The following is a 72089-nucleotide window of genomic DNA, read 5'->3' as shown; positions in this document are numbered from 1 at the left end:
TCCACTTCGTTAATCCATGTTGGCTCGGATCTATCCTGTTACTGCTATCCAAATGTGCAGCTATTTCATCTTTTATGATTGACTGCAGCATTTTCCCCACCACCGATGTCAGGCTAACTGGTCTATAATTCCCTGTTTTCTCTCTCCCGCCTTTCTTTAAAAATGGGATAACATTAGCTACCCTCCAATCCACAGGAACTGATCCTGAATCTATAGAACATTGGAAAATGATCACCAATGCGTCCACGATTTCGAGAGCCACTTCCTTAAGTACTGTGGGATGCAGACCATCGTGCCCTGGGGATTTATCAGCCTCCATTGTTCCTGCTTAATGTGGATTTCCTTCAGTTCCTCCGTCACCCCAGATTCTCTGTCCACTAGTACATCAGGAAGAATGTTTGTGTCCTCCTTAGTGAAGACGGATCCAAACTATCTTTTCAAGTCATCTGTCATTTCCTTGGATAATAAATTCACCCTTTTCAGTCTTCAAGGGTCCAACTTTGTTCTTACGTATTTGTTTTCCTATTCACATACCTACAGAAACATTTACTATCCTCCTGTATATTTTTGGTTAGCTTATCTTCGTACCTCATCTCCCCCCCCCCCCCCTCACATATTATCTTTTAGTTACCTTCTGTTGCTCTTTAAGCGTTACCCAATCCTCTGGCTTCCCGCTCATTCCCGCATGTACTTCTCTTTTATTTTCATACTGTCCCTGACTTCCCTTGTCAGCCACGGTCTCTCCTTACTCCCCTTGGAATCGTTCTTCCTCTCATGATCTAATGCACTTACCTAAGATCCTGCTCATGCACCATGGAATAGAGTCCCAGCCTCCAACCTCTCTATATCGCTCAGACCCTCTAGTCCTGGCACCTTCTTCGTAAATTTTCTCTGTGCCCTTTCCAACGTGACAATGTATTTCACGAATTCGATTGAGTTTTTTTTAATGAAGGTTGCTGAACCTAAATGGACTCCAGTGAACTATTTAATACGCTTCTGCATGATGGGCTGCTGTTTGCCATTAGTTCGCAAGGGATCCTGGAGTGATAGCTTACTATTTTATTGGAAGATTTTGCAGGGGTAATTCTGTTCGGCGGCGCAGCATTAAAGTTAGTGCCACCCAGCGCTCGAGACCATGGTTCAATTCTGGATCGATATACGTATGTATGGAGTTTCTACGTTCTCCCCATCACCCTGTAGGGTTTCTCCAGGTGCCCTGGTTTCTTTCCAAACTCGAAAAATGTACAGGTTTGTAGGTTGATATAGATTCGCTAAAAATTCTAAATTGTCCCCGGTGTGTAGGATAGGACTAGTGTACGGGATTATCGCTGGTGGGCGCTGTCTTGGTGGGCCGGAGGACCTATTTCCGCGCTGCATCACTAAACTAAACTCAATCAAATTTTGAAAATGAGTAAGAGTGAAGGACCAGGTCAAGTGGAGTGAAGGTGGTTGGCCAAATAGGTAAAACTGACGGTAAAATAAACGTCCGACAGAGCAAATAGCGCGAGCGCACTTCATGTGAAACTTCACGAGACACTTCGAGCTCCGGCGAGGGGTGCAGCTTTGCGTGTTTCTGTTTTGTTTCCTATTTCTATTTTGTTTTGTTTATGCAGAATAATCTATTCACCTCCTTGGGTCTATGACGGCATTCTGGCAATTATGTGCCCCATATATGCAGGGTGTGCTGGCTCTAGAGAGGGTCCAGAGGAGGTTTACGAGAATAATCTCGGGGATGAGTGTGTTAACATATGATGAGCGCTTGACGGCATTGGTATTTTATTCGCTGGAGTTTGGAACAATGAGGGGGGACATCATTGAAACGTGCCGAATTGTGAAAGGCTTGGATAGAGTAAAATGTGGAGAGGTTGTTTCTACTGGTGGGACAGTCTAGGACCAGATAGCACAGCCTCCGAATACAATGACGTAACTTAACATAGTAAATGAAGGGGCATTTCTTTAATTCTTTCTTAAAGGAAAAAACAGCCAAAACATTTTTCCCACGCCGGCAAATGTATATAAAATAGAAAATTATGGAATACATTTCAATTTAGTTTAGAAATACAACGCGGAAACAGGCACTTCGGCCCACGGAGTCCGCGCCGCGAGGCGATCCCCGCACACTATCACTGTCCTACACACAAGTGACAATTTGCAAGTTTTACCGAAGTCAAATAACCTGGAAACCTTTACGACTATGGAGTGTGGGAAGAAACCGGAGCACCCGCGAAAACCCACGCAGTCACATGGTACACGCTCCGGACGGACAGCACCCACAGTCAGGATCGTTCCCTGGTCAGATGGGTTCGCAGGTCACACCATCACCGACCACATCTACCATAAGTGCCACACCGTCATATGGAAACACTCGTTTGCATAATCAGAGTTTAGGAGATTATATGCAATACAAGTACAGAAATCGGGATCTCCTCTGTGCTTGTTCATTTAGTTAGTTTAATTATCAATGCCAGCGGATATGTCAAACAGTTCTTCAACTCCTCCCTGAATTTCTTCTGTGTCACAACATAAATGCACGTATTTGTGCAACAGCTGAGAAGGAGATGCATGTACCCAGATTCTTGAAATATAAATATAGGGTCGTTGTAATCTGAATAGACAAAAGTATTCGTAATCCGGTAGTACAGATGGCGCGCCATGTATGTCGCCCATAACAGGACGACGTTTCCGGAAATGCTGAACAGTAAAATGATGGACTTCCTCCTGCTTTCTAGCTCGGGATCAACGTCACTTCCTGAATTGATGCCTCTCACTGATCGTCGGACTCTATTGGAAACGAAAATGTGTCTTATGGTCAGTGCATTAAACAGTATTAGGAGGGTTAATGCTAGACACGGTGTTAAAATATAATTAATCCAGGAATACGCTACCCACACGGGGACAGTATAAAATCCCGGTAAAGTGGCACAGAACATTGGGACACTGTTAACAAAGTACAACGGTTCCATTCCTAAATACAAAGGGAACGTATTGCAAACAGCTCCAATCCAACACAAATGCATATGTTCACAGAGCCGCTGTTTCTCAGTGCAATATTTAGTTTTTCAGGTTCTGACAACAAATAGCAACGATAGTCAAAGGTGAAAGCGACAGTCAACCAGACAGAAAAAGTCCCTGATCATGAAAACCAGGACAGTTTTGAGACGACACGCCAAAGTATTGGCAAAGCGCTCAGTGGGAAGTAGATACCAATCACCCTGTTCATTATGACGCCGGCGATAACGACCAGTAGATCTCCCACTGCCATGGCCAACAGGTAGTAGTGATGCACTTGGAGAGTCCGCACCTTCCCCGACCAGGATAACAATCGCTGTCAAATTAACTGAAAAAAGAAAAAAGGTTGATTGCTTTTGGCGTGATTAATGAATTCGCCGAAATGTAATGTTTCCAGTGCAGAGGGAGCCTCTTTATTATATATATGTATTAACGTACATATATATAACGTACATATATCCTTCTTCCAACTTTGCTAGACTTTGCCAGTTTGTGGAAACACACAAGTGGACAACAATAGACAATAGACAATAGGTGCCAGCAACGCCATTCAATGTCAGCATGGCTGAGCATCCACAACGTTCCCCATCCCTCCGCCATCTTTAAGAGCCCTCTGTAACTCTCTCTTGAAAATATCCAGAGAACCGGTCTCCACCGCCCACTGAGGCAGATAATTCCACAGACTCACAACTCGCTGCGTGAAAAAGTGTTTCCTCATCTCGGTTCTAATTGGCTACCCCTTATTCTTAAACTGTGGCCCCTGGTTCTGTACTCCCGCAACATCGGGAACATGGTTCCAGCCTCCAACGTGTCCAAACCCTTAATAATGTTATATAACATATAACAAATACAGCACGGAAACAGGCCATCTCGACCCTTCTAGTCCGTGCCGAACACGTATTCTCCCCTTGTCCCATATACCTGCGCTCACACCATAACCCTCCATTCCTTTCCCGTCCATATAACTATCCAATTTATTTTTAAATGATAAAAACGAACCTGCCTCCACCACATTCATTGGAAGCTCATTCCACACCGCCACCACTCTCTGAGATAAGAAGTTCCCCCTCATTTTACCCCTGAACTTCAGTCCCTTAATTCTCAAGTCATGTCCCCTTGTTTGAACCTTCCCTACTCTCAGTGGGAAAAGCTTATCCACGTCAAATCTGTCTATCCCTCTCATCATTTCAAAGACCTCTATCAAGTCCCCCCTTAACCTTCTGCGCTCCAAAGAATAAAGCCCTAACTTGTTCAACCGTATGATCCCCACTCATCCATCTGAATTACTGAGTACACAAGCTTAGTCGCTCCAATCTCTCAGCATATGACAGTCCCGCCATCCATGGAATTAATCTTATGAGCCTACGCTGCAATTCCTCAATTGCAATAGACCTTCCTTTCACCATAATTTATATTACTAAATATCTGTTCCTGACCGCTTTTGGCCTTCTGTGCTGCGATTACCGAGAGAACGACGCCACCTACGGCCGTCATTTTTGGCCACCTCGCTCAGAGCCCCGCTCCGCCGCGTGTGTGCCGAGGATTTTTCCTGTCGATGAAAATTGACAGATTTATTAATGTTTTTACAACATTCCCCATTCTCTCTGCTGCCCCTGCTGGAGGGAGGGGATGGGACTATAAAAGCAGGAAGTGGTGTGCCTCAATCAGTCTCTGCAAGTGGGTGGCCTCAATCACAGCCGTGAAAACACTGAACAACTGTAACCACAGCTGTGAGTACTCATAATTTGGTTTGAAAATGATAGTATAGTTAGTTAGGAAAAAAAGCACTGTCTGCAAATGGTTGTTTGGGTTGAAGTAAAAAGGCACCCTCCCCCTCTCCCCCCCCCCCCCCCCCCCCCCCCCCCCCCCCTCCCCCTCTCCCCCCCCCCCTCTCCCCCCCCCTCCCCCCCCCCTCTCCCCCCCCCTCTCCCCCCCCCTCTCCCCCTCCTCCTCCCCCACCCCCCCCTCCCCCCCCCCCCCTCCTCCCCCCCCCTCTCCTCCCCCCTTTCATCTCCTCTCCTCTCCCCCTCTCCCCCCCCCTCTCCTCTCCTCTCGCCCCCCCCCCCCCTCTCCCCCCCCTCTCTCTCCCCTCTTTTTCACCCTCTCCTCCCCTCCATCCCTCCCCCACCCTCCCTCCCTCCCCCAAAAACCCCTCCCCTCCACATCTCCTACCCTCTTCTATCCACCCTCCCACTCCCTGCTCCACCACCTCTACCCCTCACCCCCCTCTCAGCACCCCCTCTCTCTGCCCCTCACTCTCGCCCTCTATCTCTCTTCCCCTCCTTCCCACCTTTCCCCCCTCACCCACCCTCCCTCTTCTCCTCCTCTCCATCCCCCTATCCATATTTCCCCTCTCTCTGTGGATCTGTCTCCCTCTCTCTGTCTCTGCACCTTCTCTCTCTGCCCTCACTCTCTAACCCCCCCCCCCCCACATGTGATTGCAAGTTGGGTGCTATGCGTCAGTAGATAGGGTGGTTATGGGGTAAAAGGAGCAAATTAATAATATTAAGATAATATCAAGGGGGGTAATTAGCGTGAGTGCGGGGGGGGGTGTATAGATAGTGTGTGTGACACTGCAATCCGCCTCCCCACCCCCCCCCCCTCCAACAACCGCACGTTGGGGGAACAGAACCAACAGGCCTGCACTTGGTCTAGTTATATATATATTTGAATGTACATATCAGATAGATATATATAATTAGATTACAGAAAGTAATATTTTGCTTCATAATCAAAAATGAATATTGATGGGTAGAATAAGTATAGACGATATATATATACCTACATATAAATATATTCATTCCTGATTCTGAAGCAGAGTAATATTCATTATCATCATCATCGTTGAAAACATCACAATGCTGTGTACGACAGTGATCGCAACTTCTACTGATGTGTGGATGGCCGTTAACACGGGAGGCGCTCATCCGCCCTTTGACGGGTCTTGTTTTTGATCCTGCCGGAGGCCCACATCTCCCTCCTTACTTGGCAAACCTGGTGGAGGCCGACTATCCGACCTTGGAGCAGGTACCATATAATCATATAACAATTACAGCACGGAAACAGGCCATCTCGGCCCTACAATTCCGTGCCGAACAACGTTTTCCCCTTAGTCCCACCTGCCTGCACTCATACCATAACCCTACATTCCCTTCTCATCCATAAGCCTATCCAATTATTTTAAATCATACCAACGAACCTGCCTCCACTACTTCCACTGGAAGCTCATTCCACACCGCTACCACTCTCTGAGTAAAGAAGTTCCCCCTCATGTTACCCCTAAACCTGTGTCCCTTAATTCTGAAGTCATGTTTATGGTAACAAGAAGGTCTTTCTACTTGTGTGTTTGCACAAACTCGTGTCGATATCTATTCACACACAATGTAATATTCCTGGTCAACATTTTCCATTGATGTTCAAAGCCATCCCTGTGTTTATATATCATATATAGTGACATTACGGAAAGTATATTCCCTTGGTTCAGAATAGAATGAGAGTGGTTTATAGTTTCCATCTGAGAACAGTATTTACAAATATTACTTGCTCAGAGAGCGGAAAAGAAGACGTCGATTTATAGCCTCAGAGTTAAGGACGTACCTTTAGTAAGGAGAGACGAAGGAATGTATTTAGTCACAGTGCGGTGGTTATGTGGAATTAGTTACAAGATAGGGCAGTTGAGGCCACGTCAATGGGCCTTTTTCCGGCGGAGATGGTCAGATTCTTGATTATACCATATAACATTAGTACGGATGTCACGGTTATTGGCAGAGTCAGGAAAATGGTGTCGAGAAGGGAAGATAGATCAGTCAGAATTGAATGACGGAGTAGACTTGATGGGTTAGGGTAAGGGTTAGGGTTAGGGTTAGGGTTACGGTCTAATTGTGTTCCTAGAAGGTATGAACTTATGAATTATGACACATGCAAGACAATCACTCAAGGCGAGACCAACACCAGCGGGCAGAGAGAGCATGAAATCGGTGTTAATGTCACGATTGAATCAAATACCAGGAAATGCTCAAGTACTGATTTGCAAGCGGGACGCCTTCGTGAATGCGGGACTAACGGTGACTTCTGCACCCTTTATACCAAGTTATTTGGTCGTTGCATTAGAATAGTGGGTTTGCGAGCCTCTCTACGAAAAGAGTTCGGAAAACATTAGTAAGTTCATGTTATAGGAGCAGAATTAGGCCATTCAGCCCAACGAGTCTCATCCGCCAATCATTCATGGCTGATCTATATTTCCATCTTAATTCAATTCTTCTGTCTTCTCCCCATAATCCATGAGACGCGTACTAATCCGTGCTAATGCTATTACCTCAGACGGAGCAAAAAATCTCACGATTTCTAAATGACCCGGAAAGATTGGCTCCTCTGTGCTGTTACCCAATATAAATCTATATGATCTGAAGCGGTCAAATGGAAATCTAACATATATCCGTAAGGAGAAATTAACAAAATACGTAAGGAACGAGCTGCCAGAGGAGGTCAATGAGGCTGGGACAATTGCAACGTTTAAGAAACAGTTAGACCGGCACATGGGTAGAATAGACCTGGAAGTATTTGGGCCAAACGCAGGCAGATGGGACTAGTGTAGCTGGGACATTTTGGCCAATATGGGCAAGTTGGGCCAAACACCTGTTTCCACGCTGCATGATTGTATGACTCTATGTAACATATAATGAACATTTCAGTCCTTTAACGCTACTGTTCGAATGCTCTTGAACTGTGATGCGTATTCGATACCACCTTAAGCGGACAAAATTGGCAAGAGACGCAAATGGGCAGAACTAAGTTAAGTTTAGTTTTGTTAAATTTAGAAGTGCAGCGCGGGAACAATCCCTTCGACCCATCGAGTGCGTACAGACCAGCGCGATGCTCAAACACTAGCACTACCCTACATACAAGGAACAAATTACTATTGTTACCGAAGTCAATTAACCTTTCACTTTTCGGTTATTCCATATGAGGTTCATCCTCTCATCCTTCTAATCTCCAGCGAGTAGAGGCCCAGTGCTGTCAAACGCTCATCTCAGTTACCCACTCATTCCTCGCAAACCTCCATGGACCTCTCCAGAGCCAGCACACCATTCCTCAGATAAAGCACTGATGGCTGAATGCCGCATAGACTTTATGGGTTGAATTGATATTATACATAAGCAAAACAAAATAGACATTGCCAAACGTAAATATGTAGAGCTACTCTCCTTGCGGAGCTCGAAGTTCTTCATAAAGTTCCTGATGAATTGTCTTTATTTACTTTCGAGATACAGTACGGAAACAGGTCCTTCTGCCCACCGGGACCGCGCCAACCAGCGATCCCCGCACTGTCCACACACACTAAGGACACATTTGACATTTACCAAGCCAATTAACTATAAACCTGTACGTCTTGGGGAATGGTAGGAGAACCGGAGATCTCGGAGAAAACCCAGGCAGGTCACGGGGTGAACGTACAACTCCGTACAGACAGCATCCCGTAGTCGTAATCGAACGCGGTCTCAGGCGCTTAATTCCTGTGAGGCAGCAACTCGACTGCTGCGCCACCGTGACTGCCGTGTCCTCCGCTATTTGCTGTGTCGAACAATTATTTTACTGTCAGTTTTATATATTTGGCCAACCATCTTCACTCACTTGACCTGATCCTTCACTTTTATTCATTTGAAAATTTGAATCGGTCTCTCCTTAGTTTCGTTTCCTTTAGTTTTGATCAGAATACAGCGCGGAAACGACCATTTGGCTACCCACGTCCGCGCCGGCCAACGATCAACCAGTACACGAGCACTTCCTACACAGCAGGGGAAATTACATTTTCAACAAAGTCAAATTAACCTACAAACCCGTACGTGTTGGGTAGGCGGGAAGAAACCAGAGCAAACGGATAAACCCCAGATGGTCACGGGGAGAACGTCGAAACTCCGTACAGCTAGCGTCAATGGACATTTTAAAGGCATAGACAGGTGTTCTTGATTAGTACGGATGTCGTGTTGTGGAGAGAAGGCGGAGAATGTAGTTGGGAGGGAGAGATAGGTCGCCGTAATGGAATAACGGAGTAGACTAATGGGACGATTGGCCTAATTCTCTTCCGTCACGTATTACCTTGTGACAAGATTTAAAAAAGAAAACAATAAAAAAATAAAATTGTTTTAAAAAATTAAAAAATGTCTGAAGAACGGTTTCGGCCGAAATGTTGCCTGTTTCATTCGCTCCATAGATGCTGCCTCACCCGCTGAGTTGCTCAAGCATTGTTGCATACCTTCGATTTTTCCAGCATCTGCAGTTCCTTCTTGAACAATAAAAATACTACCTGGGATCCCAATTGCTGCAAGAATTGTATAATAAATGGCATACACCACGCCGCTAACCGGTTCGTGCATCTTGTCTTTGATTCGGTGTTTTGAAGAACTATGGCGCACACGCAGTGACTGGTTGAAACCCATCCTGATATATAGTTGAGGGACGTCCCCAGTGGATTCCCATACAACCCATTAGGAATATTGGTAAGGAACAGTTGAAAAATAACTGCGGCTCAACTTATATCAGATTCATTTAAAAAAATATAGACTTATATTTTCACCCCACGCGATATGGGCTCAATTACATTAATAGGCAATGTTGATAAAAATTGTTATGGTGAAGAATGGTTTAACCACATTTATTCAAATAGATCTTCTGAACGCGCATGATGCTAAACCCTTATTCCATTATGATGTATCTGTACACTGCATGGATCGATTGTCATCATAATTTGGTTCTTTCTGCTGACTGGTCAGCACGCAACAAAAGTTTTTCACTGTACCGCGGTAACTAATCTAACTAACTAATAACTAACTACTACTACGCGAACTAACTAAACTAACTAACTAACTACCTAACTAACTAAACAAACTAACTAACTAACGACGAACTAACTAACTAACTAGCTAACTAACTAACTAACTAACTAACTAACTAACTAACTAACTAACTAACTAACTAACGAACTAACTAACCGAACTAACTAACTAATAACTAACCAACTAACTAACTAACTAACTGAGCCTAGACGAACTAACTAAACTAACGAACTATAAAAACTAACTAACTAACTAACTAACTAAACTAACTAACTACTAACTAACTAACCAAAACTAACGAATTAACTGCCCTGTGCTAACCTAGGATAGACACACAATGCTGTAGTACCCTCAATGGGCAGGTAGCATCTCTGGAGAACGAATGGGTGGGGTTTCGGGTACGAGACCCCTCTTCAGACTGATGTCAGGGGGAAAGGAGATACATAACAACTGTGCTACTAGATCGGGGGCGCTCCATTTCCAGTTCCAGGGAGCGAGCGGTCGAGGACGGCCATGTGGGTGCTCGATGACGGAAGCAGCCGCCGAGCATAAACGGAGGACACGGCGAGGGGGAATGCCGTGGGGGTCGTAGTGTGAGCGTCATGGGGGAGGGATGGGGCCAATGAGCACCTCGTGGGAGACTTGTAACATTTCGTCGCCCTTTACGTTGCAACTCTTTGCATACCTCGGGTATGCAAATAAATATATCACTGTGGTTTGTGCACATGAAGTATCATCCATCCATCAATCCATTCATCATTCATTCATTCATTCATTCATTCATTCATTCAATCCTCCATCAATCATTTCATTCATTCTTCATTCATTCAAGACACTCAGGCCTTCAAGGACATACTCCAGTTTAAATAATCCTGCCAACTTTTATTATTTCATAGTTCTACTCGACATCGTGCAAACACGTGGCTAAAAGTTCTCTCCACATTTAAGCATTGTAGTCGAATTCCCGAAATGCCATTGACTATAGGGGCTACGGTACTAGCTCGGGTATAGCGAGATCACCTCATGCATGCAGTTTGGCTACCGTCAGCAGGATTAATCTACTGTACACATTTGTGAAAAAGAAAGTACATTGAATAAACCTAATGTAGTTCACGTTAACAAAGTATTAATTCAGCCCAAGATGATTAATGTGTCGTCATCAATAGAGAGAGGAGACGGGGAGAGGGAGAGAGGGAGAGAGATGGAGAGATGGAGAGAAGGGGGGGGGGGAGAGATACTGCCTGTCCCACTGAGTTACTCCAGCATTTTGTGTCTATCTTCGGTTTAAACCAGCATCTGCAGTTCCTTCCCACACAATTAAAGTTTCCCTGCAGTTCCCCGATTTGTGCAGAATCCTCACTCACATTTTGGGTCTTGGTTTGACATCCACATTGTGGTCCATGTAATTCCCAGCTCATTGGCATATTCATCACCGTACCACACCAGCAACTCGCAGTGAGGAGGAACCGGCTTGCAGGTCCTGTAGTAAATGTTGCCCCGGTTCTGGAAGGCAACAAGGTTCTGTTCCTCCTCATTTCTGGCACAGTTGACAAATCTGGAACACAACAAGCAGAGATAGAGGGGACAACAGTCGCTTACAATTATAAGTGAACACAGAATATAAAGTGTATTAATAAAGTCTGTAGAATGACAGATGTCCCCAGCCATGGCCCAAATTCAACCTTAAATATCGAACACCCTTTGTCAAAAATGCAGGTGAAACTCAGCGGGTGAGGCAGCGTCTATGGAGCGAAGGAAATAGGCAATGTTTTGGGCCGAAACTCTTCTTCAGACTGATGTGAGGGTGGTAGGCGGGAAGAAGAAAGGAAGAGGAGGAGCCAGTGGGCTGAGGGAGAGCTGAGAAGGGGAGGTGAAAGTAAGAACTACCTGAAATAGTAGAAGTCAATGTTCATACCGCTGGGGTGTAAACTGCCCAAACAAAATATGAGTTCCTGCTCCTCCAATTTACGGTGGTCCTCACTCTGGCCATGGAGGAGGCCCAGGACAGAAAGGTCGGATTGGGAATGGGAGGGGGAGTTGAAGTGCTCAGCCACCAGGAGATCGGGTCGGTTAGTGCGAACCGAGCGGAGGTGTTCGGCGAAGCGATCGCCAGGCCTACGCTTGGTCTCACCGCTGTAGTGCAGCTGACACCTAGAGCAGCGGATGCAATAGATGCGGTTGGAGGAGGTGCAGGTGAATCTCTGCCGCACCTGGAAAGACTGCTTGGGTCCTTGAGGTCCTTGAGGTAAAGCGACAAGTATAGCATTTCTTGTGGTTGCAAGGGAAAGTGCCAGGAGAGGGGGTGGTTCGGGTGGGAAGGGACGATTTGACCAGGGAGTTACGGAGGGAGCGGTCTCTGTGGAAAGCAGGCAGGGGAGGAGATGGGAAGATGTGGCGAATGGTGGGGTCACATTGGAGGTGGTGAATATGACGGAGGATTATTTGTTGTACGTGACGGCTGGTAGGGTGGAAGGAAGGCACGTGACGTGAGTGATTACTCAGGGTAGGCAGTCAGTCGGCTTTAAAAAAAAACTTAAACTGCGCATGCGCAGATTGTTCTCTCCGTAAAAATAAAAAATAATGATAAAGACAGTAGCAATTCAATTTGCCCAAGGCTTCCAAGTCTCCTTTATTCTGAATTACTGAATGGGTGGGGGGGGGGGGGGGGATGAAGGGTGATGGCTGGTGGAGAGATGGTGGGAAAAACAGGCGCAGCGGTGCTGGCTCGAAAGGGCAAATGCCCTACTCCTGCATCTATTGTCTATTGTCAAACCGGGACAAGTTGAATCAGTTGTCATCTTATTGAATGACAACACTTGTTCAAGGGACCAATTGGGGGGAGAGTCACTTTCACAGCGCGTGGAGAGTTTGTGCCGGGGTTAAAGTTGTGGGGAGGGCAGGAGCGTTGAGATGGAGGGGGTCAGGGATAATGCCAGTAACTCACTCACTCATCGCTGCCACAGTGCTCCGGACGCGGAGACACCGTATTGTGGCCGGGGATAGAAGCAGCTCAGTTGGCTATGAGCGGCCGCCAGGACCCGACAGCAGAATTGGCCGCCACTTCAGCTCCTTCTGCCGGCCCGCTCACCTCTAGCAGTGCTCTCCGTCTGAACATCTCTCACCTGCTGCTCGCCGACTTCGCTCATGTCAGCCACTTCAGCAAATTCAGTGTTTACAAAATGTTGTAAACACTGCCCAGTCCATCATCGGCTCTGACCTCCATTCCATCGAGGGGATTTATCGCAGTCGCTGCATCAAAAAGGCTGGCAGTATCATCAAAGACCCACACCATCCTGGCCACACACTCATCCCCCTGCTACCTTGAGGTAGAAGGTACAGGAGCCTGAAGACTGCAACAACCAGGTTCAGGAATAGCTACTTCCCCACAGCCATCAGGCTATTAAACAAGGCTCGGACAAAACTATGAACATTAATAGCCCAGTATCTATAATTTGCACAAGCAGTTTATTTATTCATGTGTGTATATATTTATATAATGGCATATGGGCACACTGATCTGTTTTGTAGTAAATGCCTACTATGTTCTGTTGTGCTGAAGCAAAGCAAGAATTTAATTGTCCTATCAGGGTCACATGACAATATACTCTCTTGACTCTCTTGTTCAGCGGGGCGCCAGGGAGCGAGAGAGATAACAGAAAGGGGAAAGAGAGAGAGGGGAAAAGACAGAGCGGAGAAAAAGAGAAAGAGGCATAAGAGGAAAAAGAGAGAGAAGAAAAGAGAAAAAGAGAGAAAACAAAGAGAAGAAAGCAAGAGAGAGAGAGAAGAGAACGAGAGGAGAGAGAGAGAGAGAGAGAGAGAGAGAGAAGAGACAGAGAGGCAAGGAGACAGAGGAGAGAGAGAAAGAGAGAGGAGAGAGGGAGAGAAAGAGAGAGAGATGAGAGAGAGAGAGAGAGAGAGCGAGAGAGAGAGATGAGAGAGAGAGAGAGCGAGAGAGAGAGGGGAGAGACAAACAAACGAGGAGCGAGAGAGAGAGAGCGTAGAGAGAGAGGATAGAGAGAGAGAGTAGAGCGAGATATTATCTCGCTCTCGTCTCTCTCTCTCTCTCTCTCTCTCTCTCTCTCTCTCTCTCTCTCTCTCTCTCTCTCTCTCTCTCTCTCTCTCTTTCTCTTTCTCTTATTCAACCTTTCGCTGTTACTTAGTTGTTGAAACCCAAAAAAAAAATAACTTGTTAATTTTCTGGAAGTATAACATTCTTTACAGGCAAAATTGTTGGTATTTAAAATTATCCCAACATCCCAATTTCCCCAACATCTCTGGGGAAAAGGACAGGTGATGTTTCGAGTCGAGACCATTCTTTTTATCTCCAGTCCGACTGTACGTACCTGATCCCAGTTTCCCGAGGGCCACAGTTTAAGATTCAGGAGTAAGCCATTTAGAACGGAGATGAGGAAACTTTTCACTACAGTAATGTGTGAGCGTACAGAAACAATGTCCGATACATTTTCCTGGAATGAAGTAAAATTGACAAATACCTAGAAGGTGCTTAATCTGTGTAACTCATTGTCACACTCGGATGTGTTGGCCAAGTCAGTGGATATTTTTAAGGCAGAGATAAACAAATTATTGATTGGAACAGGTGTCGTTATGGGGAGAAGGCAGGAAAATGGGACTGATAGATGGAATTCAGCCATGATTGAATGGCGGTGTAGACTCGATGGGCCGAATGGTCTAATTCTACTCCTTAAACTTGTGAAATTGTGAACTTGTGATCCTTGTTGAAACAACGTGCTGATCAATGGGTCGGCCCGCCTACCTCTGTAGTTCATGGTAATCTGATTATTCATCCAGCTTCAGTACCTGTTGAGAGTGGACAAATGGTTACAAACAAATATGGAGAGGCCGAGACTATGGTGCAAGACAACTGATTTACGTAAGAGGGCGGCTTCGGTTTAGTCAACATTCGGGCACAGGGGATTGAAGGACTCTCGGATCTCGTGTGAAGATGGGCGTGGGGCACACGGTCGCATCTGACGTCTGATGGACGAGTTCCTATGTATCTTGTCATCTCATCGTGCCATAGACCCAGAGCACCTCCTCCGTCAGGCTATCAGCAGATGGCAGAGGCCACCCCGACAGAAGTCCCGTCACCCGTTTGCTCCACGTGGAAAACAGCTCATAGGATCTATCCAGCCAACTGAGACAAAAACACACTGGATAGCCACCAAGTGGTAACAGGAGTGGAATGCAACCTCATCTCCATTACACAGCTACATCTCGTCACCACATAAAAGCTGTCCAGGGTCTGACCTCCCCAGCGGGGCATGGGTGAACTCAACAGACTTGGTACTGGAGTTGGGCCTTTCAATACCAGCATGTGGAGATGGGAGCTCCGCCAGAGCCCACCCTGTGAATACGGAGCAAAACAATAGACAGCCAACCCTGTCATCTCTGGGAGCCGGCTCTACCACCCACCAAATGGAACTCCGGGCCTGGCAGACATTGAAGCAGAGACAACAACCTGGCTGTTCAACGCCCGGGTTGAGATCTAACTAATCCTTCGGTTCATGTTTAATTCGCTAGAAGATGAAGAAGATGGCCGAGTGGTCGGCCAGCCTGACTGGTGAATTAGGGGGTAAATTGGAATCATTGACGTCAAAAGGAATGACCCGAATAATAATCTCACCTTATTATTAGGCCCCTCGTCGGGCGCATAGGCACTTCTCTATTGGAAACAGAAAATAGATTTGAATTGACTTTGATAGTCAGAAATTGTCCCAGCCTATCCAACCTGTATTTTTAACTGAAGCCCGGAAGCGCACACAATAATCAGGCGATGCTTCCTGTTGTCCCACCTGCAGTTGGGCCTCCATACTTGCACACAGTTATCCAATTGTGGTTTCGCCAACGACTTGTACACCTGCATCTCGCCGTCCCAATATGTAGAAAGGAACTGCAGAGGCCGGTTTACACCGGAGATAGACATAGAAAAAAATGCTGCAGTAACTCTGCTGGACAGGCAGCATCGCTCGAGAGCAGGAGATGGTGACGTTACGGGTCGAGACACTACTTCAGACTGATAGTCAGGGGAGAGGGAGACAAGGAAGGGTAATGTTTGAAAGCAAAATAATAATGGGGATGAGCATCAGGGTCAAAAAGGTCCTTCCGCAGTTGTACAAGGTCCCGGTGAGACAACAGATGGAGTATGGTGTGCAGTTTTGGTTCCATAAATTGAGGAAGGACATACTTGCCATTGAGGGAGTGCAGCGTAGGTTCACCAGTTTAATTCCGGGGATGGTGGGACTGTCATATGCTGACAGAATGGAGCGGCTGGGCTGGTATATCCTGGGGTTTAGAAGAATGAGAGGGGATCTTATTGAAACATGTAAGATTATTAAGGGTTTGGACATCCTAGAGGCAGGAAACATTTTCCCGATGTTGAGGGAGTCTAGAATCAGGGGCCTCAGAAGGAGTAAGCCATTTAGAACGGAAACGAGAAAACACCTTTTCTCACAGAGAGTTGTGAGTCTGTGGAATTCTCTGCCTCAGAGGGCGGTGCCGGCAGGTTCTCTGAATACTTTCAAGGGAGAGTTAGATAGGGTTTTTAAAGATAGCGGAGTCAGGGGATATGGGGAGAAGGCAGGAACTGGGTACTGATTGGGGATGATCAGCCATGATCACATTGAATGACGGTGCTGGCTCGAATTGCCGAATGGCCTACTCCTGCAGCTATTATCTATTCTATTGAAAATGTAGAATAGACCATTGTTAGCCAGGTGGACTTAACAACGAGGCAAACTATATAAATTTGTATCAGGGAGACAGTGAGTGATCGGAGAACTAGGATGGATGGGTGGGCGGGTGGGCGGGGGGTGATGTAGATAGACGGAAAGCAAGGGTTCCTTAAAGATTGCCAGGTCAATATTCATACCCTTGGGTTGTAAGCTGCCCAATCTAATTATGAGGTGTTATGCCTGCAATTTGCGTTGGTGCCAACCTTTGAATTCAATGCCCTGTCTAACGAAGACGAGGGCGCCAAACGCCTGCTTCACGTGACCAAGTCGACCGGTGCCTATATACGTGACTGGGAATAGGCCAATGCTGATGACGTCAAAGCAACTCCCCAGTTGGAGGTCAACCAGGGGTCGACAGGAAACGTGGGCATTGCGGGGCCCGTCCTCGTTGAGATGAGGACATTGCAGATATCTGACTAAGGATTTAAGTGGTCAAGAGTGATTTATTGCCATATGTCATGCATGGGACAATGAAATTCTTACTTGCTGCAGCACAACAGAATATGTGAACATGTAAACATAGTACTTAACGGGGGGAGAGAAAAAAAAGTTCAATAAATGATAAATATAGTGCAATTACAATATAGTCTTTTACATTTCAGAACTCAGAGCTTATTTAGTCATAGAGTGGTACAGTGTGGAAACAGGCCCTTCGCTCCAACTTGTCCCACCTGCCTGCGTTTCACCCATAACTTTCTAAACCTCTCCTATCCATGTCGAACTAATTAATTAACGCTGGGATAGTCCCGACCTCAACTACCTCCTGTGGCAACTTGTTCCATACACCCACCACCCTCGGTGTGGAAAAGTTGCATACCGATTCCTATTAAATAATTTCCCCTTCTCCTTGAACCTATGTCCTCTGGTCCTCGATTCCCCTACTCTGGGCAAGGTATTCTGTGCATCTACCCAATCTATTCCTCTCGTGATTTTGTACACCTCTATAAGATCACCCCCTCGTCCTGCGCTCCAAGGAATATAGACCTTCAACCTCTCCCTATAGCTGACACCTTCTAGTTCTGGCAACATCCTCGTAAATCCTCTCTGAACCCATGCAACCTTGACAATATCGTTCTTGTAACACGGTGCCGAGAACTGAACACAATATTATAAATGCGGTATCTCCAACGTCTTATGCATCTCAAGCATGACCTCCCAACATATATCCTTCGATGCTATGCTGTCCCTAGTTCATACTCCGGCTCGGACAATCCCTCTCACTCCTTGCCAACAAAATAAACTTATATCATGAATAGAACACCAGGCAGGTACGGGTTATTGATTGGGGACTATCAGCCATGATCACAATGAATGCCGGTGCTGGCTCGAAGGACCGAATAATAATAATAATAATAATAATAATAATAATAATAATAATAATAATAATAATAATAATAATAATAATAATAATAATAATAATAATAATAATAATAATAATAATAATAATAATAATAATAATAATAATAATAATAATAATAATAATAATAATAATAATGTTTTGTTTATGGGGACAGTGCATATTAATGAACATTTGCATGTAAATATGCGAGATTGTAACCAATCAGCAGCTAATTTCCGTCTCTAGTCCCAGGCAAAGGTAGGTGGAGTGTCTTGCCCAAGGACACAACCACAGTACACACTCCAAGCAGGATTCGAACCGGCCACCTTCAGGTTGCCAGCCGAACACTTAGCCCATGCGCCATCTGTCGTCCTTGGCCTTCTTTTGCACATATTTTCTATGTTTCAATGTGTCTATGTCTCGATGTAGCAACCTGTTCATTACCCTGGCGATTTTCGTACGGAATCGATCCGTCCCCGGCATTTGCAGCCAATGTATCTTCGGAAATACAAGGCCTTCAGTCACGAAGTCAAGATGTGTCCACCACAAACATTTGTCCAGCGCAAATGCAGAATATTCGTCCCCTTTCCACTATACTAGCTATCAAATGTATCCAATTCCTTCGACGGTAATGATCCGTTATCCTGTGAATAGGTCCCACTGCAGTTGTTCAGGGCCCTGATGAGACTGCACCTGGAGTATTGTATGTAGTTGTATCTACTAATTTGAGAAAGGACATTCTTGCTATTGGGTGAGTGCAGCGTAGGTTGAGTTGAATTGACTTTAATTGATTTGATTTGATTTGATTTGATTTGATTGGATTGGAATGGAATGGAATGGAATGGAATGGAATGGAATGGAATGGAATGGAATGGAATGGAATGGAATGGAATGGAATTGAATTGAATTGAATGGAATTGAATGGAATTGAATGGAATTGAATTGAATTGAATTGAATGGAATGGAATTGAATTGAATTGAATTGAATTGAATTGAATTGAATTGAATAGAATTGAATTGAATTGAATTGAATTGAATGCATTTTATTGACCGCGGCCTCGCGTAAAAAGTGGCCGATTCTGTAACGCCAAGCCGATGAGAGTGTTGTTCCGTTACGACGTTGGAGTTCAGATCATCCTGGCGAGAGGGCCTGAACATCGGGCCGCCGGAGCGGCGACTCTGGATTGCTCAAAGGCCCCGACCACGGGTGAACGAAGAGAAAGATGATTTAACGTTATTGCCTTTGCTCTCAGTGGGAAACGTTTATTCCGCTGTGTGGAATTGTTCATGTTAAATTCTATCGATTATTGTGTGCTTTTTATTCGTATGGCTGTATGGTAACTCAAATCTCATTGTACCAATTGGTGCATGTGACAATAGATGTAACTTGAACTTGAACTTGGACCAAGTATGTACACATTGTACACATACAATGAATTTACGTCGGCGCTCGGCTCGCAAGTAACACCACATATAACATATAACATACAACAATTACAGCACGGAAAACAGCCATCTCGGCCCTGCACCGAGACGAACACTTATTTTCCCCTAGTACCATCTACCTGCACTCAGACCATAACCCTCCATTCCTTTCCCGTCCATGTACCTATCTAATTTATTTTTTAAATGATTAAATCGAACCTGCCTTCACCACTTCCACTGGAAGCTCATTCCACACATCTACCACTCTCTGAGTAAAGAAGTTCCCCCTTGTGATACCCCTAAACTTTTGTCCCTTAATTATCCAGTCATGTCCTCTTGTTTAAATCTTCCCTACTCTCAATGGGAAAAGCTTATCCACGTCAACTCTGTCTACGCTCTCATAATTTTAAAGACCTCTATCACGTCCCCCCTTAACCTTCTCCGCTCCAAAGAATAAAGACCTAACTTGTTCAACCTTTCTCTGTAACTTAGTTGCTGAAACCCAGGCACCATTCTAGTAAATCTCCTCTGTGCTCCCGCTATTTTGTTGACATCCTTCCTATAATTAGGCGACCAAAATTGTACACCATACACCAGAATTGGCCTCACCAATGCCTTGTACAATTTTAACATTACATCCCATCTTCTATACTCAATGCTCTGATATATTAAGGTCAGCACACCAAAAGCTTTCTTTACCATCCTATCGACATGAGATTCCACCATCAGGGAACTATGCAGTTATTCCCAGATCCCTCTGTTCAACTGCATTCCTCAATCGCTACCATTTACCATGAACGTCCTATTTTGATTTGTCCTGCTAAGCTGTCGCACCTCACACTTATCAGCATTAAACTCCATCTGCCATCTTTCAGTCCACTCTTCCAAATGGCCTAAATCTCTCTGTAGACTTTGAAAATGTACTTGATTATCCACAACACCACCAATCTTAGTATCATCTGATTATTTGCTAATCAAATTTACCACACCATCATCCAAATCATTGATGTATATGACAAACAACAGTGGACCCAACACAGATCCCTGAGGCACCCAACTAGTAACCGGCCTTCAACCTGACAAACAGCCATCCACCATTACACTCTGGCATCTCCCATTCAGCCACTGTTGAATATATCTTGCTATTCCACTATTAATACCCAACAATTGAACCTTCTTAACCAACCTTCCATGAGGAACCTTGTCAAGGGCCTTACTGAAGTCCATATAGAAAACATCAACTGCTTTACCCTCATCAATTTCCTGATTAACCTCTTCAAAAAATTCAAGATTAGTCAAACATGACCTTCCAGGCACAAATCCATGTTGACTGTTCCCAATCAGACACTGTTTATCCACATGCATATATATATTATCTCTAAGTATCATTTCCATTAATTTGCTTACCAATGACGTCAAACTAATTATTATTGCTAGGTTTACTCTTAGAACCATTTTTAAACAATGGACCAACACGAGAAGTACGCCAATCCTCCGGCAATATTCCCGTTTCTAGTTACATTTGAAATATTTCTGTCATAGCCCCTGCTATTTCTACACTAACTTCCCTCAATGTCCTAGGGAATATCCTGTCAGGACTTGGAGACTTATCCACTTTTATATTTTTCAAAAGTGTCAGTACATCCTCTTCTTTGAATCTCATAGTTTCCATAGCTCCCCTACTTGTTTCTCTTACCTCACACAATTCAATATCGTTCTCCTTGGTGAATACCGAAGAAAATAAATTGTTCAATATCGCCCCCATCTCTTTTGGCTCTGCAGATAAATGTCCACTCTGACTCTCTAATGGACACATTTTATCCCTCGTTATCCTTTTTACTATTTATATAGCTGTATAAACCCTTTGGATTTACTTTCACCTTACATGCGAAAGCAACCTCATATCTTCTGTTAGCTTTTCTAATGTCTTTCTTAAGATTATGTTTACATTCTTTATACTCCTCAAACACCTCATTTAATCCATGCTGCCTATAATTATTGTAGATCTCTCTCTTTTTCCGAACAAAGTGTCCAATTTCCCTTGAAAACCATGGCTATTTCCAATTTTTACTATTTCCTTTCAACCGAACAGGGACATAAAGATTCTGTACTCTTAAAATGTCAACTTTAAATGTCCTCCATTTCTCTTCTACATCCTTCCCATAAAACAAAATGTCCCAATTCACTCCTTTTAAATCCTTTCGCATCTCATCAAAGTTAGCATTTCTCCAATCACAAACATTTCTACCCTAGGTCCAGTTATGACCCTCTCCATAATTATATTGAAACTAATGGTATTGTGATCACTGGAACGAAGTTCTCCCCAACGCATACTTCCGCCACCTGACCTGTCTCATTTCCCAACAGGAGGTCCATCACTGCCCCTTCTCTAGTAGGTACATCTATGTCTTGCTGCAAAAACTATCCTGCACACATTTAACAAATTCCAAACCATCCAGCCCATTTACAGAATGTCTTTCCCAATCTATGTGTGGAAAATTGAAATCTCCCACAATCACTACCTCGTGCTTACTACTAATATCTGCTCTCTCCTTACATATTTGCTCTTCCAATTCTCGCTCCCCATTAGGCGGTCTATAATGCACCCCTATAAGTGTTGCTACACCTTTCCCATCTCTCAGTTCCACCCAAATAGCCTCCCTAGAGGAGCCCTCTAATCTATCCTGCCAAAGCACTGCTGTAATATCTTCCCTGACAAGGAATGCAACACCTCCACCTCTTGCCCCTCCAATTCTATTACACCTGACGCAACGAAATCATGGAATATTTTGTTTCCAATCACAGCCCTCCTGCAACCATGTTTCACTGATCGCCACAACATCATACTTCCAGGTGTCAATCCAGGCTCTAAGCCCATCCGCCTTTCTTACAATGCTCCTAGCATTAAAATATATACATTTAAGAAACCCACCATCTCTTATTCTCTGTTTATTATATTTTTCTTCTTTCTCCCCTACATTTTGGGTCCGAGTGCTTCCCTTCTCTGCCTCTTGCCTCACACACTGTCTACTAGCTTTCTCTATTTGAGTCCCTCCGCACAACCGTTCTAGTTTCCCCGGTAGCTTTTGCAATTCTTCCCGCCAGGATATTGGTCCCCGTCGGGTTCAAGTGCAACCCATGCTTTTTGTACAGGTCACACCTTTCCCAAAATAAGTCCCAATGATCCAGAAACTTGAATCCCTGGCCACTGCACCGGGCCCTCAGCCACTCATTTATCCTCCACCTCATTCCATACCTACTCTCACTGTCGCGTGGCACAGGCAGTAATCCTGAGATTGTTACCTTTTTGGTCCTTCTCCTTAACTCACTAAATTCTCCTTTCAGGACTACTTCTCTGTTTCTACCTATGTCATTGGTACCTATATGTACCACGATCTCAGGCCCCACTCCCTCCGATATCTGGATATCTTGGACGCGTTCAGACACATCCCAGACCCTGGCAACAGGGAGGCAAACTATCATTCGGGTCTCCTGACTACGTCCACAGAATCGCCTATCCGACCCCCTAACTTTAGAGTCCCCTGTTACTAACACGATATACAGTGTTCTGCCATTCAATTACTATCTCCTCCGAAAGTCCTGTCCGTGTCGTTATTCTTAACAAACATAAACCAGAGAAAATGTGTGAGAAAGAAATGCAGATGCTGGTTTAAATCGAAGATGGACACAAACATTCTGGCGTAACTCAGCGGGACAGGCAGCATCTCTGGAGGGAAGGAACGGGCGACGTTTCCGGTCAAGATACGAGCATGTATCCTCCATCCAGGAACAAAGACATGGGACTGGACGAGCTGTAAATATAGGCAATAGACAATAGACAATAGACAATTGACAATAGACAATAGGTGCAGGGTTAGGCAATTTGGCCCTTCGAGCCAGCACCGCCATTCAATGTGATCTCGGCTGATCATCCACAATCAGTACCCCGTTCCTGCCTTCTCCCCATATCCCCTGATTCCGCTATCTTTAAGGGCCCTAGCTAGCTATCTCTTGAAAGTGTCCACAGAACCGGCCCCCACCGAGGCAGATAATTCCATAGACTCACAACGCTCTGCGTGGAAAGGTTTTTCCTCGTCTCCTTTCTAAATTGCTTACCCCTTATTTTTAAACTATGGCCCATGGTGCTTGACTCCTCCAAACATCGGAATATGTTTCCTGACTCTAGCTTGTCCAAACCCTTAATAATCTTATATGTTTCAATATGGTACCCTCTCATCCTTCTAAATTCCAGAGTATACAGGCCCAAGCTGCTCCATTCTCTCTGCATATGGCAATTCCGCCAACTCGTGAATTAAACGTGCCCCCTGAATAACTGTCATCTTCCTAAACACCTCTCAGATCTACCCTTACTTCGCAGTGCTGCACTGCTATCTACCTCATTGGCTGAGCCTCGGACTATCCTTGGTCGGACTTCGCTGGCTTTACCTTGCACGAAAGGCTATTCACCTATCATGTATCTATCTGTACATAGTACATTGCTCGATTGCAATCATATATTTCTGCTGCCTGGTTAGAATGGGACAAAAAGCTTTTCATTCACAGGCTTTTCGCAGCCAGGCAGGATTTCTGGAGAACGTGGACAGGTACAAAGTGCTGGAACGACTCAACGGGCAGCATCTCTGGAGAACATGGACAGTCACAATGTGCTGGAGTAATTCAGCGGGTCAGGCAGCATCTCTGTGGACAACGTGGACAAGTACAACGCGCTGGAGTAACTCAATTTGGCCAGGCAGAATATGTGGAGATGTGAAATGTCTGCATCTAAACTGAACTATAGGTTGAAGCGAAATTTGGAGGGATACGCATTTACCTGCATGCCTTCATGGCGATGAACAAAGCGCAGAGTCCGCTGATCAACAGGGGCAAAGTAAAACGGCAATGATGACGGCAATGATGACGGAAATGTAGATGGCAAAGGTGTTGCCTTGTGGGGAATGACGTTCCAACACTAAAAAAAAACAGAATTGGAATTCACATAACGGAAGCAATTTGTTTTTCATTAAGGTCCTGCATTATTCGGACAACTGGGTTTGTAACAAGCCAGATGTACATGTTTACATTAGAGATACAATAGTCTTCGGCACGACGAGTCCACGTCGACCATCAATCACCACTCACACTAGTTCTCTGCCCCGTCCAAAACACGGCCAATTAAGATAGAAACATAGAAACATAGGGAATAGGCGCAGGAGAGTCCCTAGAGAGTCGGCAACCGCTGAAGAAACCCAAGCCTTCAAAGGGAGAACGTGCAAACTCCACACAGTCAGCAGCCGAGCTCAAGATCGACCCGGGTCTCTGAGGCAGTGAGGCAGCAGCTGTACCAGCATCGCCACCGCGTGGCCGCGAGGGCGAGTGCCTCTATCGAGGGATCATACGCAAAAATAAGAGAGATAGAATGGTTACTTGCGTACGAAAGAATTGCAGATGCCTGCTTAAATCGAAGGTAGACACAAAATGCCGGAGTAACTCAGCGGAACAGGCAGCATTTCCGGCGAGAAGGAATGGGTGACGTTTCGGGTCGAGACCCTCCTTCAGACTGATCCCAAGAATCAGTGGGTTAACATATGATGAGCGTTTGACGGCACTGGGCCTGTACTCGCTGGAGTTAAACGAATGAGGGGGGACCTCATTGCAACTTTACCGAATAGTGAAAGGCTTGGATGGAGTGGATGTGGAGAGGATGTTTCAACTAGTGGGAGAGTCTAGGACTAGATGGCACAGCCTCAGAATTAAACGACGTTCTTTTAGGAGGAAGATCAGGACGAATTTATTTAGCCAGAGGATGGTACATCTGCGGAGTTCTTTGTCACAGAAGGCTATGGAGGCCAAGTCAGTGGATATGTTTAAGTCAGCGATAGATAGAATCTTGATTAATAACTGCGTCCGTGGATATGGGTTTAGGAGGGAGAGACAGATCAGCCATGATTGAATTGCGGATTAGACTTGATGGGCCGAATGACCTAATTTACACCTATTCCTCACGATGTAGATTTACCGTTTCTGCCATTACTAATATTAAGTGCAAACTAAAGACTTTGAGTGCTTCTGTAATTAACGTAAACCCTCACATATGTCTCATCGCTTTCCTGTTCAATCCATTGCTTACGATGCATTTGTACATCCCTGTGTCGATCCACTCTACTGGGTAGATGTGCAGAATGTCTCTGGCTATAGTTATCCTATCATTCTCCTGGACAGATTGATTGCTAAATAGCCATTCCCGATGCAGTTGAGTTCCCCGGGCGCTACACTTCAGCACGACGGAGTGGTCGTTATTCCAGCGGTCCAAAATTGTTGGCTCGCAGAGTGACATTCGCCACCGGTTCTGAGGAGAGAATAACGATTTAAAGTATGTCCGAGCGGATTTATACGACCGATACCACCTCGTGTTATTATCCCTGGGGCGACTGTCTCTGGTTCTGCCGATGGTCAATAACTGCATCCACAATGGTCTCATCGTGTTTGGTCGCAATACCTGATTGTGACCACCAGAGGCAGCATTTCATTTACGTATCCAATTGCCCCTAAAAGAAAGACGATGGCGACTCAATGGATGTTGCGCCCGCATTCATAGAATCGTACAGTAGGGAAAGAGGCTCTTGGGCCCAATGCAGGGCGACTTGGACAGGTTGGGTGAGTGGGAAGATGCATGGTAGATGCAGTTTAATGTGGATAAATGGGAGGTTATCAACTCATGTGGCCAAAACATGGAAGGCAGATTATTATCTGAAATGTGTCAAGTTGGGAAAGGGGGAGTACAACGAGATATTGGTGGGTCCTTGTTCATCAGTCAATGAAAGTAAGCAAGCAGGTACAGCAGGCAGTGAAGAGAGCGAATGGCATGCCGGCCTTCATTACAAGATGAATTGAGTATAGGAGCAAATATGGACTTCGGCCGTTGTGCAGGGCCCTGGTGAGACCACACCTGGAGTATTAGCTACAGTTTTGGTCCCCTAATTTGAGGAAGGACATTATTGCTATTGAGGGAGTGCAGCGTAGGTTTACCAGTTTCATACCCGGGATGGCGGGACTGTCATATGCTGAGAGAATGGAGCGGCTGGGCTTGTGCACTCTGGAATTTAGAAGGATGAGAGGAGACATTTTTGAAACATAAGACTATTAAGGGTTTGGACACGCTAGAGGCAGGAAACATGTTGGAGGAGTGCAGAACCAGGGGCCACAGTTTAAGAATAAGGAGTAGCCATTTAGAACGGAGAGAGGGGGGAAATACTCACCCATAGAGCTGTGAATCTGTGGAATTCTCTGCCACAGAGGGCAGTGGAGGCCAAGTCACTGGATGGATTGAAGAGAGAGTTAGATAGAGCTCCTAGGGCTAGCGGAGTCAAGGGATATGGGGAGAAGGCAGGCACGGATTATTGATAGGGGAAGATCAGCCATGATCCCAATGAATGGCGGAGCTGGCTCGAATCACAGAATGGCCTCCTCCTGCCCCTATTTTCTATGTTTCTATGTTTCTAATAAGAAGTAGCCATTTAGAACTGAGATGGGGACAAAATACTCAAACATAGAGTTGTGTAGCAGTGGGATTCCCTGCCACAGAAGGCAGTGGTGGCCAATTCATTGGACGTATTCAAAAGAGAGTTAGATTCAGCTCTTCGGAATCAATGGATATGGGGAGAAAGCATGAAGAGGAAACTGATATTCGATGATCAGCCATGATCATATTGAATGGCCGTGACGGCTCGAATGGCCAAATGGCCTACTCCTGCACCTATTTTCTATGTTTCTATATTTAGATCCGGATCAACAGGTCCACACTGCCTTGATGAAATCCATATGCATAACATCCACAATTCTGCCCTTTGAGTTTAGTTTCGAGATACAACGCGGAAACAGGCCCTTCGGCCCACCGAGTCCGTAGCGAGCAACTTTCTCCGCACAGTAACACTGTCATACACACACTAGGGACATTTTTCTTAAGTTTATCTTAAGCATATGCATTGCTTAAGTTTATCTTAAGCATATGCATTGCTTCCTGCACTAATGTGAAGTTTGGGGGCAAAATGGAAGTTTGGGGCAAAAGTAGTTTTTCTTCAATTTTCTTTAACAAGGCCGCCGCCCGATTGTAAACACAACGAGAAGGAAGTGGGGTGATCAGTCACTGGTTCGGCACAGACACCCACTTTCTGTCCCAATCTGGCATCCGACCGGGGTTGTAACCCAGTTGCAAACGGAAGCCGCTCTACCGTGGTCAGAAAAAGGGTCTCGACACGAAACTTCAACCATTCCTTCTCCCAAGAGATGCTGCCTGACCCGCTGAGTTGCTCCAGCACTTTGTACGTGTCCACGTTCTCCACAGAGATGCTGCCTGACCCACCGAGTTACTCCAGCACTTTGCACCTGTCCACGTTCTCCACAGAGATGTTGCCTGACCCGCTGAGTTACTCCAGCACTTTGTATTTGTCCACGTTCTCCAGAAATGCTGCCTTCCCCGTTGAGTTACTCCAGCTTTGTGTGTCTATCTTCTGGAAATCCCGTGCTGGAAACGATATCAATTCCAATAACCGCGTTGGGTGGTGAAAGGCTAAATTATATTATAACAACTCTAATTCCTAAGAGAGCTTAGGAATTTCGGCATGTACACAACAACTCGCACCAACTTTTACAGATGCACCGTAGAAAGCATCTATCTCACAAACCAACCTCCTTTCCATCGCCTCCATCTACACCTCACGCTGCCTCTGCAAGGCCAGCTGCATAATCAAGGACCAATCTCACCCACGTTCACTCCCTCTACGCCCCTCTCCCATCGGGCAACAGGTACAGAAGTGTGAAAACACAAACCTCAAGATTCAGAGACAGTTTCTGCCCGGCTGTTATCGGGCAACTGAACCACGCTCTCACCACTAGAGAGCGATCCTGACTTCCCATCCACCTCATTGGCGACCCTCGCACTATCCTTGATCGGACTTTGCTGGCTTTACCTTGCGCTAAATCTAGTTCCCCTATCATGTATCTGTACACTTTCAACCGTTCGATTGTAATCATGAATAGTAAGATTAAACGAGAATTTACCAGTTTGAGGTTTGATCGTTATTTTATGAGGAGTAACGTTGAGGGATTACGTGAAGATCCCGTCCAGTACGCATGCGTGTCATTCTTCAAAGCAGCGGTGTGAAATCACAGATAACTGTAATGACTAAACATAGTAAGATTACAGAAGAGATACCAGTTGAGTATCTGATCAAGGGTGGGAGCGGAGGGCACGTATTCCCTCAATGTTACTCCTCATAAATACTCCACATTTTTCTATGTTTCTATCACTCGGTGGGACAAAGGGTGTGTTTCCGCGCGGTATCTCTAAACTAAGCTAGTGGGAATGGACCAGTGTGGGGAGAAGGCTGGAGAATAGGGTTAGGCGGGAGAGATAGATCAGCCGTGATGGGACAAATGGCATAATTCTCACCTATCGCTTATAAATGTAAACTAAAGATGGAAACATGGAAGTATAAACAATAGGTGCAGGAGTAGGCCATTCGGTCATTTGAACTAACCGCCATGCAATATGAGCATGGCTGATCATCCAAAATCAGTACACTGTTCCTGCTTTCCCCCCATATCTATTGACTCTGTGAGCCCTAAGAGCCCTATCTAACTCTCTCTCGAAAACATCCAGGGAATTTACCTCTTCTGCCTTCTGTGTCAGAGAATTCCACAGATTCACAACTCTCTGTGTCCCACCAGCTCGGAGTCTCTGTGTCCCACCAGCTCGGAATTGGTGGATCGCAGATTGACATTCGTCACCAGTTCTGCGGACGGAATAAATCGTTTAAAAACATGCTGGAAGAAACTGCAGATGCTGGTTCAAATCCAAGGTAGACACAGAGTACCGCAGCAACTCAGCGGGATAGGCAGCATCTCTGGAGTGAAGGAATGGGTGACGTCTCGACCAGAGGTGGATAAGTGAGAAGTTATCCACTTTGGTGGCCAAAACAGGAAGGCAGATTATTATCTGAATGGTGTCAAGTTGGGAAAAGGGGACGTACAATGGGATCTGGGGGTTCTTGTTCATCAGTCACTCTAAGTAAGCATGCAGGTACCGCAGTCAGTGAGGAAAGCCAATGTGGCCTTCATAACAAGGTGTGTTGAGTATTGGAGCCAAGAGGTTCTTCTGCAGTTGTACAGAGCCCCAGTGAGACCACACCTGGAGTATTGTGTGCAGTTTTGGGCTCCCAATTTGAGGAAGGACATTCTTGCTATTGCGGGAGTGCAGCGTAGGTTCACCAGGTTAATTCCCGGGATGGCAGGACTGAAATATACTGAGAAAATGGAGCGGCTGGGCTTGTACACTCTGGAATTTAGAAGAATGAGAGAGGATCTTATCGAAACATGTAAGATTAATAAAGGTTTGGACACGCGAGAGGCAGGAAACATGTTCCCGATTTTGGGGGAGTCCAGAACCAGGGGCCACAGTTTAAGAATAAGGGTTAAGCCATTTAGAACGAATTTGAGGAAACACTTTTACACACAGAAAGTTGTGAGTCTGTGGAATGCTCTGCCGCAGTGGTCTGTTCTTTGGATGCTTTCAAGAGAGAGAGCTAGATAGGGCTCATGAGGATAGCGGATTAGGGAATTATGGGGAGAAGGCAGGAACGGAGTACTGATTGTGGATTATCAGCCATGATCACATTGAATGGGAGCAGGCTTGAAGGGCCGTATGGCATTGTCTATTGTCTATTGTCTATTGTCTATTGAGACCCTTCTTCAGACTCTTTTTTTAAATGGCAGAGCATAGAAACATAGAAACACAGAAACATAGAAAAATAGTTGCGGGAGTAGGCCATTTGGCCCCTCGAGACCCAGCCTTCTCAACCTCTCCCTATAGCTCACATCCTCTAGTCCTGGCAACACCCCCGTAAATCCTATTTGAACCTTTTCAAGCTTGACAAGGTTCCTGAAACCTTTCGCCGTGCTAGAGAAACAGATTGAGACGTAGAAATAATACCTGTTCAAATGGTGTGTTCTGTCCAGGTACATTCCAAATACCTGGGTTTTTACCTGGACAGTAAACTGGACTGGTCCAGGAACGCCGACGCCCTGGGTAAGAATGAACAGAGCCGGCTGTACATCTTTAGAATGCCCCGCTTCATCAACGTCTGCGGTAAGATGATGCAGATGTTCTACATATCGGTGGTGGCCACTGCCATCTTCTTCGCTGCCGTCTGCCGTGACAGCAGGGCGAAGGCCGCGGACGTCATCAGGATCAACAAACACATCAGGAAGTCTGGCTCTGTCTCGTGGGCAGAGTTAGATTCACGGGAGGTGGGCTTGGAAGGGAGCATGCTCCTCAAACTGCGGAGCATCCTGGGGAGTAGGCCATTTGGCCCTTCGAGTCAGCACCGCCATTCAATCTGATCATCCACCATCAGTACCTCGTTCCTACTTTCCCCCCATATCCCTTGATTCCGTTAGTCCTTAGAGCTAAATCTAACTCTCTAGAAAACATCCTGTGAATTGGCCTCCACTGCCTTCTGTGGCAGGAAATTCCACAGATTCATAACTCTCTGGGTAAAAAGATTTGTCCTCATCTCAATCTCAAATTGCCTACACCTTATTCTTAATGAGTGACCCTCCTGGTTCTGGATTCCATCAACAAGGATTTTTTATGTATCTGTAAAATACCCTCTCATCCTTCTAAATTCTAGTGAAATTCCAAGCCATTGTTTCATCATGTCAGTCCCGCCATCCCGGGAATTATCTTGGTGAACCTACGCTGCACTCCCTCAATAGCAATAATGTATTTCCTCAAATTAGGAGACCACAATTGAACACAATACCCCAGGTGCGGTCTCACCAGGTTCCTATACAACTGCAGTAGAACCTCCTTGCTCCGAAATTCAAATCCTCCCGCAATAAAGACCAATATGCCATTAGCGTTCTACACTGCCTGCTGAACCTGCATGCTTACCCCTCTTCATTTCCCTCTCATAACGAATTAGAGTAGTAATAGGCCATGGCCCTTTTAAAACCCGAAAGCAGACAAACTTTTCACCACAGAGATGGATCACAATTGATTTCTTTAAAATGATTTCAGCTCAACCACTCCCTATAGCCCAGACCATCTAGTCCTGGTAACAGCATCGTAAATCTTCTCGGAACCTTTTGAGCTTGACAATATCTTTCTGAAAACTGAACTAAACCCAATACTCTAAATTCGGACTCACCAACGTCTTATACAACTGCAACATGACTTATATACTCAATACTCTGACTGATGAAGGCCAAAGGGCCAAAATCATTTTTGACCACCCAGCTACCTGCGACTCAACCTTCAAGGAACCATACACATGTTCTCCTAGATTCCTCTGCTCTACAACACTACCCATAGGCCGACCATTCACTGTGTAGGTCTTGCCATTGTTGGACGTCCCAAAGTGCAACACCTCACATAACTCCACATTAAATGAGTTTATCCATGTTATGAAATTTGCCGCCGTTGGATATCACGTTATCGTCTTCAAGCCATATGTTAGATACGTCAGCACTAACCATCACACAAACCAACCTCCCTTCCATTAACTCCATTTATGTCTCACGCTGCCCCGGCAGGGCCAGCTGCTTAATCAAGGACGAGCCGCACGTACTGTTCTGTATTGTTCCTCTTTCCATGGATGCACACACACACACACACACACACACACACACACACACACACACACACACACACACACACACACACACACACACACACACACACACACACACACACACACACACACACACACACACACACACACGCACACACGCACACACGCACACACGCACACACACACACACACATTTTCCTGACTTCCTCTTATTATGTATTTACATCACAAAATCATAAAACTTGGCGGCACAAATATAATTCAGTTTAAAAAGATATACACTTTTTTTTAAAGCTTATCGGGATGAGGATAAGTGATTGTGAGTGGGATATGTGTTATACTGATTGTATTGGGAAGGGTGATTTTAGGGTGATGGTTTGTTTACATGACTAAGAGATACTGTCTAGGATATGAGGATTTTTTCAATTTATTTTTTTCTCTCTTTTTTTGTATGGCATTAAATATTTGATTAGTGTAAAAACGTAAATAATTTGGTGTACAAATGGAAATAGGTGTTTATGGTAGCTGAATTTGTATAAGATAATTATAAGCAGTTGAATAAGGGGTGGGAATTAATAAGCTTTGGCTTTTTCCTGCTCCTTTTCGGTCATATGATTTCATTTATTTATAAATATTGTTTATGACACTTTATAAATATTCTTGTTTAGTTTTCTTAGTGTTTTTATGTTGTTTCACGTTTGCTTTTTATTCTTTTATTCTGTTCGAAATAAAGAATTAAATAAAAATAAATAGTTCTCCTACAATTAGGAAGGTCAGTGCTGAACTACTATCCACCTCATTGGTGACCCTTGGACTACCCTTGAACGGACTTTGCAGGCTTTACCTTGCATTAAACGTCATGGCCTTATCATGTACACTGTAAAGGGCAAGTTTGGAATCATGTATTGTCTTTCCGCTGACTGGTTAGCACCCAGCAAAAGCTTTTGACTGTACCTCGCTACACGTGACAACGTACTAAACATAATTGGAATGAATCAGGTTCTTGAACACCGCACAACACCAACTAAACTCGGATCTACGAACTCTTTCAGTGGCACACTCGGGATTTGGGGCATCGTTTAGCTTTACAGTTTACTGTGTTTTTTTTCTTACAAGAGATTCTATTTCCTTTATTTAGATGGTTGATTATTTATCCGATGTGCACCAGAGCCATCATTCCCTCCCCGAGCGTTTGCCCACAACTGCACAGATCTGTTAAGCTGCTGCGTGTAAGAATGTAATTGTTTCTATTTGGTGCATATTACATCAAGACTCTAGATCCTTAACTCCCTCGACTATAATATCATTAGATCAAACGGTCATTAAACATAGGTGTAGAATTAGGCCAGTCAGCGACGGCAGAGAGAAGAAACACCGATTACGTTTCAATGTCGACAAACAAGGAACAGCAGATGTTGGGTCACCAAACGAAAGACGTGACGTAGAGATTTAGACTTTTGAGAAACAGCGCGAAAACAGGACCTTCGGCCGACCGAGTCCCCGCCGACTGGCGATCGCCCGTACACTAAGACCACCCTGCACACACTAGGGGCAATTTACCATTTTTATCGAAGCCAACTAACCCACAGATCTCTACGTCTTTGGAGTATGGGGGGAAGCCGGAGCACCCGAAGGAAACCCACCCAGGTCACCGGGAGAACGTACAAACTCCGTGCAGACAGCACCCGTAGTCAGGATCGAACTCGGGTCTCTTGTACAGAGTAGCGGAATGAAGAACCAGAGTACGTAGGTTAGGTTGGGGGGGGGGGGGGGTTTAATAAGATCCTGAGGGACAGTCTTTTAACACGAAGGATGGTGGGTGTATGGAACGTGCTGCCAGAGGAGGTAGTTGAGGCTGGCTCTGTCACAGCGTTCAATGAACATTTAGCAAGGTGATGGATAGGACAGGTTTATGGGGATATGGGCCAAACGCAGTCAGGTGAGCCTAGTGTTAAAGCGGCATGTTGGTCGGCATGGGCAAGTTGGGCCGAACACCTTGTGCTTCATGAGTCTATGACGTTGTACACGGACCGAGTGAGACCACACCTGGAGTATTTTGTGTAGTTTTGGTCTCCAAATTTGAGGAAGGACATTCTAGCTATTGAGGGAGTGCAGCGTAGGTTCACGAGTTTAACCCCCGGGATGGCTGGACTGTCATACGATGAGAGAATGGAGCAGCTGGACTTGTACACTCTGGAATTTAGAAGGATGAGAGGGTATCTTATGGAAACTTATGAGCGTATTAAGCGGTTGGACACGCCAGAGGCAGGAAACATGTTCACGAATTTGGGGGAGTCCAGAACCAGGGGCCACTGTTTAAGAATAATCCTAACCATTTAGAACGGAGACGAGGAAAAACGTTTCCACCCAGAGAGTTGTGAGTCTGTGGGATTCTCTGTATCAGGGGGGCTGTGAGGACCGGTTCTCTGGAGACTTTCAAGAGATAATTAAATAGAGCTCTCAGACACAGCGGGGTCAGGGGATATGGGGAGAAGGCAGGAACCGGATACTAACCATATAACCATATAACAATTACAGCACAGAAACCGGCCATCTCGGCCCTACAGGTCCGTGCCGAACAATTATTTTCCCTTAGTCCCACCTGCCTGCACTCATACCATAACCCTCCATTCCCTTCTCATCCATATGCCTATCCAATTTACTTTTAAATTATACCATCGAACCTGCCTCCACCACTTCCACTGGAAGCTCATTCCACACCGCTACCACTCTCTGAGTAAAGAAGTGTCCCCTCATGTTACCCCTAAACTTCTGTCCCTTAATTCTGAGGTCATGTCCTCTTGTTTGAATCTTCCCTATTCTCAAAGGGAAAAGCTTGTCCACATCAACTCTGTCTATCCCTCTCATCATTTTAAAGACCTCTATCAAGTCCCCCCTTAACTTTCTGCGCTCCAGAGAATAAAGACCTAACTTATTCAACCTTTCTCTGTAACTTAGTTGTTGAAACCCAGGCAACATTCTAGTAAATCTCCTCTGTACTCTCTCTATTTTGTTGACATCCTTCCTATAATTGGGCGACCAAAATTGTATACCATAATCCAGATTTGGTCTCACCATGCCTTGTACAATTTTAACATTACATCCCAGCTTAATACTCAATGCTCTGATTTATAAAGGCTAGCATACCAAAAGCTTTCTTTACCACCCTATCTATATGAGATTCCACCTTCAAGGAAATATGCACGGTTATTCCCAGATCCCTCTGTTCAACTGTATTCTTCAATTCCCTACCATTTACCATGTACGTCCTATTTTGATTTGTCCTACCAAGGTGTAGCACCTCACATTTATCAGCATTAAACTCCATCTGCCATCTTTCAGCCCATTCTTCCAAATGGCCTACATCACTCTGTAGACTTTGGAAATCCTCTTCATTATCCACAACAACCCCTATCTTGGTATCATCTGCATACTTACTAATCCAATTTACCACACCTTCGTCCAGATCATTAATGTACATTACAAACAACAAAGGACCCAACACAGATCCCTGAGGCACCCCACTAGTCACCTGTCTCCAACCCGACAAACAGCTATCCACCATTACCCTCTGGCGTATCCCATTCAGCCACTGTTGAATCCATCTTGCTACTCCTGCATTTATACCCAACAGTTGAACCTTCTTAACCAACCTTCCATGAGGAGCCTTGTCAAAGGCCTTACTAAAGTCCATATAGACAACATCCACTGCTTTACCCTCGTCAATTTCCCTAGTAACCTCTTCAAAAAATTCAAGAAGATTAGTCAAACATGACCTTCCAGGCACAAATCCATGTTGACTGTTCCTAATCAGACCCTGTTTATCCAGATGCTTATATATATTATCTCTAAGTATCTGTTCCATTAATTTGCCCACCACTGAAGTCAAACTAACAGGTCTATAATTGCTAGGTTTACTCTTAAAACCCTTTTTTAAACAATGGAACAACATGCGCAGTACGCCAATCTTCGGGGACTGTACCCGTTTCTAATGACATTTGAAATATTTCTGTCATAGCCCCGGCTATTTCTACACTGACTTCCCTCAATGTCCTAGGGAATATCCTGTCAGGACCTGGAGAATTATCCACTTTTATATTTTTCAAAAGTGTCAGTACTTCTTTTACTTTGAAACTCATAGAATCCATAGCTACTCTACTAGTTTCCCTTACCTCACATAATACAATATCCTTCTCCTTGGTGAATACTAATTGTGGATTATCAGCCGTGATCACATTGAATGGCGATGCTGGCTCGAAGGGCCGAATGGCCTACTCCTGCACCTATTGTGTATTGTCTATTGATCACTGTAACTCCCTCGCCCTTTTCCCAGTCTGAAGAAGGGTCTCGACCCGAAAAGCCACCAATTCCTTCTCTCCACAGATGCTGCTTGTCCCGATGAGCTGCGCCAGCATTTCGTATACATCTTCCATTCACCGCAAGAATGAAATGACAATAACAATTCGAGAGTTAATGTTTGAACAAGAACTAAGTCAAACTCACCGAGTGCCTTCAGTGTGATGGTCGCTGAGGCTTGAACGGTGCTGTCTACTGCAGTGACTCTCACTGTGTAATCCCCGTCGTCCGACTCGCTCACCGACCTTAGACCCGCTGGTGACGTTTAAATTCACACGTGACCTGTACTCAGGAAAGATCACCAGGTTTGTTCCCATCCACGTGACGATCCTTTTCGATTTGAAATCCCAGGTTGCGCCGGCGACAGGCATTGTCGGCCGTACCGTGAACACCGCGTCTCCCCCGATACGGACATATAAGTATCTCAGTACCGACACGAAGAAAATCCACTGCCACCCGCCTGAGGATGAGAAACGCGCATGAGAGCGGGGGGAAGTTTACAAGTGATAGGAGCAGAATTAGGCCATTCTGCCCATCAGTGCTACCCCACCATTCGATCATGGCTGATATATCTCTCTCTCCGAACCCCATTCTCCTTCCTGCCTTCTCCCCATAGCCCCTGACACCCTCACTAATCAACAATCTATCTATCTCTGCCTTAAATATATCCACTGACGTGCCCTCCACAGCCGTCTGTGGCAAAGAATCCCACAGATTCACGACCCTCTGATGGAAGAAATTCCTCCTCATCTCCTTCCAAACAGAAAGTCCGTTTAATTCCGTTGCTGTGACCTCTGGTCCTAGCCGTTCCTACTAGTGGAAACCTCCTCTCCACATCCACTCCATCCAGGGCTTTCACGATGCTGTAAGTTTCACTGAGGTCCCACCTCATTCTTCTAAACTCCAGCGAATACAGGCCTAGTGCCGACAAACACTCATCATGTTAATTTCGTTAACTCATCATAAATTGACCCTTCATAAGTTAATTGCGAGGCTGCGCCCTCTGGTCCTAGACTCCCCCCACGAAGTGGAAACATCCTCTCCACATCCACTCTTATCCCGAGCTGTGTGCACACTTGATTTCAATTTAATTCTGCCGGTCCCCGCACCCGCTTGGCGAGAAAAACACAGCTCTGTCGGTCTGTGAGAGCGACTATCACCCGTGGATATGACGAAACAAAGGGCGAGCGCGGTCAACGGCAGCAGCGCCATCCCGTGCGAGCAGCGTCCGTCTCGGTGACACTCAGACACTGAGCCGCGCTTCCTGTTTTCAGCTGACTGGAGTCCAGTCAAAGGCGGCGCCGCACATGATTGGACCCGTTACTGACCGCTAACCACCCCCCCCCCCACCGCCACCTATCCACTTAAAGCGCACTGCATTAATGTCAGAGGAGGGGATACCTTCAAAGGAGATTTAAGAGGCTTGTGTGATTTGGCCGCTCATAGTCGGCGCAAGCGTTGGGCAATTTCCTGTTTCTGCCGTACTGTTCTGGGTTGTTCCTCTTTTTAGGGAAGCCCACACACAAATACACACACACACATTTATTGATTTCCTCTTCTTTTGTATTAACGTCACAAAATATCTCCCCTACTATTAGGAATATCAGTCCTGAACTACTATCTCTCTAATTAGTGACCCTCGGACTATCCTTGATCGGACTTTGCTGGCTTTACCTTGCACTAAACGTTATTCCCTTATCATGTGTCTATACACTGTAAATGGCTCGATTGTATGCGGTTCAGGCAGCATCTCTGGAGAACATGGGTAGGTACAAACTGCTGGAGTAACTCAGCGGGTCGAGCAGCATTTCTGGAGAACATGGAAAAGTGACGTTTCCACGTTCTCCAGAGATGCCGCTTGACCCGATGAGCTGCTCCAGAACTTTGTCATTCTCCACGTTCTCCAGAGATGCTGCCTGACCCGATGAGCAACTCCAGCACGTTATACCACTATACATACTCCGGAGATGCTGCCTGACCCGCTGAGTTACTCCAGCACTTTGTACCTATCCATGTTCTCCAGAGATGCTGCCTGTATCACTTAGTTACTCCAGCACTTTGTACCTATCCATGTCACCAGAGATGCTGCCTGACCCGCTGAAACACTCCAGCACGTTGTACCTATCCAAGTTATCCAGAGATGTTGCCTGACCAGATGAGCTACTCCAGTACTTAGTACCTGTCCATGTTCACCAGAGATTCTGCCTTCCCCGCTGAGATACTTCAGCACTTTGTACCTATCCAAGTTATCCAGAGATGTTGCCTGACCCGATGAGCTACTCCAGTACTTTGTACCTATCCGTTTTCTCTCTCGCCCACAGCTTCTCACAATATTCCAAATGTGGGCCATGATAAAGCCTAGACAATTACATCCTTGCTGTTATATGCCATTTCACTGTATGTAATGTGCATGTGACGAATACAATTGACTTTGACTTTGAGGGACAACCTTTTCACCCAGAGAGGAGTGGGTGTGTGATACGAGCTGGCAGATGAGGTAGTTGAGGTAGGTACAACAATACCATTGAAATACACGCAGGTAGGTAATTGGATGGGAAATGTTGAGAGGGATATGCACCAAATGCCAGAAAATGGAACTGGCCTAGATTGGGCGTGTTGGTCGCCAGGGGCAAGTTGAACCAAAGGGCCTGTTTGCCTATTGTATGACATCACCGCAGCGAATTGTGGACGCAGCCCAGACCATCACACAAACCAACCTCCCTTCCATCGCCTCCATCTACATTGCACGCTGCCTCGGCAAGGCCAGCAGCATAATCAAGGACCAGTCTCACCCCGGTTCCTCCCTCTTCTCCCCTCTCCCATCGGTTCAAGCGGTACAGAAGTGTGAAAACGGAATTTCTCTAGTGGCGGAATGATGTAAGTTGCATGTGGCTTGCTCCCTTAACAGTTAACTCCTTGCTATCACTCTTTCATTATTACTTGATTTGGAGACACCTCTATTAAAGTGTTGATAACACTTTTATACACTACAACCGTGTAAAGGATGGAGACAAGAGCTAAAAAAAATTATCCAAGGAAGGAGCGTGGGGAAGGCGCGGCTTCTGGCTCCAGTATCTTAGAAGCAACATCGAAAATGAGTGAAGAAATGGCCAGAAAATTATGCGGTTTGGAAGAATTGATGATAAAGAGTTTGGAGCAAATTGAAGGAAGTTCAAGACAAGCTGATTGTGTTACAAGATGAATCTCGTGAACAGAAGGAACAAGTTGCAAACATGCTAATCTTGGGTCAGCAAAGAGATTCGAAGATTGAAACACTGGAACGATCAATGATCGAAAACTCCCGGGCACTCGAGCAATACAAAAACATGGAGCTGGAAAATAGAAGCCGTCGGTTGAATCTGCGAATTGTTGGTTTGCCTGAAGGTCAGGAAGGGGACAATGCTATAAATTATGCCTCTAGAAAGTTAAAGGAGACTTTTAACATCGAGCAGTATGAAAATCTTCCAATTTTAGATAACGCCCACACGGTTGAGAAGAAACCCTGTTTCAAAGACAAACCGAGACATCTGATTGTTCGGTTTCACACTTTTTGCAGTTGAAGGAAAATATCCTCCGAGCAGCAAACAAGTCGGGCATGGTTGAATTTGAAGAATGCAAGTTTCGGATTGTTCCTGATTATAGCAGTGAGCTTATGGGACTGAGGATGCCTTTCTATAAGGTAATGGCTGAGGTATTTCAGAAGCAGCTACGCCCTGCGCTGCTCTATCCAGCCAGACAGCGAATACGACTCCCTGATGGTAACAGCCGATTCTTTAACAATCCGCAAGACGCTTCCAGTTTTCTGGAGGCATCCCTTGACGATACAATGTATTGAGTAGTCTATACATTGCTCCCGACATCGCTGGGACTGGTGGTGGACATTGATTAATGTCCCCCCCCCTCTCCCCAGCCGCGACGGGGAGTTGCTGATAGCCGACTGAGCTACAATCGGAGATTTATTGCTGCTAATTCGACAATACAACGCTTTGTAAATGACTATGAATTAATCGGATGAGTTATTTTGTATTAATTTTTAGATTATTAGTATGATAGTATCAAATCATAACTTTTAAGTTCTGTAAGATACTGTTAATTTATAATTTTGTATTTCCTTCTAGTTTTTTGTGATGATATTGTACATTAACGTTTAAGCTCTTCTTTGTTAGCTCTTCCACTTTCAAAATGTTTTCTGAAGGGTTTCTCTTTCTGTTCTAGGAAAAACAATGTGAAGCAGTTTTTCACTGCTTGCATGTACGTTTTAACCATAATATTAATTTGTTGTGGCTGTTGAGTGGTAAACATACCTCTCCTTTACGTTTGGAGCTGCCACTAGAAAGATATGGCTCTCGGGGAGGGGTTAGATAGCGTACTGACTGCTTGCTGGTTAGTTTCGGGCTTTGCGTGTGTGTGGGGCTTTTGCTTTTAGTTTAGTTTTTTTCTATCTGGGCTGTATTAGAACTAAAACATGTCTGAAATGTCGTCACTTCCGGCTCCGCCTTAGATTTTTCTCCTTCCAGTATTATGAACTACTATTGTCTACGAAATTAACCCTTTACACTCCACATGAGTTTTAAAACCAATATGGAACATGTTATTAACTTTCTCTCATGTAATGCTAATGGTCTGAATCACCCCATTAAGAGAAACGTATTAAAACAATTCTTCGTAGACTAAATGCTCAGATTATATTTGTTCAAGAAATTCATGAAAGGATGGATGACAATCAACGCTTCTTTAATTTTGGAGAGGACAGCAGTTTCATTCAAATTCACAGGCGAAAGTGAAAGTAGTCTCTATTTGTATTGATTCCTCAAACTTGATTGTTCATTATGGAACAATTCCTGATCCATATGGTAAATTTTTGATGATTACGTGTCTACTTCATAACCAAAACGTTGTTATGGTGAATGTTTATGCCCCTAGTATTTTAAGTTTTTTAAACAGTTAATCGCATCCTTTCCTAATCTAAATTAACATATTTTGATAATGGGTGGAGATTTTAACTGTTGTTTGAATCCCTCGATGGCCTGATCTGCATCTGAACATGCGCTTCCAAATACATCCGCTAGTTTTATCAATTAGTTTTTACTTGACTGGAATACTAGAAGTCTGGAGATTCCTACACCCAAATGACAAATAATTTTATTTTTTCTCTCATGTATTCTCTCATGGTTACTCTTGGATTGACTACTTTATACTAGATTCTCGGCTTGTATAATCGGTCACTGCATGTGAGTATGATGTTATTGCTATTTCTGATCATGCACTATTGAAACTACCAATCAAACTACCTGATTCCAAGTTTAGTGCAAAACAATGGCAAGTTAATACTGCTTTGCTTCAAGGTCTAAACTTTGTTGATTTTATTAAAGATCAGAATGCCTACTTCTTCTTAACAAACTCTACTGAAGAAATATCCAATGTTGTAGTCTGGGATGCTTGTAAGGCATATATTCGTGGACAAATTATTTCATAATCCGCGGAATAAAAAATAAATAAATAAACATGAAATACGTATATTGGCTGATGAGATAAAAACAATTATAAAAAAATATTCAAAAGCTCATAGTTTAGAGTTAAGAATAGAGTTGAACTTCAAATGAGACATTAATTGCTATTAATATTACCGATTGAGAATCAGCTACTTAAAACCAAAAGTCAATTTTATATACATGGTGATAAATCTGACAAATTACTTGCCAATCATTTGAAAGCAGTGTCAGCCAAACGTCAGATTATTAAAGTGAATAAACGGGATGGTACATTGACAGTAGATCATGGTGACATTAATAAATTATTTCAGGAATTTTATTCCTCCCTATACCAATCAGAATTTCCTATTGACTACAATATAATGCATCATTTTTTAAAGAAACTGAACTTGCCAAATTTACCACATAATGAGTCTCTGTATTTAGATGAACCCATCACGGAGGAAGAAATGCAGAAAGCAATCCTCTCGATGAATTCTGGTAAAGCTCCCGGTTTAGATGGGTATAGAGTGGAATTGTTAAAGTATTTTTCAAGTTTACTGTCCCCCTGTCTATGCAAGGTTTTTAAAGAAGCCCTTTTAATGAATATATGACCACATATATATAAATGGCAGGATAAAAATCCCAGACTAGGTAAAAAATACTTACAGAAATTTAAATTTAAAATTAAGACTGTGATTTGCGACTGCCGCACCTTAGATTTTATTATTGGGCAGATAATGCTCGTTATCTAACGTTTTGGACAAAGATGTAGAAGATACCCAATGCCTAGGATGGACAAATCTTGAACGTGATTCTATGCAAGGGCTATCATTAGCTTCTATTGAATGGTTTTCTCTTATTGAGGCCTATCATGTCTATTTTTTTCTTCCAACCTTCTCGTATTGATCAAGCCTTTCTGTAATGGAAGTGGAGGGGATTAGTAGCTTTTCGTGATTTGTTTTTGGATGGTTGTGTTATATATTTTGAACAACTCTCCAATAAATATAATCTACCTAACTCACATTTTTTTTAGATATTTACAAATTAGACTTTTTTGAAGGCTACGCTACTCTCTTTTCCGTTATCACATCAAACCGAAATCTCTGAAAAAAATGTACATTTGAACCCTTATCGAAAATGTTTAATAACGATTATTTATGGGTTGATTTTGAAATTACAAATAGTTACATCTGATAAAATTAAGAGTGATTGGGAAAGAGATATTCAAATTTCTCTACCTATAGAGAAATGGGATAGTTTAAGAACGAACTGCAGATGCTGGAAAATCGAAGGTAGTCAAAAGTGCTGGAAAAACTCAGCGGGTGCAGCTGCATCTATGGGGGCGAAGGAATTATTATTCAGACTGATGGAGGGTGGGGTGGGAGAAGAAAGGAAAAAGGAAGAGGAGGAGCCCGAGGGGTGAGGGAGAGCTGAGAAGGGGAGGTGACAGCAAGGGCTACCGGAAATTGGAGAATTCAATGTTTTTGCCGTTAGGTTGCAGACTGCCCAAGCGGAATATGAGGTGCTGCCCTTCCAATTTCCCGTGTTGCTCCCTCTGGCCATGGAGGAGGCCCAGGACAGAGAGGTCGGATTCGGAATGGGAGGGGAAGTTGAAGTGCTGAGCCAGTTGGTTGGTTAATGCGGACAGAGCGGAGGTGTTCGGCGAAACAATCGCCAAGCCTACTTTTGGTCTCACCGATGTAGATCAGCTGACATCTAGAGCAGCGGATGCAATAGATGAGGTTGGTGCAGATGCAGGTGAAGCTCTGTCGCACCTGGAACGACTGCTTGGGTCCTTGAATTGGGTCGAGCGGGGAAGTAAAGTGACAAGTGTATCACTCCTGCGGTTGCGAGGGAAAGTGCCCTGGAGAGGGGGTTTTGCGGGAGGGATGGGGAGAATTGACAAGGGAGTTACGGAGGGAGCGGACTTTGCGGAAAGCAGACAGAAGGGGGGGGGGGAGGGTGGGGTGGGAAGATGTGGCGAGTCGTGGGGTCACGTTGGAGGTGGCGAAAATGGCGGAGGAATATGTGTTGTATGTGACGGCTAGTGGAGTGAAAGGTGAGGACTAGGGAGACTCTGCCCTTGTTACGAATGGGGGGATGGGGAGAGAGGGCAGTGTTACGGGGTATGGAAGATACCCTGGTGCGAGCCTCATCTATAGTAGGGAAGGGTAAACCCCGTTCCTTGTAGAAGAGGACATTTCTGATGCCCTGGTGTGGAACACCTGATCCTGGGAGCAGATGCGTGATGCGAATTGGGAGAGGATTCTTCAATTAGTTAATACTTCCTCAATGTGTGCAAGGCACGCTCTGATACAATTCAAGGTGGTTCACAGAGCACAAAGATAAATTAGCTCGTTGTTATTGTCAAATCCTACCTGTGACAGATGTAATTCGAAAATGGATTCACTGACTCATATACTTTGGTCTTGCCCACATTTGGAAAAATTTTGGAAATAAATGTTGATACTATTTCTGCATTTTTTGGCATTGATTTACAACGTCATCCTATTACTGCAATTTTTGGGCAACCAATGTTAGATTGTACTTATCTGTCCCGTTCAGCCCATCGGTTGATTGCTTTTACTACATTAATTGCCATAAGATCTATTATATTTCAATGGAATGACTCTAATCCTCCGACCACACTGCATTGGTACTCTGAAACCTGACATGTTTAAATTTAGAAAACAATCATGAGTGACATTGTTGAACCCTTGGTTAAATTTAACGGACTTGGGGAAACTTTATTCAATATTTTGACAAGATATAAATTGTTCCCCATCCAACCGTTATAATAATTATTTTACCTATATACGGTGGAACGGACTTGACGCCAAACAGGGACCTAAATTGTTGAAATTATTTGAAGCCCAGATTTTGTTTTGCTTATTTTAGTTTCGGGGATTTTGTTTTTCTTTTTTTCTCTTTATTGTTTTTTTGTTTTTATATATACAAGTTATCTTTTAAACACTTAACTATATTTACATAGAGACCGGGAGGTCTATATCCAATGTATATTTTTACACTGGACTCATACTTAGGTTATACTTGTTGATAATTTAATCCTGATCCCTATGTCTCGATATCACTGTTATGTTTATCATATTTATATTTTGTTATAGAAAAAAATATATAAAAAGATTGTAAAAGAAAAGAAAAGTGTGAAAACGCACACCTCCAGATTCAGGGACAGTTTCTTCCCAGCTGTTGTCAGGCAACTGAATCATCCTTCCACAACCAAAGAGCGGCCCTGAACTAATATCTACCTCATAGGGGACAATCGGGCTATGCTTGATCGGACTTCACTGGCTTTACCTTGCACTAAACTTACAATACAATACAATACCATTCAATTTAATTGTCATCTGGACCCCTTGAGGTCCAAACGAAATGTCGTTTCTGCAGCCATACATTACAAAACAAAAGACCCGAGACACAACACAGTTTACACAAACATCCATCACATCGCTGTGATGGAAGGCAAAAAAACGTATCTCTCCACTGCACTCTCCGCTCCCCCCCCCCCCGATGTCAGAGTCAGAGTCAAAGCACCCGGCTGGCGATGGCGATTGTCCCGCGGCCATTAAAGCCACGCCGGGTGATGCAAGGTCGCACACCGGGTCTAGTTGTTAGAGCCCCCGGCGTGCGCTCGCTAAGTCCCGCGGCCATTCCAAGGCCCCGCTCAGGTGCTCTTCAACCCCGCAACTCGGGCGGGAGAAGTCGCCGTTGCGGAAGCCCTGAAAAGCGGTCTCCCAGCAGGGACCCGTGGGCTCCCGGTGCCGCCGTCCGCCAAACCCGCAGTTGCAGCCCCCGAAACTCCGGGGGTCGGGTCGCAGCAGCGTCCACCACAGCTCCACCCGCTCCGGACTCGGCCAGCCCCGTGACGGTGAGTAGTCGGCAGCTCCGCTGCTGGAACCCCAGGTCGTTCCTGTTGGAGGCCGCTCCACGTTGCAGCCCCAACGACAACGGAGACCCGACAAAGAAAAGGTCGGGTCTCACGTGCAGGGGAAATATTTTAAAGTTACCCCCTCCCCACCACACATACCCCAACAAAAAAAATAACAAAAACTACATAAAAACGAGACACAAAATAATAAAAACACAGACGGACTGCAGAGGCCGCTGCTGACGAGAGTCGCGCCGCCCATTTATTCCCTTATCGTGTATCTATACACTGTAAATGTGTCGATTGTAAACATTGTGTAGGAAGGAACTGCAGATGCTGCTTTCCATCGAAGATAGACACAACATGCTGGAGTAACTCTGCGGGACAGGCAGCATCTCCGGAGAGAAAGAATGGGCAATGTTTCAGGTCGAGACCATTGATCCCTCGTTTTTTCTATCCAGAGTCTGACCCGCGTAGTTACTCCAGTATTTTGTGTCGGTCTTCGATTGCAACCATGCTTTGTCCATTTGCTGACTGATCAGCACGCAACAAAAGCTTTTCACTGTACATCGGTGTACACGACAATAAACGGAACCTTACTATGGCCCCATGAGTGACTCGAATTCAATGGCAGTAATCCTTGAACCCTGACCGAGGAGATAAAGGAATTGATATTAGTTTGGAGAAATTAATTCCAACTTTACGGCCGGTCATAGCCAGTAACATGAACCTATCCGAAATGGCTGACGTTTATCATGAAATAGTGTGGGATGTGGGAGAAATGACATTTGGAGAACTTGCTCGATTCAAAATATTTTCAAAATATCAATTAATTAATTTACAGAAGGATGTATTTGATACATGCCCAAAGTGAAAAGCGATACGCGGTCGGTCCATACGCTTCAACAATAAGAATGTCGTTTTATTGTGGGATGAACTGAAAAATGGACTGGATCGGAATGTCAGGAAAGACAACCATTCACTGAGCTTCTCTACCGCTGCGCCACCGAGGCCGCCCTAACCATTGATCTATCTATCTGTAGATAGCAATGTAGATAGCAAGGTGTATTTCCCGCCCATCGTTTGACGGAGTTATTCTAATCCAGGATTAGTTCAAACCGCTCGGTACAGTGTCCGGAGTTGGCGACAGGCATGATCAGATCGCAATGTGAATCAAAATATTTGGGGCGGGGGCGGGGGGGGCGACCATAATATCACAAGGACCTGATAATTGTAAATTGCCCTCAGTGTGTGTAGGATGGTGTCAATCCAGAGAGTTGTGAGTCTGGGAATTCTCTGCCTCAGAGGGTGGCGGGGGCCGGTTCTCTGGATATTTTCAAGAGATAGTTAGATAGGGCTCTTGAGGATATGGGGAGAGGGCAATAACGGGGTACTGATTGTGGATGATCAGCCATGATCACATTGAATGGCGGTGCTGATTCGAAGGGCCGAGGGTTGGGCAAGCATCGCAGGGGGAGAGAGAATTACAAAAATTGCAAAGGGTAAAATAATAATTCAATCTGGTCATGCAAAAAGTCGCCTCTTCCTCTCTCTGCCAGTCACCATCTTCACGTCGCCATTCTCCACGAGCCACCAATCCTCTTCCGCCCATTCGTGTCGTCATCTGTTCGTAGAGATGTGATGGAGGTCGGCGCCTAGCAGGAAAAACGTTTCGCGCGACGTTTACCTGAAACACGTTTTAACCCCCCTGGAAATGCGTCACTTGTAATATTCCACAAGCTCAGGTGAGCTGTGCCTGTAGAACAATCGTCTCCAGCGTATTCCTGAAATCTACGTTTCATATTGACTTATGGTGAAAGAATGGGCGAAGAGCTCTTCAACTCTAATTGCTAATTCTTACAATCTCTAGAAAATATCCAGTTAATTGCCTTCCACTGCCTTCTGTGGGAGTGAATTCCACAGATTCCCAACTCTCTGGGCGAAAACGTTTTTCCTCATCTATTTTCCTAACTGGCCTACCCCTTCGTCTTAAACTGTGAATTTTTGGTTCTGGAGAACCAGGAGTTAAGAAAACAATGACACGTCTTCTGATGGAAGTTAATCCCTGGGACTCATTGCCATAGTCAGTGGAGGCCAAGTCAGTGGATATTTTTTAAGGTAGATGCAGACGAATCTTTGATTAGAACGTGTGTCACGTGTTATGGGGAGAAGGCAGGAAAATGGTCGATGGTCCGAATGGACTAATTTTACTATAACTTGTGAAATTGTGAACTTGTGATCCTTGCTGAAACAAAGATCTTATCAATTGTTCGGCTCACCTACCTCTGTAGTTCACTGTAAACCAATCGTGTCATCAAGCTTTATCCCTGTTGGAAGTGGACAGATCGTTACAAACAAATATGGAGAGGGAAAGACTATGGTGCAACGCAACTGAATTACGCTAGAGGTCGTGTTCAGTTTAATCAAACTGCTCTCATTACCACCCCCCACTCCCCTCGTAACAAGGGCAGCGTACCCCTTGCCCTCACCTTCCACCCCACCAGCCGTCACGTACAACAGATAATCCTCCGAATATTTCGCCACCTACAACGGGATCCCACCACTGGCCACATCTTTCCATCTCCTCCCCTGTCGGCTTTCCGCAGAGACCGCTCCCTCCGTAACTCCCTGGTCAATTCGTCCCTTCCCACCCAAACCACTCCCCCTCCTGGTACTTTCCCCTGCAACCGCCGCAAATTATACACTTGTCGGTTTACCTCCCCCCTTAACTCGATCCAACGAATCAAGCAGTCTTTCCAGGTGCGCCAGAGATTCACCTGCACCACCTCCGACCTCATCTATTGCATCCGCTGCTCTAGGTGTCAGCTGCTCTACATCGGTGAGTCCCAGCGCAGGTTTGCGATCGCTTCGCCCCACATCTTCCCAGCTCTCCCACAGCCTACTGTCTCCTCATTTACTTCAAAAGGAATCAATACAAATAATGCTTATCGTATAGGTGGGATCTCCATTTGGCGCATGAGTATTTCCCTGCAAGATTAAACACAATACCGTCTAAGGTAGGAGACCAAAACTGTATCCAATATCTGTTGTATATGGCTTACCAGAGCCCTATACAAATGTAGAAGAACCTCTCTACTCCGATACTGAAATCCTCTTGTTATGAAGGCTAACATTCTATTAGCTTGCTTCACTTCCTGCTGTACCTGCACACCAACTTTCAGTGACCGGTGTACAAGGACACGCAGGTCTCTGTGCCCCCACTTACCTAACCCCATTGAGATAATAATCAGCCCCCTTGTTTTTGCCACCAAAGTGGATAACCTCACACTTATCTATATTATACTGCATCTGCCACGCATCTGCCCACTCACTCAACCTGTCCAGGTCACCCTGCAACCTCCTAACATCCTCTTCACAGTTCACACTGCCACCCAGCTTTGTGTCATCCGTCAACTTGCTAGTATTGATACTAATTCCGTCTTCCAAATCATTAATATATATGGTAAACAGTTGTGGCCCCAACACCGAGCCTTGCGGCACTCCACTCGCCACTGCCTGCCATTCTGAATAGGACCCGTTCACTCCTAATCTTTGCTTCCGGACTGCCAACCAGTTTTCTATCCATGTCAACACCCTACCCCCAATACCATATGCTCTAATTTTAGTTACCAGTTTACCGTGCGGGACCTTATCAAAGGGTTTCTGAAAGTCTAGATACACTACATCCACTTGCTTCACTTCATCCATTTTACTTGTCACATCCTCACAAAATTCCAGAAGATTAGTCAAGCTTGTTCTTCCTTTCACAAATCCATGCTGACTTGGATTAATCTTTTTACTGCTAATGCCCTATTACCAAATGCCCCAGTATAACCTCTTTAATAATTGACCCCGGAATCTTTCCCTCCACCGATGTCAGGCTAATTGGTCTGGCATTCCCCGTTTCCTCTCTCGCTCCTTTCTTGAAAAGTGGGATAGCATTAGCTATATATTCCATTCCACAGGAACTGACCCTGAATCTATTGAATATTGGAAAATTAACACCAATGCGTCCACTATTTCTAGAGCCACCTCCCTGTAGAGCCCCGGATGCAGACCATCAGCCCCCGGGGATTTATCATCCTTCATTCCAATTAGCCTACCCAATACTATTTCTCGCCTAATGACAATTTATTTCAGTTACTTTCAGTTAATAGCCATCAGGCTCTTAAACACGACAACAAATAACTCTGAGCTACAATAGACTATTATTATTATTGCACTGTATTTGCTTATTTATTAAGTATCTGTGCATGTGTATATACACACTGAACTTTTGTTCTCCCGTTATGTACTATGATTGGGTATTCTGTTGTGCTGCAACAAGTAATAATTTCATTGTCCTATCTGGGACATTTGACAAAAAAACACTCTTGACTATACATGAACAAATTTGCAGATGACTCAAAGCTGGGTCGCAGTGTGAACTGTGAGGAGGATGCTGTGAGAATGCAGAGTGACTTGGACAGTTTGGGTAAGTGGGCAGATGCATGGCAGATGCAGTTTAAAGTGGATAAATGTGAGGTTATCCACTTTGGTGACAAAAACAGGATGGCAGATTATTATATAAATGGTATCAAGTACAACGAGATCTGGGGTTCCTTGTTCATAGAAACATAGAAACATAGAAAATAGGTGAAGGAGTAGGCCATTCGGCCCTTCGAGCCTGCAAAGCCATTCAATATGATCATGGCTGATCATCCAACTCAGTATCCTGTACGTGCCTTCTCTCCATACCCCCTGATCCCTTTAGCCACAAGGGCCACATCTAACTCCCTCTTAAATATAGCCAATGAACTGGCCTCAACTACCTTCTGCGGCAGAGAATTCCAGAGATTCACCACTCTCTGTGTGAAAAAAGTTTTCCTCATCTCGGTCCTAAATGATTTCCCCCTTATCCTTAAACTGTGACCCCTTCTTCAGGACTTCCCCAACATCGGGAACAATCTTCCTGCATCTAGCCTGTCCAACCCCTTAAGAATTTTGTAAGTTTCTATAAAATCCCCCCTCAATCTTCTAAATTCTAGCGAGTACAAACCGAGTCTATCCAGTCTTTCTATATATGAAAGTCCTGACATCCCAGGAATCAGTCTGGTGAACCTTCTCTGTACTCCCTCTATGGCAAGAATGTCTTTCCTCAGATTAGGAGACCAAAACTGTACGCAATACTCCAGGTGTGGTCTCACCAAGACCCTGTACAACTGCAGTAGAACCTCCCTGCTCCTATACTCAAATCCTTGTGCTATAAATGTTAACATACCATTCGCCTTCTTCACTGCCTGCTGCACCTGCATGCCTACTTTTAATGACTGGTGTAACATGACACCCAGGTCTCGTTGCATCTCCCCCTTTCCTAATCGGCCACCATACAGATAATAATCTACTTTCCTGTTTTTGCCACCAAAGTGGATAACCTCACATTTATCCACATTATACTGCATCTGCCATGCATTTGCCCACTCACCCAGCCTATCCAAGTCACCTTGCAGCCTCCTAGCATCCTCCTCACAGCTAACACTGCCCACCAGCTTCGTGTCATCCGCAAACTTGGAGATGTTGCATTCAATTCCCTCGTCCAAATCATTAATATATATCGTAAATAGCTGGGGTCCCAGAACTGAGCCTTGCGGTACCCCACTAGTCACTGTCTGCCATTGTGAAAAGGACCCGTTTACTCCTACTCTTTGCTTCCTGTCTGCCAACCAGTTCTCTATCCACATCAATACTGAACCCCCAATACCGTGTGATTTAAGTTTGTATACTAATCTCTTATGTGGGACCTTGTCGAAAGCCTTCTGAAAGTGCAGAATCCAGAAAGTTCATCAGTCAATGAAGGTAAGCATGCAGGTACAGCAGGCAGTGAAGAAAGCGAATGGTTTGTTGGCCTTCATAACCAGCGGAGAGGTCCTTCTGCAGTTGTACAGGGCCCAAGTGATTGTGTGTATATATACGCACTGAACTTTTATTTCTCCCGTTATGTACTATGTTTACATATTCTGTTGTGCTGCTGCAAGTAAGAAGTCAATGTTCCTATCTGGGACACAAGACAATAAAACACTCTTGACTCTTAACTCAACAGGCGTCTGTGGCAATGGATTTCATAGATTCGCCGCCAGTTCGTGAGAAAATTGAAGGTGTCCCACAATCGAATCAGACAAGTGAGCCTGGTGTCCCGAGTACATTACTGTTACGTGGACAATTCGAAGCACGATTCAACAACCCCACTGTCACTTTTATAAAAGAACAAAACTCATCGCATGAAAGAAAACCCCGTGCCAACCTGTTCATTACCCGGGAGATTTTCATAGTTTTCCAGTTCGTTCCCGGCAGCTGTAGCCGAGGCAGCTGCATAAAAAAACATCGCGTTTAGTCACGAAGTGAAGGACACCAGAATCATTTGTCCAGCCCAAAGGAAGAATATTCGGCCTGTTCCCACTGTACCAGCTGTCAAGTGTCTCCAATTCACTCCCCGGTAATGAACCCATTATCGCGTGAAAACAGGACTAGTAACTGAGATCAGATGAAAGTCAAAATAACGCGGACTTCACTTTTCTTAAGATGTTATTTCCATTCCCCGCTCACAGGTCGAATTGATAATTTCCGAGGATGGTTCCCTATCCGAAGAGTCACATATCCGCGCTCTCCAGAGGTGCTGCCTCTCCCGCTGAGTTACTCCAGCACTTTGTGACTGCCCACTTTCTCCAGAGATGCTGCCTGACCTGCTGAGTTGCTCTCGCACTTTGTACCTGTCCACGTTCTCCACAGAGACGCTGCCTGACCCACTGAGTTACTCCAGCACTTTGTACCTGGCTACGTTCTCCACAGAGATGCTGCCCGACCCGCTGAGTTACTCCAGCAAATGCTGCATAATTCTATACCCGGCGTAAGCCGTTCCTTGTGTCTAAAGTTCAACTACTTTAACTGGCAAACGAACAGCTCAAGTAGATGCGTTAATTTCCACCGTCTAAAATGCGCATATCTACACTGGGCGCAGGAGTGATACAGAGTTCATCAAATCAAATCCAACCAATACCGACACTTTCCCCCCACTCAGCGACAGGTCAGTTGAAAATCTAAAGGGCATAACTTAATGAGTGATAGAAGCAGAATGAGTAAATTTGGCCCAACAAGTCCACTCCATCATTCAATCACGGTTGATCTATCTCTCACTCCTAACCCCATTCTCCTGCCTACTCCCCATAACCCCGACACCTGCACTAATCAACAATCTATATATCTCTGCCTTAATATATTAATTTACTTGTGGCCTACACAGTCTTCTGTGGCAATGAATTCCACCGATTCATCACCCTCTGACTGAAGAAAGTCCTCCTCATCTCCTTCCTAAAGGCACATCCTTTAATTCTGGGGCTCACTCCGAATTCACTCACTCTGTCCCATTGGACTCCTGTACGCGTCGTATTTCGTCCCGGGTTCGGCTTTCGGCTATACAAATATATACAGGAAACAATGTCAACAGCGCAGAAACAGGCCCTTCGGCCCGCCGAGTCCACGCCGACCAGCCATCCACGCACACTAACACTATCCTACACAGACTCTGGTCAATTAACACTTCTACCAAGGCGTTTAACCTACAAACCTGCACGTATTTGGAGTGTGGGAGGAAACCGGAGATCTTGATGAAAATCCACGCAGCTCACGTGGAGAGAATGTACTAACTCGGAGGGGGCGCTTCTCTGGCAGCAGCCATGTCATGCAGCTCGTCAGTTTTTCAACTTTTAAATTTTTTTTTAGTATGTTTTAAAGTCTGTATTTAATGTTTCTTTGTGTGTTTTGTGTGGGGGGTGGTGTGGGGGGTAAGGGGGAACCGCTTCGGTCGCCTCCTCCACGGAGAGGCGAGTTTTTCCAGGTCGCCTCCCCATGGCCTAACATCAAGGATCGACGCGGCCTTTCCCGGAGACGCGCCCGGGGCTTCAGCGGCGGGCGCAGCGTGGACTCTCCGCGTGGAGCGGGTGAGCCCTCGCTGGGGCTCGTTGGTGGGGAGCGCTCCGTTTCGCTGGCCCGGGGCAGCCGGCAGCCTGAAGTCGCAGCCTGAAGTCGCGGTCTGCAGAGCTCCAGCTGGTGCGGCGTCTACAGCCCGGGATCTCACGTTGGGGACCCGGGGGAAGAAGCAGCCATCACTGCCGGCTCGCGGCAGGCTTCTACCGCGGGTCCGGCATGGACTTACCATCACCCCTGGAGGGGAGCTTCGACCGCCGGCCCTGCAGTCTACGGTGCTTCTGGCTTCGGCGGGGACTTAAATCTTGACCGCCGGTCTGCGGCATACAACGACTTAAAGCCGCGGTCTCCGGTGAGGAAGAGCCGATCCTGGACTGACTCTGGACTCTGGTCCTGACCACGGGGGGGGGAAATGGAGGAGGACTGGCCAAATGTTGTGCCTTCCACTACAGTGATGAATGCTGTGGTGGATGTTTGTGTTACAGTTTTATTGTGGTTGTGTGTTCTTTATTATTGTATCGCTGCAGACAACCCAAATTTCCACCAGCCTGGCTGTGTGGCAATAAATTATATCTAATCTAATTATATCTAATCTATCTAACTCCGTACAGGCAGCAACCGTAGTCGGGATCGAACCCTGATCTCTGGCGCTGCGACGCACTAACGCTATTCATATGATCTCACAGAGGTGTATAAAATCGTGAGAGGAATACAAAGCGTGGTGAGTGTATGGAACAAACTGCTAGAGACGGTGGTTGAGGCAGGGACTATCCCAACATTTAGACAGGTATATGTGAAGAACCGGTTTGGAGGGATATGGACCAATCGCGAACAGGTGGGACGAGTGTAGCTCGGACATTTTGGCTGGTGTGGGCAAGTTGGGTCGATGGGCCTCTATCCGCGCTGTATCACTCTATGACTTCCCCAAATGCACACGCACACACACACACACACACACACACACACACACACACACACACACACACACACACACACACACACACACACACACACACACACACACACACACACACACCACACCCCCACACACACCCACACACACACACACACACACACACACACACACACACACACACACACACACACACACACACACACACACACACACACACACACACACACACACACACACACTATTACCTCAACCATTGATGCCGTTTACAAAGAGAGCTCTCCAACACCTTTGCATCCTCGAATTTCCATATCCGACCTTTCTGTCCTGGGCCTCCTCCATAGCCAGAGTGAGTCCCACTGCAAAGTGGAGGAACAGCACCTCATATTTCGCTAGATTAGTTTACACCCCAGCGGTATGAACATTGACTTCTCCAATTTCAGGTAATCCTTGCTTTCTCCCTCCTTCCCCTCCCTTCCCAGATCCCCCAGACCCTACTTTCTTCGCTTCTTCCTTTCTTCTTCCCGTACCCGGAACGTCTCGACCCGGAACGTCACCTATTCCTTCGCTCCATAGATGCTGCCTCACTCACTGAGTTGCTCCAGCAGTATTGTCAACTTCCCACCGCCCTTTCTGCCTCATCCTTTCTTCTCCTCCACCACCCCACCCCCACATCAGTCGAAGAAGGGTCTCGACCCTAAACGTCACCCATTCCTTCGTTCCATAGATGGTGCCTCACCCGCTGAGTTTCTCCAGCATTTTTGTCTACCTCGGATGTTAAGGTCAGTTTGGGAAAATTGCCATGGCCAATTACAAAGGTCGAAGCTAAAACTTCTGCAGCAAACACATTTACCCGCTTGTCTTCCTGGCGATCAGCCAACCGCCGACTCCGCCGATCAAACAGGCAGCAATTAGGCCGACAAGGATGCCAGCCACGGCGCCAGGAGTGAGACCGCACCTGGTCTCTGGAACAGCGGCCAACGATTACGCAAACACAGAAACAGCATAAGAATCACCAGGTTAATTACAGGGAGTGACTGTCAAACGAGCAGCGAAAGGGTCGACTGGGCTGGTATTCACTGGAATTTAGAAGGATGAGAGGAGACCTCATAGAAACATATAAAATGTTTAAGCGTTTGGACAGGCTAGATGGGGGAGTCCAGAACCAGGGGTCACACAGTTTAAGAATAAGGGGTCGGCCATTTAAGTCTGAGATCTTTTCACCCAGAGAGTTGTGAACCTGTGGAATTATCTGCCACAGAAGGCAGTGGAGGCCAATTCACTGGATGGTTTCAAGAGTTAGATTTAGCTCCTATGGCTCACGGAATCAAGGGATATGGGGGGAAAGCAGGAACGGGGAGAGAGATGGTAAAAATACTATTGAACTAAAGATACTACAAACAGTGCAGGGTGAATGGAAAATCATACGTGTGCATTTCGAGAGAGAGAGAGAGACAGACAGAGAGAGAGAGAGAGAGAGAGAGAGAGAGAGAGAGAGAGAGAGAGAGAGAGAGAGAGAGATAGAGAGAGATAGTAGAGATAGAGAGCGGAGGAGAGAGAGAGCGGTAGGTCGTCTAGCGCTCTCTCTCTATCTCTCTCTCTCTCCCTCTCTTCCCTCTCTCACTCTCTCTCCTCTCTCTCTGCTCTCGCTCATCTCTCCTCTCTCACTTCTCTCTCTCTCTCTCCTCATCTCTCTCTCTCTCTCTCTCTCCTCCTCTCTCTCTCTCTACTCTCTCTCTGCTCTCTCTCTCTCTCTCTCTCTCTCTCCTTCTCTCTTCGCGCTCTCTCTCTTGTCACCCCTCTTCTTCCCTCCTAATACAACAGTGCAGGGTGAAGGGAAAATCATACTTGTGCATTTCGAATTAAGCAAAACCCTAAGTGTTTGGGCATTGCGGAATTGTGCTACACTGCTACGAATGAATTATTCCAAAATTTTGCAACGGTGCAATTGTCGGGAACGCGATAAAAATCGTAGGACTCAGAGAGGCCGAGTATAGAGTGTGGATGTGGGATACGCAGTAGGAGGGATATCTCGACTCACTCTTCAGGAAGAAATTACAGCGCATCATAAACAGAGCATCCACAATTATTGGCTTACCCCTTCCATCCCTTGAATCACTTTACCACAAACGGACACTTCACAAAGCCCGCAAGATCATGTCTGATCCCACTCACCCTGCACACTATGCCTTTCAGCTACTGCCCTCTGGGAGGCGTTACAGGTCAATTGCCTCCAAAACAAACCGTTTCAAAAATAGTTTCATTCCCACTGCAATTAACTTTTTAAACTCTGTACGGTGAGGAAATACGAATAAGCATGGCCCTTATGTATTATGAAATGTGTCTTTGTATGTATATCTATGTTACAAGTTTAATGTTTGATGAAATGTTGGAACCTGTATCGAGCTGTACTGATAACAAATTCCACCAGCCTGGCTGTGTGGTCATTAAAATGCAATACAATACAATACAATCTTGTTAATATGATAGATGCAGCAGGTTGACTGAACGAATAGAGCAGTTGAGAGAGAAGATACTGAGAATGGCAGCAATGGGGTTTGAAACGAACAGTTGTGAAGAAAATGCCAGCTAGATAATGTTCCTGGAACAGGGTGACATTCAACATTTAGTCAACCGCCGTCCCCATTTGGATATCGTCAACAACTAAAGCTGTATAGTCTGGATATGTAACATGATTATCACTAACGATCGCTGACTTAAAATAATAAATCTGATCGGGTATGTCAGTTCGCTCAGGAAAGGTATATTATTGGAATTGTTCTCTATGCTCCACAGCAGTTGAAGAATAAGTCTTGTCCTATACAAAATGCGTAATTTTGGACAATCTAAACTGGTAACCCGTGTAAATTACCCTAGACATGCGATAATAATTGAGGAAGGCCAAAGGGCATCAGGTTGGATAGATGTCATTAAAGAGCTAATCACTGGGCCTGCCAAGAAGGAATAATAAATGCAAATGGGGTCTGGTTTGGATTTTACATATTATGATAGCTGTAAGATTGCAATTGATATAAAAACAATCATGCTTCTTGTGCGAGTGTTGCTCTATCGCCGGGAATATATGATGTCACCACCGCCGCTAAATGTATGAAAACAACGGTGTCAACACTATTCTACCTCGTAACAATGTAATAATTACATGCCAAATTGGATAGTTATATGGATGGGAAAGGAATGGAGGGTTATGGTCTGAGCGCAGGTATATGGGACTAGGGGAGATTATGTGTTCGGCACGGACTAGAAGGGTCGGACTAGAAGGGTCGAGATGGCCTGTTTCCGTGCTGTAATTGTTATATGTTATATGTTATAATTCATGAACTGATCAATATCTGTGACAAGGAATTGTTGGTACCGTCACATGAACATTTGATAAGAGTGAACTTTGTTATGCTATGAAATTAAACTGATGAGACATTAAAGAAATCTGTTGCACCGAAAAATCTTCATATATCCGACTACGACACGTTCAATGGGATGCATTGATGAAGGAGGGTGAGATGGTTGATCAGGAATGGTCCAAAACCTCTAAGAATATTTGGAAGAATAGCAGAGAAGCAGAGAAAAATAAGATTGTAGGAAAAAAATAAGATTGTAGGAAAAAAGTCTGGAAATGGTGATTACAATATTGATGTATGCCCATGGATTAGAATGTAATCATTGTGTTTGTATTTGCAGTTATTTATTGTAATTCTTAGAAAGACATAGGATAAAGGGTATAGCGGATAGTGCAAGATCGTCAGATAAAGTGCAATTAGAGATAGCTCAAAGCCCCCCCCCCCCCCACCCCCATCAGTTCTTGATTTTTTGAGGTCACATTGCCAAAAGCGGATCTGATCCTTGCTATGATTTATAACATTCCGTCCATCCTCCAAACACTCCCCCACTTTCTTCTCACCCCGAACTACCTCCTCCCACGGCAGCAGCGTCCACATTTGCATCGGCGTGGAAAGTGCGATTCAGATCTGAGCGCCCGCTTCATTGTCAACGCGCCCGTCATGCCCATGTGAGGGGTCATAAATTCTTGGAGCAGAATTCGGCCGTTCGGCCCATCAAGATTTTTCCGCTATTCAATCCTGCCTGATCTGCCTTTCCATCTCAACCCCATTCTCGTGCCTTCGTCCCATAACCCCTGAGATCCGTGCTAATCTAGAAACTTTCTTTCGCCGCCTTAAAAGTACCCATTGAGGTGGCCTCCACAGCCGTGTGTCGCAATAAATTCCATAGATTCGCCGCCGTCTGACTGAAGAAATTCCTCCTCATCTTTCTAAAGGTACGTCCTTTTAATCTGAATCTGCGGCATCTGGACCTAGACTCTCCGAAATGTGGAAACATTATCTTGCCTTCTCCCCATAATCCCTGTCGTCCTTACTAATCACGGATCTGTCAGAGATGTGAGCGCGAAGGGATCCAGCGATAAACGTTTGATTTTTAATGGCAAGACAATCTCATTGGCCGTACAAGACCGTAGTCTCTTGTGTAAATCCAGGTAGTTCTTCTGCAACAACTGTTTCCAGAATAATGGGATATAATTTTTTCATAATTTACGGGGTCACCTTTCGGTGCATTACTAGGTTGAATTAATATAACGCGATTTCGACCGGGAACTAGAGAACCGTTAATAGAATGTATTCCTTAAATTGACAAGCAGGAAGAAAAAGCTAAAATAAAATAGTATGGGGAAAATTTACCTTCCCGCAGTAATCAGTTAACATTAAATCTTAAGACTACTGCCTCTCCATTTATCTGCGGACGGCCATTGAAATTAAGAAGTGGTCGTTTCTGTTGTCACAGAGTCATACAGCATGGAAAGTGGCTGTTCGGCCCAAATCGTCCATGCCGACCAAATGGCTCCACCCCACGTTTGGTCCATAACCCTCCGCACTCTTCTACACATGTACCTGTCCAAATGTCCTTTAAATGTTGTTATTGTAGTTGCTTAAACCTCTTTATCTAACAACTCGTTCCATGTACCCACCACCCTATGTGTGAAGAACTTGATCCTCTAGTTTGCATTCAACCTTTCCCCTCTCACTTTAATGGCCCAAGGTCATATGATCATAACTGACAGAAACATAGAAACATGGAAAATAGGTGCAGGAGTAGGCCATTCGGCCCTTCGAGCCTGCACCTCCATTCAATATGATCATGGCTAATCATCCAACTCAGTATCCTGGACCTGCCTTCTCTCCATACCCCCTGATCCCTTTAGCCACAATGGCCGCATCTAACTCCCTCTTATATATAGCCAATGAACTGGCCTCGACTACCTTCTGTGGCAGAGAATTCCACAGATTCACCACTTTCTGTGTAAAAAAATGATTTCCTCATCTCGGTCCTAAAAGACTTCCACCTTATCCTTAAACTGTGACCCCTTGTTCTGGACGTCCCCAACATAGGGAATAATCTTCCTGCATCTAGCCTGTCCAACCCCTTAAGAATGTTGTAAGTTTCTATAAGATCCCCCCTCAATCGTCTAAATTGTAGCGAGTACAAGCCGAGTGTATCCAGTCTTCCTTCATATGAAAGTCCTGCCATCCCAGGAATCAGTCTGGTGAACCTTCTCTGTACTCCCTCTATGGCTAGAATCTTATACACAAATCCTTTTGCTATGAATGCTAACATACCATTCGCTTTCTTCACTGCCTGCTGCACTTGCATCCCTACTTTCAATGACTGGTGTACCATGCAACCCAGGTCTCGTTGCATCTCCCCTTTTCCTAATCTGCCACCATTCAGATACTGGGAGTGAAAGTAGGACATTCGAACCATTAATTCTGCTCAGCCATTCAATCGTGACTGATCTATATCTCCATCCTATAGCCATTCTTCTGCCTTCTCCGCGTAACATCAGACACCCGTACTAATCAAACATATATCTATCTCTGCCTTAAAAATATCCACTGACCTGACCTCCACAGCCTTCTGCGGCGAACAATTCCACAGATTCACCACCCTCTGACAAAATAAATTTCACCTAATCTGCTGCCTGGTCCCCATGACATCTGACATGTGTACAAATCAAAAAGCTATATATCTCTGTCTTAAATAAATCACCGAGTTTGTCTCCACAGCCATCTATGGCAAATAATTAGTGAGGTTATTTTCTCTGTTGTCAAATGATAAATGGGAATAGCAAAACAATACAAAGAGGCCAAAATGATAATAGGACATTTGCTTATCTGCAGTCAGGTGGAATAGTGCTGTGTTTACTGATCTGTGTTTTTCGAAGGTGCATGATTTAAAAATACTATGAGGCTATTCGGAAGAAGGCAGACATGTTTAAACGCCTACAATGGTAAATATCAATTGTAACAACGACAAACTTCTCCCTCACCAATTGTAGATTAAACTTGACCATATTATGTTCACAACCACCTAATGGCTCCTTAACCTCAAGTTCCCTTCGCAAATCCGGTTCGTTACATAACACCATATCCACAACTGCCTTCTCCCTGGTAGGCTCCGATACAGGCTGCTCTAACAATCCATCAAGGAGGCACTCCATAAACTCCCATTCTTGGGGTCCAGTACCAACCTGATTTTCCCTGTCTCTCTGCATGTTGAAATATCCGTTAACAACCACAGCATTGCTTTTGCTACATGCCAATTTTAACTCCTGATTCAACATGCACCCTATGTCCAGGCTACTGTTTCGGGGCCTATAGGTGTCCTATTAGGGTATTTTTACCTTTACAATTCCTTAGTTCTATCCATACCGACTCCACATCTCCTGTTTTAATGTCACCCCTTGCAAGGGACTGAATATAATTCCTCACCAACCGAACTACCCCACCCATCTGCCCAACTGTCTGTCTTTACGGTAGCAGGCAGCCCCAATTCTCTTGCAGCCATGTATCTGTAATTCCCACAACATCATGCGTGCCTAATTTCTAACTGATCCTCAAGCTCGTCCAATTTATTTCTTATACGTCGCCCATTCATATACCCATTTTGACCTCGGTATTCACCTCCCCTCTCCAACCGCTCGCAATTGGCCCTGGCTTTACTCTCTTCTCGAACTTTCCTTCTCATTAATACGAGTATTTTGTAACTTTTCCTGCATTCACTTCCCCTTGAACTCCATCGTTATACTCCCAATTTGTCAATCCCTCCCCCGCCACTATATGGTTTAAACCCACACGTGTTGACTAAATATTTCCCGTCATTTCCTTTGTAAAAGTGCGTCATTTTTATGCTTACACTATGGCCTCTGGTCCTAGACCCTCCCGCTAGTGAAACATCCACTCCACATCTACTATATCCATGCCTTTCATTATTCGGTCAGTTACAATTAAGTTCTCCTCCCCCTCCTCCCCCCCCCCCAACGATCATCATTCTAAATCTAGGAGTACACGCGGGTCCTTGTGAAAGGCCTTTCTAAAGTCCATGTTAGCAACATCCACAATTCTTTCATCGAGCTCTTCAAAATAATCTCCATCACATTTGAGAAACACGGGTTTCCACGCACAAGTCATTGCTCATTTCCTAATTAGTATGTCCACCTAAATGCTGGCAGATCATATCCCTAAGATTCAGTACTCTGTTCCTGCCTTCTCCACGTGACTCCTCTATCCTTAAGAGCCCAATCTAGCTATCTCTTGAAAGTATCCAAGGAACCTCCCTCCACCTGAGGCAAAGAGATCCCCAGATTCACCACTCTCTGTGAGAAAACTGTTTCTTCGTCTCCGTTCTAAATGGCTTCCCCCTTATTCTTCAACTATGTTAACTGGTTCTGGACTACCCCAACATCGGGAACATATTTCCTGCCTCTAGCGTGTCCAAACCCTTGATAATCTTATATGTTTCAATAAGATCCCCTCCCATCCATCTAAACTCCAGAATATACACACCCAGCCGCCCCATTATCTCAGCATATGACAGTTCTGCCATCCCAGGAATTAATCTAGTGAACGTATACTGCACTCCCACAATAGCATGAATGTCCTTCCTCAAATTAGGGGTCCAAAACAATCAATAGTCAAGGTAGACTGGAGAGGGATCCTAGCTGGAATGACGGTGGAACAGCAACGGCAGGAATTTCTGGTCATAATCCGGAAGACGCAGTATCATTTCATTCCAAAAATGAAGAGAGATTCTAAGGGGAGTAGGAGGCAACCGTGGCCGGTCAGGGATATAAAAAAAAACTAAATGAAAAGACGAATAACAGATCAAAGTGTAGCCGGAAGCCAGAGGATTGGGAATCTGTCATAGGACAACAGAAGGAAACACAACGGGCAATTCGGGCTGAAAAGATGAAGTATGAAGGGATGCTGTCCAGGAATATAAAGGACAGTAAAAGCTTCTTTAGATATGTTAAGGGATAAAGAGGAGCAAAGTCAAATGTGGGTCCCTTGAGGGCAGACATGGGTGAAATTATTATGGGCAACAAGGAAATGGCAAAATAGTTGAATAGGTACTTCGGATCTGTTTTCACTAAGGAAGACACAAACAATATCCTTGATGTACTGGAGGACAGAGGATCTAAGGGGGTAGAGGAACTGAAAGAAATTTGCATTAGGCGAGAAATAGTATTGGGTAGGCTAATGGGACTGAAGAATGATAAATCCCCTGGGCCTGGAGGTCAGTATCCCAGGGTGCTCAGGAAGGTGGCCCTAGAAATAATTGACGCATTGGTGATCATTTTCGAATATTCAATAGATTCAGGTTCAGTTCCTGTGGATTGGAGGATAGCTAATGTTATCCCACTTTTCAAGGAAGGAGCGAGAGAGAAAACGGGAAATTACAGACCAGTTAACCTGATTTCGGTGGTGGGGAAGATAGTGGAGTCAATTATTAAAGAGGTAATAATGGGGCATTTGGATAGCAGTAAAATGATTAGTCCAAAACACGAATTTATGAAAGGGAAATCATGCTTGACTAATCTTCTGGAATTTTTGAGGATGTGACATGTAAAACGGATGAAGGGGTGCCAGTGGATGTAGTGTGTCTAGACTTTCAGAAATACTTTGATAAGGTCCCGCACGGGAGACTGGTGACTAAAATTGGAGCACATGGTATTGGGGGTAGGGTTTGACATGGGTAGAAAATTGGTTGGCAAACCGGAAGCAACTAGTAGGAGTGAACGGGTCATTTTCAGAATGGCAGGCAGTGGCGAGTGGAGTGCTGCAAGGCTCGGTGTTGGGGCCGCAACTGTTTACCATATATATTAATGAGATGGAAGAGGGAATTAGGAGGAACACTAGCAAGTTTGCGGATGAGACAAAGCTGGGTGGAAGTGTAAATTCTGAAGAGGATGTTAGGAGGTTACATGGTGACCTGGACAGGTTGAGTGAGTGGAGAGATGCGTGGCAGATGCAGTATAATATAGATACATGTGAGGTTATCCACTTTGGCGGTAAAAATAAGGGGGAATATTATTATCCCAATGTGGTTAGGTTAGGTAAGGGAGAGGTACATCGAGACCGGGGCAATCTTGTGCATCGGTCACTGAAAGTTGGCGTGTAGGTACAGCAGGCATTGAAGAAAGCTCATGGAATGTAAGCCTTTCGTATCAAGAGGATTTCAGTATAGGAGTAAATAGGTTCTTCTGCAGTTGTATAGGGCTCTGGTGAGGCCACATCTGGAGTATTGTGTACAGTATTGGTCTCCTAATTTGAGACAGTGCAGCGTAGGTTCACGAGATTGATCCTTGGGATGGCGGGACTGTCATATGAGGAAAGTTTGAAAAGTCTAGGCTTGTATTCTCTGGAGTTTAGAAGGATCAGGAGGAATCTTATATAAATATATAAAATTATAAAAGGACTGGACAAGCTAGATGCAGGAAAAATGTTCCCAATGTTGGGCGAGTCCCGAACCAGGGGCCACAGTCTTAGAATAAAGGGGAGGTCAATTACGACTGAGGTGACAAAAAACGTTTTCACCCAGAGAGTTGTGAATTTATGGAATTCCCTGCCACAGAGGGCAGTGGAGGCCAAGTCACCGGATGGACTTAAGGGAGAGTTAGATATAACTCTAGGGGCTAGTGGAGTCAAGGGATATGGAGAGAAGGCAGGCACGGGTTATTGATAGGGGACGATCAGCCATGATCACAATGAATAGTGGAGCTGGCTCGAAGGGCCGAGTGGCCACCTCCTGCACCTATGTTCTATGTTTGTATGTTACTATGAGATGAAGACGGATTTTTTTCTCAGAGGGATGTGAATCTGTGGAATTCACTGCCACATGAGACCGTCAATTGATATGTTTCAGGCAGAGATAGATTCTTGATTGGTACGAGTATTAGTGGTTATGGGGAGAAGGCAGGGAAATGGGGTTAGGAGGCAGGGATCAATCAGCCACGATTGTATGGCGTGGAAGATATGATGGGCCAAATGGCCTAATAAAATTGCATAACATTGAATTGAATTACATTTTAATAGCTAAATATATCCACATATAAGAAATTGACATTGGTAATTTGCTCGCAACGGGATAACGACACGATGTATTGCAGTCAATTAAAAATAAACCATCTATAAAATTAAAAGTTTCATCATGACCACATCCTGTTTGCACTGTTCTTTGATTTTAGAAAAAAAACGCTACCGCATATGACTGTGATTTTTTGGCCATCTTACTCATAGTCCTCCTCTGCTACGCAGGCCCAGAGGATTTTTCCCATCGATGAAAAATAAAATACTTATTAGTGTTTAAAAAATCTTGAGATTCTCTCTCCTGCCAATCACCCCCATGGAGGCCACGCCCCTTCCACTGGGAATGGGAGAGGGAGTATAAAACCCGGAATTGTGAGCGTGGCTCAGTCTGTGCAAAATGGCGAGGGAGAGGTCACGGCACCCTGTCTGAGCTGGGAAACTACAAAACACTGTGAGTATGCAATGTACTTGAATAAATGATTTGTTAGCACTTCATCAAATCAAATGAGTTGTTTAACCTGCCCTGTGCTTGAAACTGCAATGTCAATTGAAATGAAATGAAAATGCAATGAGCTGTTTGGCTTGAACCTGCCCTGTGCTTGGAAGTGCAATGGCAACGGAAATGAAGTGAAAATGCAATCAGCTGCTTGGTTTTGGCCTGCCCTGTGCTTGAAAGTGCAATACAATTGGAAATGAAATGAAATGAGTTGTTTGGTAATTCAGATTTGTTTTTAAAAGCCCCTTCGGCCCATCAGGCCTGTACTAACCCAGGAGTCCGTTCGGCCCTTCATTATTTAATCCCCCCTGGAAGAATTAAACCTAACACCAATATTTTTATCCCTCCCTTCATTTGCCCCATATGAGATCCAGGCCAGGATAGACTTATCTCCTTCATTGCTGTGATCTGCACAAAAAGATGAAACATGTCTACAATTAACCATATAACCATATAACCATATAACAATTACAGCACGGAAACAGGCCATCTCGACCCCTCTAGTCCGTGCCGAACACATAGTCTCCCCTAGTCCCATATACCTGCGCTCAGACCATAACCCTCCATTCCTTTCCCATCCATATAACTATCCAATTTATTTTTAAATGATAAAAACGAACCTGCCTCCACCACCTTCACTGGAAGCTCATTCCACACAGCTACCACTCTCTGCGTAAAGAAGTTCCCCCTCATGTTACCCCTAAACTTCAGTCCCTTAATTCTCAAGTCATGTCCCCTTGTTTGAATCTTCCCTACTCTCAGTGGGAAAAGCTTTTCCACGTCAACTCTGTCTATCCCTCTCATCATTTTAAAAACCTCTATCAAGTCCCCCCTTAACCTTCTGCGCTCCAAAGAATTGTATCTCCACCGCCCACCCCCCGCCCCCTTCTCTCGCACAGAGTCTCTCACCTGGTTTGGGCAGCATATCTGGCGGATTCTGAGCTGCCAGCCCACCAGGACTGAGTGGCTGAGCTGCCAGCTCACCAGGCCTGAGTGACTGGGCTGCCAGCCCACCGCCCCTGAGTGACTGAGCTGCCAGCCCACGAATCCATTCAGCCCAGAATGTCCATACTAACCCTCTGGAAAACAGTCACTTCGGCCCACAACACCCATACTAGCGCTCCAGAAAGCAAGCCCCCCCACTGGCAAGCAATATAGGAATTGGTGGAATGATGGAGTATTGCGTTGGTGGACTAGCCCTCCCGTGTAAAGATGGTACTCAACGGGTCTCACGTAGTCTCGTTATAGTTTAAACACGTGAAAATTAAGTACCAGAGTAAAACGCGTTTACAGACGTTTGGCTGCTTAGTAGAGCTACTGCACGTGGGGAAAACATCTGTTTTCACGTCTGGCTGTGGCGCCTTTGGTAGTCAAGAGTCGCCTCCCAAATGGAAGTACTTCAAAGAGTTCGTTGGTAGGATGGGAGGGGTCAGAGATTATATTGTGATTATGCTCCTACAGCTTCGCCCCCAGCCTAGGTCAGTAAAATACCGAGTCAAGCACAGCAACAACTAAACCTTATTCTACCCAAATACAAACGAACTCCCTGTGCAATACCTAACCACGGTGGATCCGATCCTTGTCTCACACTCGTTCAAGACATTCAGCCTCGTGCGAGCGGACACCTCCAGCAGGTCGCACGGTCCGAAGTGTACCTCCAGAAGACCGACTCCGATCCTCATGGGTTCCCTCTTTTATAGGCCATCGGACCCGTGGAACAGAACTATATGGGGCAACCCCCACAAGCCAATCACACATATCGATCACATTATACGATTATAGACAGTTCCCTAACCCAATTACAAAGTACCCCATTACAATGGTTTTACAGAAGCTTCTAGAAGGATGTCAGTGAACTAAGGCAGTGCAACATCATCCCAGGTTGTGTACACAATTCAAACAAGGTTTCACACTTTAACCAATCATCAAAGCAGCACAAACACCCTGCAACATTATTAATTATGCCATTTTATAACCCCTTGTATAAACAATCCCCACTAGGCATTTGCAGACCTTCTTAACTCTCTCTGCAAACCTTCATACATATTAAATAAGTAAGGACATCTGGACCTCTTCTTATTCTTCTTGGAACCGTAACTCCCCTCTTGCAACTTTCACTGAAAGCGGCCAAGCAGGCCGTGCAAATACAATGATCTTCCATTTTCTGACCTCTTTAATTTAACCAATATTAACAATCGTACCTGCTCCCTCCCAGTTCGTTAATGGGGGGGGGGGGGGGGGAGGTTGCAGCTGACTACATCCTCGGCTGAGCGAACGATGCGCTGCAGACTGCTCCTCTCATTAATTAAGGTTTTCTAATGCTGCTCCTATCACTAATTACGGTTTTAGTTAGGCAGCTGGAATTGCTGGGAAAGGACGGACGTAGAACACCTGCAGACCGAAGAGACAAGTTTAACTCAGCATCAAGACATTGCGTACTAATATTGTGGGCCAAAGTGTCTAACAGTTCTATGTTCCAATACACTCTCCAAGGATTGGGCCGAGATATAGTATTTGATCCATATAGTTTTACAACGTGGAAACAGGATCATCGGTCTAATATGCCCCCACCGGCCAACATGTCCCATCTACACTTGTGCCACCTACCTGTGTTTGGCCCATATCCTTCCAAACCTGTCGGATTAATGTACCTGCCTTAAACGTTGCGATAGTCCCTGCCTCAACTACATCCTCGGGCACATCGTTCCATAAAAACCCATCACCCTTTGTTTGAAAAAGTACCCCTCGGATTATTTATATATCTCAAAAGCTATGTTTCCTGCTTCTCTATCCCCCTACTCTGGGCAAGATACTCTGTTCGTCTACCGGATCAATTCCTCTCACGATTTTCTATACCTCTGTGGTTCAACCATCATCCTCCTGCGCTCCGAATAGAGTCACAGCATTTCATCCACTCCCTGTAGCTCAGGACTTCGAGTCCTGGCAACATCCTCATCAATCTCCTCTGCCCCCTTTCCAGACAGACCACTATCATTCCTATAACATGTTGCTCAGAACTGAACATAGTGCCCTACGCGCTGCCAGACCAACGTCTTATACAACTGCAACAGGATCTCCGGAGATGTAAGGGTGCCGGCCGGTCTCGCTCTTTCCCTCACTGCCATCGGTTAACTTATGAATAGCGTTTGACAGCTTCGGGCCTATATTCGCTGGACACCTCATTGACACGTATCGATTAGAGAAAGGCTTGGATAGAATAGATGTAGAGAGGATTTGTCCACTAGTGGGGGAGGCCAAGGCTAGAGATCATAGCCTCAGAATTAAAGGACGCTCCTCTTGGAAGTGGATGAGGAGGAATGTCCTTAGTCAGAGGGCGGTGAATTTGTGGAATGATTTGCCACAAAGCGCTGTGGAGGCCGTCAGAGGATATTCTTATGTCAGAAATAGATTAGTTGATTAGTACTGGTGTCGGGGTTGGGGGGAGAATGCAGGAGAACGGGGAAAGAGGGAGAGATAGATCAGTCATGATTGAATGGCGGAGTTGGCTTGATGGGCCGATTGGCCTAATTCTGATCCTATCACTTATGATGTGTATGAATGATTCTCAGCTATACGCACATGGTATAATCAATATTTTAATCCATAAGCAAACCGAAACATTCAAAAAGCCAACTGCCCATATCTGGCTCCGCTGGTGTGTGTGTGTGTGTGTGTGTGTGTGTGTGTGTGTGTGTGTGTGTGTGTGTGTGTGTGTGTGTGTGTGTGTGTGTGTGTGTGTGTGTGTGTGTGTGTGTGTGTGTGTGGCGTGCTGGGCGTGTGTCTAATTCGTTTCGCTATACGAGATAGAGCGCTTCGCCATCTCGCTCTTCGTCTATCTCCTCTACTCTCTCTCCTCTCTCCTCTCTCTTCTCTCTCTTCTCTCTCTTCTCTCTCTCTCTCTCTCTCTCTCTCTCTCTCTCTCTGTCTCTCTCTCTCTCACTCTCTCCTCTCTCCTCTCTCTTCTCTCTCTTTCTTCTCTCTTCTCCCTCTGCTCTCTCTCGCTCTCTTCTAGCTCTCATCTTCGCACTCCCCTTCTCTCTCTCTCTGATTGACTTACTTCTCTCGCTTCTCTCTCTGCTCTCTCTCTCTTCATTCTGTCTTTCTCGCTTCTCTCCTGCTTCTCGTCTCTGACTCGCTTCTTCACGCCGTTTCTTACCTTGTAGTACCGTAAAACCATGTGAAGGGTAACAAGCACATTAGTGCGGTGAAGTTTATAAATGACATGAATCAATAAGGGTTAATCTACCTCCTTCCACTTAAAGAAGTAAAGCATATTCATATTTACTCAAATATATATATGTAGATGTAAGGGTATGTGAGTGCATATGTGAGTACATAACATTAAACGGGTCATGAACAGTTCATGTGTAGCCGGTACATTTTCCAATCAGCGGGTTTGGATCACAGACACGACCTGCACGTGTACGGTAATATCCCCCCCACCATAGACCTCAGCCTTCCCTGGGGAAGCAAGTCCCTTATCGAGCGAACGCGGAGGAGAAGACGCCGGTGGAGATTGGGGTTCCGGGAAGGCAGGGGTGGCGCTGGCACTGGCAGTGGAATCGCTGGAACGGCATTCGCAGAGCTTGAGAGAAGACTGGCGGGCTGCCCCGGGTAATGACGTGTAGGTGCCGGTTCATTAACCGGGAGGTGTTGGCTGGTTCGCCGATAGATGTCGTTGTCAATACTGACCAGGTACGAGCGTGGTTCTGCGGTTGACCCCAAAATGACTCTGAGGCGGTCGTAACATCGGTGTGACGGCAAACGGACAACGGAGAGTGGTTTTATCATCGTATTTTCTTTGTATGTCGCGGCGGCGTTGGAGCTGGGATTGGATAACTAACGGTGCACGATCGTGGTTCTAGAAGTTGCTTGGCCATAGGCAGAGTGGAGCGGGTTCGCCGTGACAAGAGCCGTTCGGCTACAGATTCCTGGAGAGGGTCGCAGACGATGTTCCGTAGGTTGAGTAAGTCGAGATAAGCATCAAATCCGGTCCTGTGTGAGCCTTCCATCAGTTCCTTTCCACTTTTTACTGCGCGCTCAGCCAGGACATCAGATTGCGGTTACTCGCGGCTACTGGTAATATAGTGAAAACGCAAATGTTTCGCTAAATTTCTGAAGAGCTAACTGGAGAACTGAGGTCCATTGTCTGAGCGTAGCTTTAGGGGTGCTCCGTGAACAGAGAAGTGGCGAGTTAATTTCTGAATGACCACGGCTGACGGCGTGATGCTGAGTAAGGTTGATTTCAATCCATCCCCAGTAGGAATCGACTAAAACCAGGTATTGTTGCCGTCCCACTCAAATATGACGCATGCTACTGTGCGCCAGGGTAAGTCCGGTGTGGGGTGCGGGAGAAGTGTTTGTTTCTGTTGGTACGGGGTTAAGCTATGCAGATCGGGCAGGCAGCAACCTCGAGAATGTTGAGAATGTCCGACCAGAACATCATGCCTTTTGAAGGGTTAATTCCGCTGCGGGATGCCCCCCATCGATAATGTCGAAATACTTGCTGTTAAGAGACGTCGGGATGACTGCCTTATGTCGTTTCATTATGACGCCGTCCAGAATGAACTGTTCGTCGCCGACGGGGTAAAATGGGCAGACAGCTTGTGGCAGGTGGTGCGGTTTGTCTGGTCAGCCGCGGCGGATATAACCATATAACAATTAAAGCACGGAAACAGGCCATCTCGGCCCTCCAAGTCCGTGCCAAACACTTATTTTCCCCTAGTCCCATCTACCTGCACTCAGACCATAACCCTCCATTCCTTTCCCATCCATATACCTATCCAATGTATTTTTAAATGATAAAATCGAACCTGCCTCCACCACTTCCACTGTAAGCTCATTCCACACAGCTACCACTCTCTGAGTAAAGACGTTCCACCTCATGTTACCCCCAAACCGCTGTCCCTTAATTCTAAAGTCATGTCCTCTTGTTTGAAACTTCCCTCTTCTCAATGGGAAAAGCTTATCCACGTCAACTCTGTCTACACCTCTCATCATTTTAAAGACCTCTATCAAGTCTCCCCTTAACCTTCTGCGCTCTAAAGAATAAAGACCTAACTTATTCAACCTTTCTCTGTAACTTAGTTGCTGAAACACAGGCAACATTCTAGTGAATCTCCTCTGTACTCTCTCTATTTTGTTGACATCCTTCCTATAATTGGGCGACCAAAATTGTACACCATACTCCAGAATTGGTCTCACCAATGCCTTGTACAATGTTAACATTACATCCCAACTTCTATAATCAATGCTCTGATTTGTAAAGGCAAGCACACCAAAAGCTTTCTATACCACCCTATCTACATGATATTACACCTTCAGGAAACTATGCACAGTTATTCCTAGATCCCTCTGTTCAACTGCATTCCTCAATTCGCTACCATTTACCATGTACGTCCTATTTTGATTTTTCCTGCCAAGATGTAGCACCTCACACTTATCAGCATTAAACACCATCTACCATCATCATGACAGTGGCCAACGATTGTAGCGTTTTGTCTGCAGCTGTTTGTGACACTAGGGTGTCTAGACCGGCAGATGGGAGGCAACAGACCACCATAGCCGTGTATCCCTCTAGCTCATCATCAGACAGGTGGTTTTCGCAGGTTGAGAGAGGTG

This window comes from Amblyraja radiata, chromosome 36, assembly GCF_010909765.2.
Source record: "Amblyraja radiata isolate CabotCenter1 chromosome 36, sAmbRad1.1.pri, whole genome shotgun sequence".
Taxonomy (NCBI): Eukaryota; Metazoa; Chordata; class Chondrichthyes; order Rajiformes; family Rajidae; genus Amblyraja; species Amblyraja radiata.
The sequence above is the reverse complement of the archived record's forward strand: the minus strand, read 5'-3'. Positions refer to the sequence as shown.